Source organism: Martes martes (genome assembly GCF_963455335.1).
Source record: "Martes martes genome assembly, chromosome: X".
Classification (NCBI taxonomy): domain Eukaryota; kingdom Metazoa; phylum Chordata; class Mammalia; order Carnivora; family Mustelidae; genus Martes; species Martes martes.
In genome coordinates this window covers 92,250,643-92,321,936 of record NC_137897.1, presented here as the reverse complement: position 1 = coordinate 92,321,936, position 71,294 = coordinate 92,250,643, and the positions used below count along the sequence as shown (strand labels likewise).

The window sequence follows — 71,294 nt, the reverse complement described above, 5'->3', positions numbered from 1 at the left end:
AATCAAAATCACCTCATATCTGTTAAGATGGCTGTTATCACAAAAGGCAGCATGTAAGTGTTGGCGAAGATGAGGAGAAATTGGAACTGTTGATAGGATGTAAAATGGTGCGGCCACTGTGGAAAAACAATATGGGGTTCCCTCAAAAAAAATTAAAAATTGCCATGATCCAGCAATCCCACTTTTGGGCACATAGCCAAAAGAACTGAAATTAGGATCTCAAGAGAGATGTCTGTATTCCTACGTTCACTGCAACAGTATTCACAGTAGCCATGGTATGGAAATGACCTAAGTGTCCATCAACAGATGAGTGGATAAAGAAAATATGGTATATACAGACAATGGGTTATTATTCAGCTTTACAAAAGAATGAAATCCTGGGGTGCCTGGGTGGCTCGGTCAGATAAGCATTTGCCTTTGGCTGGGGTCATGATCCCAGGGTCCTGGGATCGAACCCCACGTCGGGCTCCCTGCTCAGCAGGAAGTTTGCTTCTCCCTCTCCCTCCTGCTTGTGCTCCCCCCATCAAATAAATAAATAAAATCTTTTAAAAAAATGAAAGCCTGGCATAAACAACAACATGGATGGATCTTGAAGACATTATGCTAAGTGAAAACAGCCAATCACAGAAGGACAAATATTGCATGATTCTGCTAGGATGAGGTATCTCAAATAGTCAAATTCATGGAAACATGGCAGGGGTTTGGGGAAGGGTGGAATGCAGAGTTGCTGTTCAAGGGTATAAAGTTTCATCGTGTAAGATGAGTGTATTCTAGTGATCTGTCCAGTCCTGTGCTTATTGTATGCCTAGAAATCTGTTAAGAGGGTAGAGCTCACGTGAAGTGTTCTTACACAATAAAAAAGAAGAAAGAAGAATAGTACAGTGCTTAGGAAGTCATTTAGATTTTTGTTTAACCCAGGCTCCATCCAAACTAGCTATCCTACCTTGAGCAACTTACTCTCTCTGTGCTTCAATTTCCTCTCATGCCCACATCACAAGGGAAACTGGGAATTCAATGAGCTTTTCCAGGTGAAGCAGGTAGAACAGTTCTTGGCATATGATAAGCAGTCGATAAATGGTAGTTACTGTTGAAAAAGAAAAGAGGGGCGCCTGGCAGACTCAGTCAGTGGAGCATGTGACTCTTGATCTTGGGGTTGTGAGTTCGAGCCCCACATTGGGCTTAGAGATTTCTTGAATGAATGAATGAATGAATGAAAAAAAGAAAAGGTACTTCCCAGCACAGTTACATACAGGGGGATGGATAAAATGAATATCTTATATTAAGAATAATAGAAACTAGTTCTCTCATTGTCTCAACTTGTTAGAAATACAGAAAGTGATCACAATGGAATGAGCCCCATGGTGTTGGACAGGATACATCAGAGTGAACTCATGGTTAGATAGATACGGAGATAGCTATAGCTATAGATGCAGTTATAGATATAAAATCTGTGAGTGTGTGTGTGTGTGTGTGTGTGTGTATGTGTGTAAGCATGTCAGTAAAGGTATATAAGTGAAGCCTCTGAGAGGGCCAGGGAGTGGCAACACACAGGTAATATCTACAACTGGCATCCAGATTTAGCTCCTCAATTTTTTAGTGGCTATTTTCCACTAAAGGGAACCAAGGTTTCTCAGAAAGATGGCTGATTTCAGGGCGGAGTAAGCGAAAGCACAAGATGAGCTTGGACTATGTTGGGCCAGAAAGTAAGGAAGCACTCAAGGAATGATGGGGACAGGTCAAAGAGACCCAAAGCCAGCTCAAAGGCGCCCCCAGTGGCCAAATCGAGGACAACTTGGGCATCAAAGTAAATGATGAAAGGAATGGATTACAACCCATGGAATAAAATAAGAAACCATTAAGTCTATCCCCATATAAATAAATGAATAAAGTGAAAGGTTGATGAGAAATGGAAGACTTACACAGTTTCAAAGCACTTACCCATAAAATATTTGTGAATTACAAAGCATAACATTCCAGTGGAGGAGACTGACATATACCACTTGAGTCAAGTGATCGTCAACTGAGCATCATGGATAATGGGACACGTAGAAATCGCACTCCACCCTGATGGGATGCGGATTACAACATCCCTTCTATCACAGTCCTGCCAAAGATGCGTAACCTGAACCCAATCATGAGGAAATATCAGACAAACCCAAACTGAGGGACATACTCCAAAATAACTGACCTGTAGTCTTCAAAAGTACCAAGGTCTTGAAAGTCAATGAAGGACCAAGGAACTGTTCCAGACTCAAGGAGGTGAAGACAATGTGATGATGAAAAGCTCCAAACGGGGCGCCTGGGTGGCTCAGTTGGTTAAGCGACTGCCTTCGGCTCAGGTCATGGTCCCAGAGTCCTGGGATCGAGTCCCGCATTGGGCTCCCTGCTCGGCAGGGAGTCTGCTTCTCCCTCTGACCCTCTCCCTTCTCGTGCTCTCTCTCTCTTTCATTCTCTCTTTCTCTCAAATAAACAAAATCTTTGAAAAAAAAAGAAAAGAAAAGAAAAAAGAAAAGCACCATACAGGGACAACCAATGAAGCTTGAGTGGGACCTGAGGATTAGATGTTAATAATCTATTGATAATTTCAAATTAATAATAATTATTAATACATAAAAATAATAATAAAACAATCAATAAATCTATAATAATCTATTACTGTTAATTGCCTGATTTTGAGGGCTCTGTCATAAATAGGAAGCTATCCTTGTTGGCCCCCAAAACCACACTGAATTATTCAGGGGTGATGGGACACCAGGTTGGTAACTTACACTCAGATAGTTCAGGAAGAAAAACCCAGGACGTTCTTTTCTTTACCTGGCTGGCTCAGCTGGTGGAGCATGTGACTCTTGATTTCGGTTGGGATTATGAGTTTGAGTCCCACGTTGGGTGTAGAGATTACTTAAAAATAAAACCTGAAAAAATATAAATAATAAATAATGAAAAGAATGGCATGGTCTGAAACGCAGAGACAACTCTGAGGGACTGTTTCAGATTAAGGGAGGCTAGATGCAAATGACAAATATCATGTCTGATCCTGAATTATATTGCAGAACCCCCCACCCTCGGTTCAGGAACAGAAGAAATATCGTATTATCAAAAGGAAATAATAAAGCAAATTAACAAACTGTTAACAATTGAGGAAACTGGGTTAAAGAAACAAGTAAGTCTGAAATTATTTTATAATAAACAGTGACCGGGGGCATGTGGCTGGCTTAGTTGGCGGAGTGCGCGACTCTTGATCTCAGGGTCATGAGTTAGAGCCCCCACACGGGGCATAGAGATTACTTAAAAAAAAAAAGTTCTTGGGGCATAACATCTTTGATCTGCTCTAGAGATAGGACTGTGATTGTCAAACATTTCCTCCCGGGCTGCTTTCCAGCGTGCGTTCCCAGTCTCTATTGCTATAAGAGCAGATCTTACAAGAAGTGGGGTCACACACATGTACTTGTCTTGTAGCCACCCAAGACCTGGTTCTGTGCTCAAGTCCCCTTAATAAACCATTTCTTGTCAAGCTGGGAAAAAAACCAGTTACCAAAAAAACACACACTCTTTGTTCTGGCAATTCCTCTGCCAAAAAGCACCCCACATGTATGTAGAGATATTCATACATAAATGTTGACTGTGGCATTATTTGAAATAGCCGAAGACCAGCCTCCATCCAACTGTCCGTTGATAGAGGTTTTTTTCCCTACTGTGAAGCACCATGGAGCTGTTAAAAATAAGGAGTCCATCACCTCCCACCTGTTAGGATGACTACTCTAAAACAAAACAAAACAAGACAAACCAGAAAATAACGAGTGTTGGTGAAGATGTGGAGAAATTGGAGCTCTTGTGCCCTGTTGGCGGGAATGTACAATGTTGCGGCTGCTGTGGGAAATGGCATAAAGCTTCATAAAGAAAAACGAAAAACAGAGCTACCATATGACCCAGCAACCCCACTTCTGGGTATATATCCAAAAGAACTGAAAGATATTTGGACACCCATGTTCATGGCAGCACTATTCACAATAGCCAGGAGGTGGAAGCAGCCCAGAAGGCCACTGATGAATGAACGGGTAAATACATGAATGGATAATGGATGGAGAAACAGATGGATAAATGGATATGGATATGATGGGTGAATGGACGAATAACTGAATGGGTACATATGAATGGATACGAATGGATAAATAAAATGCCATGGGAAAACGGTGGTAAAATGGGTATAGCATTTCAGATTTGCAAGACAAAAAAGGTCTGGAGATCCATTTTGTGAATATACTTAACACTACGGAACTCTACACTTAAAAATGATAACAAGGGTAAATTTTATGTTCTGTGTTTTTTACCATGATAAAGAAATGAGTAAATCTAGATGTTTGCTAACGAGAGATTCCTGAGGGAGATCATTAAGTGAAAAAACAAGGTGTAAAATGGTGTGTATGCTGTGATTCTGTATTTGCACGGACGTGTGTGTTTAAAAGATACGTTTGCGGTTCTCGTTAAAAATTCTGGAAGGAGGGGGCACCTGGGTGGCTCAGTGGGTTAAGCCTCTGCCTTCGGCTCAGGTCATGATCCCGGGGTCCTGGGATCGAGCCCCACGTCGGGCTCTCTGCTCAGCAGGGAGCCTGCTTCTCCCTTTCTATCTGCCTGCCTCTCTGCCTACTTGTGATTTCTCTCTCTGTCAAATAAAAAAAAATAAATAATCTTTAAAAAAAAATTCTGGAAGGATAACGTAAGAAGCTGGTAATAGTGATTACTTGTAGAAGTAAGGCTGGGGATTCAAAAGTGGAAAACTATTTCTACTTTCTCATTTTACCTTTTGTTTTAATGTCTTCTGTACTTTTTTTTTTTAACCACACGCATACATTATATTTATAATAAGTGTTTAACCTTTTAAATCATGGCTTACAATGTGCCAGATGTTATTCCAAGCCCTTACATGGGGTAGCTTATTTAATCTGAAAATTATGAGGGAGGTTCTTTAATAGTATTATCCCTATGTTATAGATGGGAAACAGTCTCACAGGGATTAAGTAACTTGGCCAAGGTGACACAAGGTCACTCAAGGTAGTAAGTCCTCCCTGAGTCCAACTCAGGCAATCTGATGCTAAATCCTTCCGTTTCAAGTACTGCTCTATGCTATCTGTATAAAGGATTCACTCCTCCTACTGTTAAAGATCAATGTAAGGGCACCTGGATGGCTCAGTCAGTTAAGCGTCTGCCTTCAGCTCAGGTCATGATCCCAGGGTCCTGGGTTTGAGCCCCACATTGGGCTCCCAGCTCAGTGGGGAGCCTGCTTCTCCCTCTCCCTCTGCCTGCTGCTTCCCCGGCTTGTGCTCTCTCTCTCTGCACCAAATAAATAAATAAAATCTTTTTTTAAAAAAAGATATACACACACACACACACACACACACACATACACACATATATGTTATTATAAACACAATATGTTATTATAAACACAATGCATGCTCATTAAGTATAAAAACCCAAGCTAAAAGGGAAAAAAATCTAACCCTTGTTCTGCCATCCAATCTGTGGTAGATGCACTATTTTTTAGCCTGATTGAGATTATATTGAACATACAATTTTGTGTTCTGCTTGTCTTCCTCTCCATATATGGTCATTTTCGGTTTAAAGTACCATTTTTTGGGGGGCACCTGGGTGGCTCAGTCAGTTAAGCGTCTGACTCCTGGTTTTGGCTCAGGTCACGATCTCAGGGTCCCGAGATCCAGCCCTACATGGGGCTCCGCATTCAGTGGGGAGTCTGCTTCTTTCCCTCTGCCCCTTCCCCGCACTCACGTGCTTGCTCTCTCTTTCTAAAATAAAATAAATAAATCTTTAAAAATAAATAAATAAATAAATAAATAAAATACCTTTCCTCAAGTCCTCTTATAAACAGTCATAGTGTTTTTAGAGCCGGCAATGAGGGCCCCACATTCATTTCAGAGAAGAGGCAGAGTAATAAAAATCTTTGGAAAAGAAAAGCATGGAAAGAACGGCGGGAAGAGGAAAGCCATGGGTTAGAAATTGCTGATTTTATTTTTCCCCTTCTTTCTGTATCTTTATTGTATTTTCGTCTATTCATGTTGGGACAGTTTTGGGGGGGGTCAGCATACCTAAGTGACTGTGTCTGGGGAGCAGCAGGACATTGTGGAAATTTTTTCGGGAATCCAACTCGAGGAAAACCAAAAGAGGATAACTGCTGTTTTAAGCTACTACTACGAAAAGAAAAAAAAGTATACGTGTAATGATGGGGAATCCTAGAGTGTTAGAATGTTAGACCAAAAATAGATTAGGTAGCCCAATTCCCCCTCATCTTACAGATGGGGAAACTGAGCCCCAGGGAAGCAAAATAATCCCCTGCAGGCCACACAGCTACTGAAGGCAGAGTCTGGACTAAATCTGGGTCTCCTGATTCCTCCATCTCTCTGTTTTATAAAACTTCTGAAACCCTTTAAAGCCAATTAATTAATCATTGTAAGAACTTGGCGAAGTAGGTTAGCGTTATTTATTCTGACTTTAGAGCCATTTACTGAAAAAATGACAGACGTCCATAATTGAAAACTGATTCTGCTGTAATTAAACATGTTTTTAAACACTCCAAAAAGAACAGACGATTAAGCAGGCTTATCATCTGGGGAATTAGCTTTCTTTTTCTTGCATAACCAGTTTAAAGATCACCACTTCTCACCTGGCAGCTTAAATTCCTTTTATATTAGGCATAAAGCCTGTCTTTGCTTAGTAAGATTAAGCAAACACAGAGTCATTAGATTAGCTGTATCTCAGTGCTCTCAGCAAATGAGCTAGTGGGGGAGGGGTAGCAGGGCACCCCGCGACTTGCATAAATTATTAGAATGCGTTCATTTGTCTGTTGGTTTTCCTTCCCAGTGACTTCCTTAGGCTGCAGTTTCTTTTCTTTTTTTTTTTTTTAGGCTGCAGTTTCTTATCTGCCCTTTTGTTATTTGGAAGAAGCAGGGGGATGCACAATAGGCTTATGGAATTGAGCGTGGTAATTTGTATCTGAATATGATAAAACAGTTCACCAAAGCAGACTTTAATTCAGCTTTATGTAGAACATTCTTTCACCCTTAGAGCAAATGAGTTGGAATTTTTAGCACAAAATTTGAATTGAAGCGCTTGCATTAGAGACCCAAGGAATAGGTAAGTTTGGAGTTCAGGGCATCTTGTGGTGACTTTCTCAGATTTTCTTCCTTCTAGTATTCTCTGCTCTCATGCTGGAGCATCTCCTTTCCAAAATGTACCTCTGATGCCACAGTTATTTCCTGCCACCCTTATAAAGGCCCAGGGCCCCCGTGTCCTGTTCTTGGCCTGTAGAAGGGGAGAGATTATAGACAGAGCTGAAAGAAACCTTGGAAAGCATCTCATTTGATTTTATTGATGGGGAAACTGAGGCCTAGAGTGACCAGGTCTCTTGCCCAAGGTTAAGAGCAGAGCTGGGATTTGATACCCTGAGGAGTGATTTAACGGAGATGAGTCTCAGCTTCCTCCTCCGTAAAATGGAAATCAAGAGATCTTACTCAGGTTATTCTTTTTTTTAAATAACATTTTTTTTAAAAATTAACATATAATGTATTATTTGCCCCAGGGGTACAGGTCTGTGAATCATCAGTCTTACACAATTCACAGCACTCACCATAGCACATACCCTCCCCAGAGTCCATCACCCAGCCTCCCCATCCCTCCACCTCCCCTCCCCTCCAGCAACCCTCAGAACTTGGGTTATTCTGAGGATCAAATTTGACAACATAAGTGAAACCACTTTGAAAACTGCACCTTCAAACGTTTCTATTGAGCTATGCTGCTTTCCTTATGCTAAATAATTAAAAAATGCTAGCATGTGGCTCTTCCAAGTGGGGTTTGCATTTTGAAAGGGGGGGATCCTAAGGACACATCTCACTCTAGAGGAAAGAAAACAGTGGACAGAGAAGCATTCTGTATACCCCTCAAATGCCTTAGTCATGTGGAGACAATATTTTCACAGTGAGAGCACAGCCTGCTTCCAGAGGCCAAGGAGCTGAGAAATTTAGTTGAAAAACTGCCCACATAGTAGTTTCTAGCATCTAGGGTGGGGTTTGATTAAACTAACTTGAAAGTCCCTTCGAACACTGAAGTTCTGTAATTACATGATTCCAGTGGATTCATTTTTAAAAGTTTTATCTATTTATTTAAGGGGGGAGGTGGAGGGGGAGAGGGAGAGAAAGTCCCAAATGAGCGTGAGTGCAGAGCCCAGCATGGGGCTCCATCTCACAACCCCAAGATCACGACAATGTGTGCTGAAACCAAGAGTCAGACGCTTAACCACCTGTGCCACCCAGACGTCCCTGGATTCATTTTTATAACATACAGTCAGTCCTGTTCATGTGCTTTCTCTTCGGACCCAGAAACATCAGTGCCTACGGTATGTTATAAATTGCTATCCTGATCTGTTTATCTAATTGTTTAAGATGTAATAGAGCTATAACGTTGTGTAAGTTCAAAGCGTACAGCGTCGGTCTGATTGATCCTGATCTTAAAAAAGAAAAAGGAAGAGGAAAAAGAACCCAACATAGGCAATAAGCACGTACTCTCTCACACACCGAGCATCTTAACGAATTGGGGTTTTGCAAGCTAAAGTGAAGGAAATGAAGGAAAACGGCCGTGACCTCTGGCCTTCAAACCATCAACCTTAATCGAATGAGGCTGACTAGTATTGAATGATACTCTGCAAGGAAGACAATCCCAGTCTCAGCTGCCTGGAGGAATCTGAAGTCTAGTCATTAGAAATAGCTGTCTGATGTCTGTGTGGCGATGGGAATGGAAGCAGAATCATTACCCTCTCCTGGGAAGCACCTGATGAAGCGATCAAGCCAGATTTTTAAAAATCACGTTGTTATACCTCCCTACTCGACACATGTAGGTGCTCAGGGTAATATTCAGTGAATGAATCAAATACATCAATAGGTCAGGATTAGCGGGGTAGGGAGCAGGTTATTCCAGACTTTGTATCAAAGGCATAGAAATGGTTGGAGAGCTCGGCTCATTTGAGAAACAGCAGGAAGTCAGTCGATCTCAAGTATTGAGTGCTCTGTGTTGGAGGTAAACCAGCTAGTAATGAGGCCCCAGCCGGTGAGGCCAGATCACTAAGGGTTTCACATGCTCTGCCGGGGTTCTGAAGCTTGTCCTGGAGCCCAAGTTGGGGGGGGGTGTGGAAAAGGAGTAGGAAAGGTTTTGAAGCTGTGGGTGGGCTTTTAGGCTGGGTGGGGTGACAGGATTATTTTCGTGTTTTAGAGACCACTGTGGCTTCTGGTGTCAGATGGATGAGGACAGGAGCCCTGGAAGGCCGCCCAGGGGGGTACAAGCCGAGGGGTAAGGTGCTCTGTGAGGAGCCTCTTTGGCCATTCCGCACACAGGGTGAGGGCCTGAGCTTGGCGGTGGGAGCAAGACAAACGGACAGAAAGAAGTACAGAAGGAGCCGGCAAAGAGGTCTTGATAGAAAAGAGTGAAATTAGCACACTACCCCCAACAAAACCCAATGACATTTACCAGCTAATCAAGTAGAAAACAGAGCCTTGTGTCAGCAGCAGCAGTGAGAAAGAGCCCTGGGGGGTTAGCTGACAGTAAATCTAATATTCTTCAGCTATGATATGGCAGTCAGGAAAGCAAATGCCATCCTAGGGAGATGGAGTAGAAAAATCTACCGTCCAGACAAGGGATGTGGAGGTCGGGTCTGCTCTATGCAGAAGGGTTTGTGTCCTGGGGCTGGCGGTTGAGGGGCCAGGAGAGACTTCTTTCCCAGCTTCTGCTTTTGAAAGATAATAAAGGAAGTGGCGTAAACTAAAAGAAGAGCCTTGAACTCAGTTCTCTGGAGCAACAGAGCCTGGAAGAACTGTGGGGCCAGATTTGTCTTCAAATTGCTGGGCCCTTGTGGGAAGAGGGGCAAAGCTGGCTTTGTGTGGGTTCAAGGGGGCGGAAATTATCAGGGGGCTGGTTTCACTGAGCCTCGTGGTACCCAAGGGGCTGTTCAAGGTGTCAGTGAGTCTTTCTCACGGGAAGTCGTCCAGCCTAGAGGGCAGAACCCCTGTACATAGGACAAACAACAACAACAAAACGCAAACCAAATACGCAGCATTGCGGGGACAGATTCAGTGGATGACCTTCGAGATTCCTGCTGACCCTGTGATGTGCAAGTACTGGCCAGGCACGCGTACGTTTTGCAGCAGCCCTGCTGGGGGATGAGAAGGACAACAGTACCTCTCTCATTAGCTTTTGAAATACTCACTTATTCAAAAGAACAAGTCGCGTGGGGGGTCGGCAGAGCAGGTGAGCTGCAGCCTTGAGAACACTGTAACTTCGTGCGGGGGGTTGGGGGCGGGGGGAGCCTGAGCACAGCCTCGCCATCGTCAGGAGCAACCGCGCAGTGGGATAAACTTTGGCTGCAGCTTTGCCGCACGAGAGGGGCGGGGTTACTTGAACGGGTCCTCAGGAGAAGGCGATTGGCCCCGGGGGAATCGAGGGGGCGGGACTAGCCCATTGTTGCCATTGGTCCTGCGGACCAGTTGAGGGATAGCAGCGAGGGGGCGGAGCCGGCCAGGGGAGGCAATTGGTTTGGCGAGAGCCCACCGAGGGGAGCGGGCGGGTGATCCCGCAGCCGGGAGCCGGGAGCCCGGGGCCGGAAAGCCGCCGCGGCCAGCTCGCTAGGGCCGCAGCGGGGCGAGGGGCGCACGGGGCGTTGGCACCGGGGCACGCGCCTGCGTCGCTGACTTGGATGCGGCGGGGACGCTTGTGCGCGGGGTGCGCTCGACGCGAGCCATTCAACAGCTGGCCTCGCGGGCCACAGTCGCAGGGAGCGACCGGGAGCGTTGGCGGTTGCGACTGCGGCGGCTGCAGAGAGGCGGCGGGAGTTCCGCCACCCCAGCGGGGACCCGAGTGGAGACGCGGCGGCTCCTTAGACTCCCGGTAAATGGCCCCCGCTCGGCTCGCAGGCAGGCGGCCACGTCCCGCTGCGTCTCGGCTCGTTGGGCGCCCGGGCCTAGGGGAGCTGCGGTCCCTTGCAGCCAGAGCCACGCGGGGCCCTCGGTGGGGACAGGGGAGGGGATGCGCGGGAGACCCGGGCCACCCCAGCTGCCCCTGCAGCGTCAGGTTTTCTGGAGATGTGCTTGGGCTGTTCCCCTGGTTCTCTCCATGCTCCCTTAGACCGTGCCGCACCTCCTCGGGCCCTGGCGCCGCACTAGGGGGCGCTCTCGCACCCTCTCCGGGGCTCCCTCGGGCCCCTCTTCCAGCAGAGGTCACTTGAGGCACTCCTCTGGGGTACGCTATCAGTGGTATCCCGCTTATGGGAACTGAAGGTGCCCTCTCCTGTTCGATCCACACGCCGGGGGCCAGGGCTTCCTCCCCCTGCTCGGCCGGCACTCATCCAATTAATCATTAGCAGGGCTCCTCCCCCTCCGCCTTGCTGATGACCCGGTCCATGGCTTCAGGGACTTGTCAAGAGTGTCGCGTGAGGTTTTGGTACGGGTGGAATAATATCATTTCCAGTCTGACTGGGAGAGCAGGACTCACCCACAAGGCAAGAAGCACCGGGTCCTGAGCTTGGGTTGGGGGTCAGCGGGGCGAGGGGAAGAAGCAAGTTGGAGAGGCCCAAGCTGTAGGGGAAACTACCATTCTCGAACTGGGGGGTGATGTGGGGGGGAGGTGAGGGAATTGGGGGTAGTCTTGGTCCTTAGGACCCCCGTCTTCACATTTGTTCTCCTGCCTTTTCTGCGATTTTTTTTTTTTGAAGCCAACCATTACTGGAGAACTTTCCAGCGTGGCTAACACTGAGGCATGACTTACTTGTGTGGGAACACTGGCTTCTTATCTTTCAGGGCTCTTCATTTTCCCTGCGTCTTTTCTAGTTTGAGAATAGGGTCTCAAAGATCATGCCCACGTTGTGCTTTTTTCCCTGCCTACCTCTGCTCATAACTTTGCAACTTCCTGCTTTGGAAGTAGTGTGAACTTGTACACCGTGATCCACGGGGCTCAGTCCTCAGGCTGAGGAAGCCACTCCTTGGGATCCTCTGGTCGGGACCTCTCAAGGGTTTTTGAGTGTTTGTTTTTTGGTTGCTTTTTAAAGAACTCGGCCTTCCAGGAGTCACATTTTTCTGTGCCCTGTTTTTGTTTGTTTCGGAGGGAGTCACTCAAAGCCCTGATAACTGGAAACATGGGCTAAATTGCACAAAGGTGTTTTTACTCAGATTCTTATTAAGCCCAGAGAAAAGTGAAAAGTGACAAATGGGATAAGCCCGCAGGCACCGGGGCCCAGGAGATCCCAGCCATGGTGCTTGTTGGAGGATGAATGGGCCTGACTGGAGGTGGAGTCACGCTGGGGGTGGGGGACAGGGCCTGCAGAAGGCTTTCCATTTAATCCCAGCCAAAGTGACACTTGCCGTGTGGCCCATTTGTCCAGGGTTCCCCCATCGTACACTCGTGTGAAGAGAGTGGACCCTGACTGGATTCGTGTCTCATCTCCAGCATCAGAAGGAAAGGTGAGGAGCTGAGAGCAGGGACTGTGAAGGTGGTGGTGTGGGGGGAGGGGAGAGGCTGTTTCTCTCTGTCACTGGCTCTGGCTCCGTGTGGCTCTTCCCGGCATGCATTTCTGCTGGTGTGGCTCTTCCCGGCATGCATTTCTGCTGCTGCTCGAGAGGGGGACTTCTACGGAGTCATTTCAGAGCCAGTGTTGTGTTACTTGTGCAACTCTCAGATGGGGTGTCTGCTTGGGCCTCTGTGAGTTCTAGGTTATAGCCAACGTGCTCCTGGAACTTTAAGAAGCGTTAAAGCCAAGCTGGGAACTGAGGTAGACCAACGCAGGGGGCTCAGCCTGAGCAAATGGGGGCCGCGTGGAATCCACTGGTGCTTTGCCCAGAAGAGGCAGTGTAAGGCTGCGACACTTAGAGGAGGAGGGGGAGGTCGACCATAATAGGAAGAAGGGCTCACAACAGCTTAAGTATGTTATTTGTATCGTTTGCCTTAATCCTTCCCGATTTCTGGAAGGTAGGCACTATGATGAACCATCTTCAGAAGCTCAGAGAAGTTTGGTAAATCATCCAGGAGCTTGAGGGCAGAGCCGGGATTTGAACCCGGGCCTCCTTGACATGAGCCCTTGAGCTCAGAAGCACTGTCCTGTTTCTTTTTCTTTCTTTTTTTTTTTTTTTAATTTTACTTATTTATTTGACAGAGATCACAAGTAGGCAGAGGGGCAGGCAGAGAGAGAGAGAGGAGGAAGCAGGCTCCCCGCTGAGCAGAGAGCCCGACGCGGGGCTCGATCCCAGGACCCTGGGATCATGACCTGAGCCGAAGGCAGAGGCTTTAACCCACTGAGCCACCCAGGCGCCCGGCACTGTCCTGTTTCTTGCAACAAAGGCTTCCTAAAGGAGGTGGTAGGTGAGACAGGCTTTGAAGGGTGGGTGGGATTTATATACCCAGAGAGAGAACGTCTGGCTGAGGGGTTCACTGGTTTTGAGTTTGGAGGAGCTCAAAGAAGGCTGGCCCAACTAGGATGGGGAAGGGATGCAGGAAGACGATGAATTATAAGGCTGCTGAGGCGGGGGTGGGGGGTGGGGTGGGGGGGCTTGTGTTTTGGAGAGCCTGGCCAGGAACTTGGGATTTGATGTCGTAGGAATTAGGGAGTTGCTGGGAGTTTTTCACCACGGAAGAGCACAACGAAACCAGTGTCATTCCCTTGGCGGGCCCTCCTTGGGTCCCTGAGCCTGTCCCCCATCCCACTGTTTCTTAAGAAACTTGCCCGGTTGTCAGCATATTTAACTCTTGTTTTTGGATTTCCTGAACCCTCGGGGAGCACCAGTTGCCTGCAACCAAACAGATTCCGGGGTTCAGTGTTTAGAAGGAGCAAGCTAGGAAAGGGGCCCCAGATCAGTCTCAGATGGGTGTGCCTCAGCCTGCACAATATTTTTAAAAAATATTTATTCATTTATTTGAAAGAGTGAGAGTGAGAGAGATCACACAGGGAGAGGGAGAAGCAGGGTTCCCGTTGAGCAGGGAGCCTGACACGGGGCTCGATCCCAAGACTCTGGGATCACGACCTGAACCGAAGGGAGACGCTTGACCTGACTGAGCCACCCAGATGCCCCCAGCCTGCACAGTATTTTAAAAAGCCATTGAATTAGGGGTCCACACTGAAAAACCAAAAGATTTGGGGGCACCTGGCTGGCTCAGTGAGTGGAGCGTGCAACTCTTGATCTCAGGGTCGTGAGTTTGAGCCCCACGTGGCGGGTAGAGAGCTCAATAAAAATTGGGATTTCCAGTTTCTCTAGGAACATCAGAAGGCTTGATCCGCATTCCAGCTGCAGAGGGCAGAGCTGTACGTGGCCGACTCCCTCAGCTGGGGCCCAGTCCTGGGACCCCCCCTGCCGCTGTGGGCCCCAGACCACTGCTCTTGGGAAACAGGCCCCCGCTCAGGATCAGCTTCTGGTCTTACTAATTGCTGGACGTGCAGTAGAGCCGACTCTGGAATGGGAATAAAGGCTCCCACATAGGGAGGTCGGTGTCGTTGGGGACGGTCTGGTCTGATGGCCAGGGCCTGAGCATTACCCACAAGGGGTCCCTTCCTTCTGGGCTGGGGCTTTGAAGCCCACGATGCGGGGGCCCCAAGGAAACATTTTGGCAGGCCTCACTGTCCCCGTTCTCATCCTTCACTTGGGCTCAGGTTTTCTTTCTGCTGCCTACCTGGTGGGTAGAGTGGGTAGGTGGAAATGGTAAAAAGAGTTCAGAGGGAGAAAAACAACTCAGGAACAATGACCTAGAGACTAGCGTGTTCAGCATGTTAAATCCCCAAGTCCCCGAGGGTGCTCCCCGCGTGCTGGAGGGACAGGCATAAGCCATTTCCCCACCCTGGCCTTTGGGGTGGCGGGCTCTTCATTGTGCGGAGGACGCTTAGCACCTCTGGCCCCCAGCCGACCATGTGGCAGCGGTGTCCTTCCCTCTTCCAGCTCCTGGGACAACCACAACCCCCTGTTGCTACACGCGTCCCAGCGCTCTTGAAGGGGGCGGTACTAGCCCTTTGGAAAAGCGTAGAAGCATATTCCTGGGGCCTCCGACACTCATTTCACGTGAAAGGATATTCACACCCTTTTCACTTCCCTGTGGCCCAGAAGTATCCTCTGCGTGTCATGGCACTGGCCATTTTATTCCTCACATTCTGGTTTGTCTTCATTTCTTTTTTTCTCCAGACTCCGTTCTTTGGGGGTGACTCCTCCCTGTAGCCCCCCTCCAAAGGGTCTTCAATGGACTGGTTGCTCGGGAGGTCCACTGGGTAGCTCTTGACGACATTCGTTCCCTGATGAACATGAATAGCTCCAGAAGCCCGAAGGAGCATTTCGCCGTTCAGCTCTAGGCACTGTCATTGGTATTTTCAATACGGAAGTAACACCATTGAAATGTAGCAGATGTGCCTCGTCTCCGAGGTAACGGTTAGCCTTATGAAGTTCCCGCCATGTGCCAGACCCCCAGACATGGTTCTAGGCTCTGAAGATAAGCTGGTGACCCAGACCGATGCCGTCCCCGTGCTCAGGGAAATTCCAGACTGGGGATGAGGGCTGGGCAGGTGCATGCGACAGGCCACATTAACAAGCGCACGTGATACTTGAGCCTGTCGCTGTTACAGTGGAAATAAGATAGGTACTATGCTCCGTCGGGGTTGGGGGTGAGGTGGGGGGCTGGGCTATTTAAGATAGTGCTCAGGGAAGGCTTCTCTGAGGAGGTGATGTTTAAGCCAGAGATCCAGAGCAGTCGGGGAGAAGGGTACAAAATGAGTAGAAGCAGGTGAGCAGGGCCTGGCTTTTGAGGGTAAGCAGTTTGAATGGTGTTCGGAGCATGATGAGAAGCCATCGGAGGGTTTTGAACAGAGTGACACGATCTGATTTGAGGTTTTAAAAAAAAAATCATTTTGCCTGTCACTTAGCAGAGACTCTGTGGGGGCGGGATAGCAGGAGAGACTAGCTGGGAGGCTGTGGCAGTAAGCCACATTCCAGATGGCGCGGGCTTGCACCCCAGCTGGGTGTGGGGGCAGCTGCAGTGGTGGATGTGGCCTTGGAATGTGGCAAAGCTGGGGTCAGGATGACTCGGTTCAAAGGTCGAATGTGAGGGGAAGGGAGGGACAGCTCCTGGTTTCGAGCCTGAGCGCCTGGGAGGAGGGTGGCTCTGGTTAGGGACATGGGAATCACTGGGGGGGGGGGGCAAGCGAGGGCAGAGAGCAGGTTGCGGGGCCATGGAACTTAAGAGTTCTCTTGTACTTATTAGCTTGGGAGGTGAGTGGGACCTTCAGCTTGGGGACATTGAACAGGCTGTGGATTACCAATATGGGCTGGGATCCAACCTTTGATTTCTTTTTAAAAGCATAAAAAATGAAGTGCAAACTCAAGTCATTTCAGGTGGGCCCTTTAATACTGCTGATGTCACGATAAAGTACCATCATCTTTCACAGGATCAGTTGGCCAATCTGTCATGAGCTATATAAGCCCGTTCCTGCCCTTCAACATGGTGACATGTTTTGAGGAAACGATGTGTTAAGAGACGTGAACAAAGAAGTTCGTAGTGGTCCCCTTTCCCATGGCGGTAGAATAGAGTAGCAGTGGTACCCCTTTGGAAGGAGTCCTCTTTCAGTCAAAAAGAATAATTGGGGGGCGCCTGGGTGGCTCAGTCTTTTGGCATCTGTCTTTGGCTTGGGTTGTGATCCCAGGGTCCTGGGATCGAGCCCTGCGTCAGGCCCCTTGCTCAGTGGGGAGCCTGCTTCTCCCTCCCCCACTCTCCTTGCTTGTGTTCCCTCTCTTGCTGTGTCTTTGTCAAATAAATAAATAAAATCTTAAAAAGAAAAAGAATAATTGGAAAATGCAAATCCCCAGAGATGGGGAATTAGCTAACCAAATACACAGCAAGTCTCTCCAGTACTTCCATATAGAGCTTCTCTCTATATAGAATTTCCATGGAAATTTGCGGTGGCCATGGAAAAGGAGAAGCGCGTTGACCATGTCGCTGTCTGGAATTGCTATTAAACAGGTACAAAAGCGAGATTGTGATGGTCTGTAAGCACAGCTGTAAATCTCAGTGCTGTCTGTGCCTAAAGTCGTCAATATCCAGGTGCCTTATTCTTTCAGACCATTTCACCTGCTTTTGACTCCATTCCCCTTTCTCTCTGACAGTATCCCCGCGGTTCAGATGCCAGGACGTACCAGGCTACCGTGATGAGTTCCCACGAACTGTGGCTTCTCCAGTTGGTCCTTTCTTGATCACATTTCCACCAGAAGGTATTGGGGAATATTGTCTTCTGTAGGACTTGTGGTCAAATAAGTTCGCCTTGGGATTATGAAAAGGTTGAGAGATAACTGCAGCTCTCAGGAACTGCTCAGTTGTGCAAAGCCCCGTCCCATGTAACGCTTGCTTTTCCCCTGTAGGGGGCGACGGGCGGGCGGGGATTTTGCTGGTCATTTTCAGATGGGAAAGGTAACCCGGAGAAGGAAAACACTGGTGATGTCATGAGACACACGGGATAGGCAAAACCTGCCCTGTGCCTGTCACGGGATAGCAGGAGAGACTCATGTGCATGTACACGCACACACGCAGGAATACTACTCAGCCGTAAAAAAGAATGAGATCTTGCCATTTTTATCAACGTGGATGGACCTGGAGAATATTATGCTCAGTGAAATAAGTCAGAAGGAGAAAGACAAATACCCTTTGATACCACTTATAAGTCAAATCTAAAAACCGGGGCGCCTGGGTGGCTCAGTGGGTTAAGCCGCTGCCTTCAGCTCAGGTCATGATCTCAGGGTCCTGGGATCGAGTCCCACATCGGGCTCTCTGCTCAGCAGGGAGCCTGCTTCCCTCTCTCTCTCTCTGCCTGCCTCTCTGTCTACTGTGATCTCTCTCTGTCAAATAAATAAATAAATAAAATTTAAAAAAATATCTAAAAACCAAGCCACATGAAGACAAGCAGAATAAAACAAAGCAAAACCAAATTCCTAGATACGGAGAACAGATGAGTGGTTATGAGAGGGGAAGGGGGATGGGAGAGGAGCAAAAGGGGTGCAGGGGGCCAAGTGTAGGGTGATGGATGATAATAAGATTTTTGGGAGCCGTCACTTTGTAGTGCGAACAGATGTCAAATGACAGGGTCACACACCTGAAACTTAATAATTTCAAAAAATGTTCCAACTGAACTCTCCCTTAGAGCAGATCTTCGTTGAGATTCTCCCTCAGCAGGACTCCAGAATCCTGTGGTCATCACTAATTTATCATTGCTACGTGGCTGTGGGTCCCCAGAAGTCCCTTTCTGTCTGTCCCCAAAGCCCCCAGTGCCCCACTAAGCTCGCTGGGACCATCTTGATTTGCAGTCATTTGATGGGCCCTGTATGGGCTCGGTTCCTGCTATTGCGACACCGAGTGCCACTCATTTTAATGATGTGATCTTTGATTATGTCAGGATCAGAGCACACGGTCAGCCTCAGTTTGAAAGTTGTGGTTTGGGTTAATGATGCGTCAGATACGTGAATGTTTGTCCGTGACCTCTTGACTAGAGAGCTAGGGAATATTTCTCTTTGTTCAAGAGTCCCTGCGATTCTGTACTAGCCGGGAAACTGGAAAGTGGCCAGGGGGCTTTGACCTGAATACATTTTGGCTGCCCCACTGATTATAAATACGTTGATATAATCTTATCCATCTTACATGTGTTCAAAATGACTAACTTTAAAGTTCAGAGGCCTGGAAGGAAACAGAAAGAGGATATGCAGTTGTGCAGATCGTCCATTTCCCTTTTTTTCCCCCCCACTGTTTTTAAAAAAACACGGCTCATTGACGCGGCCTTTCTAGCACTCTGATAGCAAATATTTATGAGCGTGAGGAAAAGCAAGAGAGGGCGAATGACACATCCTTAGCTTATGATTGAAATGCTTTTAAGGTTGTAAAGTTATACTTCTGATCTAAAAGCCCCAAGACATGGGGCGCCTGGGTGGCTCAGTCGTTAAGCGTCTGCCTTCGGCTCAGGTCATGATCTTGGGGTCCTGGGATCAAGCCCTGCATGGGGCTCTCTGCTCAGTGGGGAGCCTGCTTCTCCCTCTCCCACTCCCCCTGCTTGTGTTCCCTCTCTCTTTCTGTCAAATAAAATGAATAAAAATCTTAAAAAAAAAAAAAAGCCTGAGGCAGAGCAGAGGACTCTCTCTCAGTATCTTTTGAAGTGAAAGAAGGTGTCAGAGTGGCTTTGGATGCAGACCTGGCAGAATTTCTGGAATATTCACTGCTGGTCAAAAGAACCTTTTTACGCTTGTGGAGACATCTCAAGACCAGTTTCTTTTTTCTATTCTCTTATCCTATGCTGTTTGGTCAGTTTTGCCACTAGGTATGGAGACAAGGAGGATGAGGCAGACGGGTGACTAGAGAAAGCAGTCTTTTTCTCTGCGAATCTGCTAGAAACATTCTGGCATTGGGAGCAGGTTGAGTGAAATGCCTGTGTACACAAGATATGGCTGGAATGCACGCTGTGTAAATGTTACTGAATGACTATCATTTTTGAAGGTTGGAGGAGCTCTTGTTTGACCCTGCAAAGGTGTTAAAGAGTAAGCTTCCTCAGAAGTGTTGCTTTTATTTATTTTTTAAGACTTTATTTATTTATTTGACAGACAGAGATCACAAGTAGGCGGAGAAGCAGGCAGAGAGAGAGGAGGAAGCAGGCTCCCTTCTGAGCAGAGAGCCCGATGCGGGGCTCGATCCCAGGACCCCGAGATGACCTGAGCCGAAGGCAGAGGCTTTAACCCACTGAGGCACCCAGGCGCCCCAGAAGTGTTGCTTTTAATCACAGGACTAGAAGAAAGGTGTGGACATGGGGTGGGGTAGAGGGGGAGATTGGGGAGGTCATGGTGGAACATAAGGGAATGTGAGAAGAGTTAAAAAAATTTTTTTAAAGATTTATTTATTTATTTGACAGACAGAGATCACAAGTAGGCAGAGAGGCAGGCAGAGAGAGAGGAGGAAGCAGGCTCCCTGCTGAGCAGAGAGCCCGATGTGGGGCTCGATCCCAGGACCCCGAGATGACCTGAGCCGAAGGCAGTGGCTTTAACCCACTGAGCCACCCAGGCGCCCCAAGAGTTAAAATTTTTATTAAAATTCAGCTTTCAAAATCTGTGGAGGCCTAATTATGGCGTTCCTTGCCATCCAGGCTTGGTTGATACCAAGCTCTCAAACCTTTGTCGAATAAAGTGATCTGGGCTGCTGACAGTGATGGGTGGAAATGATGGGAAAATTGTCAGTGAATTCTACCATCACTGTCAGTGGAAGCACATATATATGAAAGGGGAATTTAAAGCCAATTAGGTTGTGCTAGATAACCAATTTTGTCATTTGCCTAACAACTTGATCTCAGTGATTCTGTCTATTTTAATTAGATATAGTGATATTCCTGTGTATAAATATGCATACAGTAACGGAGCTATATTCTATTTATTCTAATAAATAATTATCTCATTTAGAACAGATTGTCTTCTGAATATTTATTTGGTTTAAACAGGGTCAAAGACAGGGATTGTATGGGGGAAAGCATAAGCCTTCTTAGATCTATTTTTTCAAAAGCGAAGTAGGGCCCTGTACAGGTTTTTAAAACATTTTTTAATTTAAATTCAGTTTAGTTAACATACAGTGTATTATTAGTTTTAGGGGTAGAATTTAGGGATTGGTCAGTTGCATACAACACCCGTGCTCAGCCCAGCAAGTGGCCTCCTTCCTGCGCATCACTCGGTGACCCCAGCCCCCCAGCACCCATGGGTCCTCTGCAGTTTTAACTAGATTCAGGGACTTGGCACATTGAAACTTGGAGTTGAGAAACTATCGTGACTTCGAAGAAAGCATCTGTTCGTTGAGTGCTACATGTAACTCTGAGTGTTTTCCAGAAACATCCGTGTGCTTTTGCTCTAAAATAAACCGGTTGTGACGTAAACATTCTGCAGCCAGATCAGTGGTTGCTGGGGGTGGGGGAAGGGTTACGAAGGGGCACAAGGAACTACCGGGGGTTGGCGAGCATTTTCACTGTCTTGATTGTGGTGATGGTTCCATAGGTTTGTGAACCTAGGTCAAAACTCATCAAAGTGTTTTGGTACAAGTGCAGTGTGTTATGTTATGAAACATGGCCAATTGCTTCCTCGTTATCCGATGTTCTAATCTTCCAGGCTTCGGTCATAACCCGTATAGACTTTGGTTGTGGGTGCAGGTGCCTGTGGGCCTTTCCAGTGATGGCAGATGGAGGGGTGTCTCCGACTGGAGAAGGGAGATGCTGTTTCATGACTGTTTTGATCCTTTCCGGGCAAGTTTAGATCAGCAGCTGTGAACTGCTTACTTTTCCTTGTTTATCATCATGTGAGTTTCCTCTTTTTCATAAACAATTTTAATATTAGCTGTGGGCACTGGGCTGGCTCAGTCAGTAGAGCGTGTGACTCTTAATCTCAGGGTTGTGAGTTTAAGCCCCACATGGGATATGGAACCTACTTAAAAATTTTTTTAAAAACCCAAAACCCAAAACAGTTTTAATATAAAATGAACACATGCTTATTGCAAGTACCCCAAAATCAAAGCAATGAGCGTACAGAGTAAAAAGGGCAAGCCCATTCCTCTCCTCTACTGTCAGTTCATTTCCCAAGGGAAATAGTGTTCACAATGGGATGTCCCTCTTCACAGACTTTATGTGAGAAGGCATGGGCACACCCATGCATGTATACTGATACTTCATTACTTTATTATATTACTTTTCAAAAACAAGATCACATTGTACATTATTATCCTGCAACTTGTTTTTTTTTTCCAATATTTTATTTATTTGAGAGAAAGAGCACGAGCAGGGGGAGGGACAGAGGGAGGAGCAGACTCCCCGCGGGACTCAATCCCAGAACCCCGGGATCATAACCTGAGCAGAAGGCAGACACTTCACTGACTGAGCCACCCAGGCTCCCAGTCTTGTAACTTGCTTTTAATTTTTCCCTGTAATAAGTATCACTGGCATCCTTCCATGTTAGGAAGTACAGAAGTAGCCCTCCCTTCCATCCTCCCTCCCATCCTCCCTCCCTTCCTTCCTTTCTTCTTTCTTCCCTCTTCATCTCCCTTCTCCTTCCTCCTCCCTCTGTCTCTCCTTCCTGTCTTCATGGTGGCAATCCTTCTCTTCTCCCTTTGTTTTTTGTTTTAGTTTTTGGTTGAGGTCTCCTTAAGGAAAAAGCATCACAACAGGAATTATTGGGCACCTATAAGCTAGGCACTGTCTAGTTAATTTTTAGTGATCTGTCAGAAGTTGCCAGTGACATCACTATAGCATTGAAGCCATTGAATCCATGACATATGTCAAAAGCCTACTTCTTGGTACAGACTAGGTCCTGTATAGATATATCTATAGTAGAGAGATGGGTGCAGAGGGAGAGGGAGAGAGAGAATCTCAAGCAGGTGCCACACCCAGTGTGGAGCCCGATATGGGGCTCGATCTCATGACCCTGAGATCATGACCTGAGTGCTGAGATCAAGAGTCAGACACTTAACTGACTGCACCACCTGGACGCACCCCTCTGCCCCTCACCCCACGTGCGCACGTGCGCTCTCTCTCTATATATATATTCTACAAGTTTTTAATTGTAGTGTAGTTAACATACCATGGTATATTAGCTTCAGGTATACAACATATCGATTCACCAGTTCTCTACATTACTCAGTGCTCACCACAACAAGTATTGTCCCCGTCTGTCACCAAGGAACGTATGCCATTATCCCATCCTGGGATTTTATCCTAGGGCAATAGTTCAACAGAAGTCTGACTCTAGATTCACAAAGATATGTATTAATAATAATAATAATGGCCCACATTTATTAAGTGCTTACCGTGTGCCAGGCGCCATTTTAAGCACATTACAATTATTTACTCTGTTAGTCCTTGCATCAGCTAAATTACATGCTGTGATTGTGATACTTTTACTAAAATGAACACACCGAAATCTAGAGGACTTACACAGTTTGTCCCAAGTCACAGAGCTGGTAAGTGATAAGAGTTGGGGCTTAAATCCCAGCAGTGCTGTTCTGGAACCCATCGTCTTATCCCTATGCTGGGTACTACCTCAGCGTCCACGCTGGCAGTGTCCACAAGAGAAACAAAGTGAAAATAACCCAGACCCTCCACGAGAGGAGCGGTTCTAGAAATTATGGTAACACCCTTCATAAACAAAACATTTCTAGAACAGTACAACATGAGTTTAAGATTATTCCAATTCTTGGCATCATCCCCCGAAATTCTGACTCAGGAGGCCTGAGGCGGGACCCTGGAATTTTTATTTAAGACAAGCCTATCTGGGGGGGCCCCTGGGTGGCTCAGTCATTAAGTGTCTGCCTTTGGCTCACTTCATGATCTCAGGGTCCTGGGATCGAGCCCCGCATCGGGCTTGCTTGCGTTCCTGCTCTCACTGTCTCTCTGTCAAATAAATAAATTTAAAAAAAAAAGACAAGCCTATCTGGATGCAGGTGATTCACACGACTGTATTTTGTGAAACACAGCAACAGACCATAAAGTGCTTGAGGTCAGGGAATCCAGACAATCCTTCTTAAAACCCCAGCACCGAAGGAAGCACATAGAGCAGAAGACATGCTCATCTGTCTCGAGCTGAACACCTCTGAGTCTCTTCCCCCACTCTCTAAATGAGGGTGTTCCCCAGGGCTGTGTCTTTGGCCATCTTCTTTTTGGATTTCTCTTTACACGTACATAGCAAGTTACAATCCAAATCACTTTCTCATATAGTATATCCCCTGATCCTTAAAGCCTCAACTGACCCTATAACATGCTCCTAATATTGCCCCCTTTCTTTCTCTCTCCTTCTTTTTTTCCTCTTTTTTTTTTTTTAATAGTGAGCTCTCTGCCCAATGTGGGGCTTGAACTCACAACCCTGAGATCAAGAGTCCCATGCTCTTCTGACTAAAGCAACCAGGCACTCCTGCTTCATTTCCTAAAATCATAGTCCACACACTCTCCCTGCTTCTCTACTTCTTTTTAAAACTTCAACTTACTATAATTTGGGTTTTTGCCCTCAACAGCCTCTATGCTGCAAAATTCAGTGGACACTTCTTGGGGCACCTGGCCGTCTCAGTTGTTGGAGCATGTGGCCCTTGATCTCAGGGTTGTGAGTTCGAGTCCCACGATGGGTGTAGGGACTACTTAAAAAAAATTTTAAAAAATTCAGTGGATGTTTCTCTATTCTCATCTTACTTGACCTCTTCGGAATAGTTAATATCATTGACTAACCCTCTTTCTTCACTCCTACGTGTCTGGCTGCTCCTGTCTTCTTGCTGAGGCCTCCTCTGCTAAGTGACTGCCAAATGTTGACTTTCCATGGTGATTGGTTCTTTGTTTTCTCATCCCAAGAAGAGCTCATCTACACCTGCCATAGTATTTGACTCATTTCTCTCCAAATTTGATAAGAGCCTTTTTGACACTGCAGGAAAATGGAGACATCTGGCTAAAATATAGACACTTGTTTTAGTCTGTAGAAATCACCCTTGTGAGGGACATGAGGCATACAGTAAATCTCAAAAAGTGATGATTTTTAGTAGTCTTTGTGAATTTAATTTTAAGCAGAAGAACTTTTTATTTTTTTAAAAGATTTTATTTATTCATTTGACAGAGAGAGACAGTGAGAGAGGGAACACAAGCAGGGGGAGTGGGAGAGGGAGAAGCAGGCTTCCCACCGAGCAGGGAGCCCGATGTGGGGCTCGATCCCGGGACCCTGGGATCATGACCTGAGCTGAAGGCAGACACTCAACGACTGAGCCACCCAGGCGCCCCTTAAGCAGAAGAACTTTTTAAATAAGATCCATTTATACTTTGAAATGAGTGACTAAAAACGCATCAGTTGAAAGTTGGATTAAATTAGCGGAACTTTTTTTTTTTTAATTTTATTTATTTATTTGACAGAGAGAGATCACAAGGAGGCAGAGAGGCAGGCAGAGAGAGTAAGAGGGAAGCAGGCTCCCTGCTGAGCAGAGAGCCCGATGCGGGACTCGATCCCAGGACCCTGAGATCATGACCTGAGCCGAAGGCAGCGGCTTAAACCACTGAGCCACCCAGGCGTCCCAGCGGAACGTTTTATTAAAACTACTATAGAAAAAGTCATAACTCAATTTCTGAACTTTATTCCCATATATACATGGTTTGGACAAAATTATATTCAAATGACACTGTTAATAAGCAGCTTTGAGCATTTTTTTTTTTTTTAGCTTTGAGCATTTTTTTTTTTTAAAGTAGGCTCCATGCCCAACGTGGGGCTTGAAATCACACCCCTGAGATCTAGACTCACACTCTTTACCTACTAAGCCAGCCAGGCGCCCCATGTTTTTTTCTTATTTTTTATTATTTCTCTAGGATAAGTTTCTAGAGCAGGTGTCTTGATCCGAGGAGATGAGCCTTTTTATGAGTCTTGGTTTGTTTTGCTAAATTATTCTAGGAAAGAATGATGTACATTATCTTAAGCAAGGTGTCTGTGTTTTTCTTCCCAAAACTCTCCCAGAAATTGGTTTTTATTATTTGTATTCATTTGTGTAAAAACTATTAAGTGGAATTGTGTATCTTGAAACTAATTAAGAGCTAGATGGTTGTATCTGTTAGCTATTGTGTAACAAACCAGCCCCAAATTTAGTGGCTTAAATAACAGTGATTTATTATTTCTCCCAAGTCTATAGGTTGGCTGGACTGTTGGGCTCACTCAGGGGTTCATGGTCAGTGGTGGGTTGGCCAGGGTCTGGCTCCATGAGGATGCCTCATCTGCCACCAGGGGGCTCTTTTCCATTTGGTCCAGAATCCTCCAGCAGGCCAGCTCAGGCGTATGCTCCTGGCATGGCAGGGTTCCAGGAGATTAAGGGCCACTTGAGACCTAGGCCTAGAACTGGCATTCTGTCACTTTTGCCACATTCTAGTAGTGTGTGTGTGTGGGGGAAAGCCAGCTTACATTAAAAAACTGGGGGGAAATAGATTCTATCTCTCAGTAGCGATGACTTGAAGTCACATTGCAGAGTGTGGCTATGGGGCTGGGTGGTAACCTGGGATTATTTTTGTAACTGTTCTACCATGACATTCAAATGAATGTTGTCCTTCAGAGGTATCATCTTTCAAAGCTCCAAACTCATTCAACGATGTATGAACGAATTAAAAAAGAAAGAATTAGAGCCTTTATTAGAATCTCCTTTTAAGGGGGGGAGGTGGTTATAAGCCAGTTAAGAAAATCATTTTTTTTAAAGATTTTATTTATTTATTTGAGAGACAGAGAGAAAGCAGGAGAGGGGGTAAGGTCAGAGGGAGAAGCAGACTCCCTGCTGAGCAGGGAGCCGGATATGGGACTTGATCCTGAGACTCTGGGTTCATGACCTGAGCCAAAGGCAGATGCTTGACTGACTGAGCCACCCAGGTGCCCAGAAAATCAGTTTGCTTTTTATAGTTACCCATTTTATGCAACATTCTTGACTCTAAATCTGACAATTTCTAAATATCAAAGCCATGAGAAAAAGAATTTCAAAATTGACATCCATCAAGACTATTTAAAAGACCATAACCCAGACTTTGAAATCAATCCGAAAGGAACATTCTGAGATGTTTAACACAAAGGCAATAGCACTGGAATAAGAGGGAAGAGCATGACAAACCTGATTATTTTGAAGTGGTTAACTACTTTGTGTTTATTTTTTTCTGGAATGTTTTTTTAAAAGCTGTTGCTTTAAGGGCACCTGGGTGGCTCAGTCGGTTAAGCGTCTGCCTTCGGCTCTGGGTCATGATCCCGGGGTCCCACGGTCTAGTCTTTCAGTGGGGGACTCTGCTCCTCCCTCTGGCCCTCCCCATCTCGTGCTCTCTCTCACTTTCCCTCTCTCAAATAAATAAAATCTTTAAAAAAAAGCCATTGCTTTAAATTAGGTTGTATAAACAAATATCCATTGACTGTAGATAAATTTTGGAGTTCAGTATATCGTAGTTGGATATCAAATTAATTTTTCTCCTAAAGGAGCTTAGCGTTAACTCTTATTTAGGTTGCAAATTGCAGCAAACTAACTGAATTTTCTTCTTTGTTTTGCTATTTCGATGTTTTTGGAGAAAGAAAACGTGCTTGTTTTCATAACATCCCAGTTCAGTGTTGCTATTATAAGAATTCTTAGTACATTAGTATCTTAGATACAGCCTTTGGAGGCCTTTAAAAAAATCAGCTTATATAAACTCAAGGAAATTGATATGGCTTGTCCTTTATGGACAGTTATTTTGTAAATGGATTATTATATGCAACTGATGAATCACTAAATTCTACCCCTGAAACTAATAATACACTATATATGAACTAAATTGAATTTAAATAAAATTTTTTTAAAAAATTATGCACTTATAAAGTTAACTAAGATTTAATAGTAAATTTTGTGTTTGAATTTCCATCAGCTACCCGTATATGTTTGAGTCTAAACCTCTCTGAAGTTGACATTAGTGAGAAGCTCAGGTTATATGGACTCCGAATATATACACTTTAGGAAGAGCTCCTTTATTGGGAAGTGCTCTTTGAAGTCAGCAAATAGGAGCAGAAATCCTCAATTCTCGGTATTAGCGATCTTACTCACCTCGGGGCAGCTTGAGAAAGTTTGTTACTAGGAAATGCCAGCCAGCACTCATGTTTGGGAGGTTTTCTAGTCCCAGAATAGAGGGCAGATTCATTTGATCACTCATTAGAGGAGGCTGTCTCCCCTGTACTTGAACTTAGAGTTCAGTTTAGTTCATGTCAATAGACTGGAGGCATCCGAGCCGATGTACGACCTAGAATGCAAAGTCAGGTGCGTGTTGGTGAATGTCCTGTTTCTGTAGCACCCCCAGCCAGTTCTTATGGGATTCTGCCTTTGAGAGCAGTCACTCAACAGACTTGGCATCCTGCGGTCTCAATGTGTGGGCAAGTCATTTCATTTTCCCGAATCCGTGTGAATTTCCCCATCTGTAAAAACAGGCATGACAATGCCTACGCACAGGTTGCTTCACGAATCAGATGAGATAAAGTGAGACTATTGCCACGAATAAATAATCAACATAGCTTGTGTTTATTGAGAAATCTCTGTGTACCAGGCACTATTCTAAGGATTTCACATGTACTTGCTCAACAAATCCTCTTGGAAATCCTAGAATCTCTATTTTTCAGTGAAGGAAGCTGAACCGCAGTACAGTTGACCCTTGGAAACAGCATGAGTTTGAACTGCACGGGTCCACTTATATGTGGGGTTTTTTTCTATAAATACAATGGTGTAAATGTATTTTTCCTTATGATTTTTTTTTAAAGATTTTATTTATTTATTTGTCAGAGAGAGAGAGTACACACAAGCAGGCAGAGAGGCAGGCAGAGGCAGCGAGAGAAGCAGGCTCCCTGCTGAGCAAGGAGCCCGATGTGGGACTCGATCCCAGGACCCTGGGATCATGACCTGAGCCGAAGGCAGCGGCTTAACCAACTGAGCCACCCAGGCGTCCCTCCTTATGATTTTTTTTTAAAAGTGATCTCTACCCCCAACGTGGGGTTCAAACTAACGACACTGAGGTCAAGAGTGACACACTCCACCGACAAAGCCAGCCAGGCACCCCCATTTTTCTCACCCTTCCTTATGGTCTTCTTAATAACATGTTCTTTTCTGGGATGCCTTGGTGGCTCAGTTGGTTAAGCGACTGCCTTCGGCTCAGGTCATGGTCCTGGAGTCCCGGGATCGAGTCCCATATTGGGCTCCCGGCTTGGCAGGGAGTCTGCTTCTCCCGCTGACCCTCCCACTTCTCATGCTCATTCTCTCTCACACACTCTCTCTCAAATAAATAAATAAAATCTTTAGAAAAAAAAAAAAAACAAAAAACATGTTCTTTTCTCTCGCTTACTTCATTGTAAGAATACCGAATAGCATGTGTGTAAAATACCCAGTGGCTGTTACTCCATTGTTTCTGTTATCGGTAAGGCTTCCAGTCCATAGCAGGCTATTAGGAGTTAAGTTTTGGGGGGAGTCACAAGTTATACATGGATTTTGGACTGCATAGGGGTTGGGGGGGTTGGTGCCCCTCGCCCCCATACTGTTCAAGAGTCCACTGTATATGGAAACTCTTGGAAAGCTCTGAAACCCAGTAAGCAAACGGATGCTATTGTCTCGGTTCTCCCCAGAGTACTCTTTCCCTTACTGATTGAGTGGAAGTCCGGGAGTGCTAGCACCATTCAAGATCCAAGTCCGTGTTTTGTGCCATCTGTATGAAAATGTTCTGTTTGGCCCTCTCAGGTTTCCGGGGGCTACCATGACGGTCACCGTGGTGTACGATAACTCCGAGGCCACAGAGCTGTGTGCCGCTCAGCACCTCTACCTCAAGCCCATCGCAAAACTGATGATCAATGTCTTGCTCCCAGAAAGCTCAGAGCCGACGAGGCCCTTCTCCAACTGGGAAGTTCTGGACCAGCTGAAGAGCCTGATTTGCCCTGACCAGTTCACCACCGTTCGGCTCTCCAAGAGCACAAAAGACTTCATCCGATTCGAGGGCGAGGCCGAGACGCGCAGTCTGGTTCAGATCTTGAAGGCCAAGTTACACGGGAAGATCATCAAGCTGAATGGCTTGAAAACAGACTTAAAAGTCGTGGCTACAGATGCCCAGGGAGAGTGGGAACGCTTCCCCAGGGAAAAGGAGGCCTCAGTGAGCGATGGGGCTGAAGAGCAGGACCAGGATAAGAGCCCGGATTCTATCTATTTCGCTGGCTTGCCCTGCAAATGGTTTGCGCCCAAAGGTTCCAGCGGGGAGAAGCCCTGTGAAGAGATCCTTCGGGTGGTCTTTGAGAGCTTTGGAAAGATCAAGAATGTGGACATCCCTATGCTGGACCCCTACAGGGAAGTGATGACCGGTGGAAACTTCGGGGGTTTCAGCTTCGGCTTGCAGACATTTGAGGCCTTTGTACAGTACCAGGAGTCGACAGACTTCGCGAAAGCCATGGAGTCCCTTCGAGGGATGAAGCTGATGCTGAAAGGAGATGATGGGAAAGCTCTGGCCTGTAACATCAAGGTAAGAAGGAGCCAGGATTTCTTTCATTTCCCACCGTTCAGGTGGTCCCGAGCAAAAGCTGGAAGGAAGCCTCTAGAACAAATTTCCTTAGACCCCCCATTAGGCTCTGAGCGATGGCTGATGTAGAGATTTGTGTTGTCATTCAGAAACGGATGTTTAAGAAGAAAACTAATCCTGATGTGGACATTCTTCTGCCAACTGTGGTTTGGAAGGGATGGTTCTTATCATCCGGGGCTCTGCCCCAACTTCTTGGGGGCGCTGAGGAATTCTTCTGACCCTTATGGAGCTATCTCCTAGGCTTGTTCCACCTGATGAGTTGCTGAGAGAGAGAGGATCCATGCAGTTTGACCCCACAGGAGAGCAGTTTACCCCCCTTTACTCTTGGGGGCAACAGGTTGCATTTTCAGGAATGTCTGTCAGGTGAATTGCTAGAACATAATCTCAGGGAACTGGGATCCTTTCCTTTTGAGATCATCCTGTCTCTCCAGTCAGGCCACCCCATCTCCTTTGTGACTTCTCACTCCAGCAGAGGAAAAGATGTGGCTAAACATTCTTTATTCTCTCACTTAGCCTTGAGCATGAATTTGGACTTTCGCCTTCAGTCGCTTCCTACGTGTGCGTGTGTGTCTGTGTGTGTGTGAGATGTGTGAAACTACTTATGTTAAAATATATCTTTTTTTAAAAATTATGAGCTATTCAGCCAGACAAAAGATAAAACACATGCTCTAGTGACCACCCAGGTACCCACTGGCCGGAAAACATCCCCTGTTAGATTAGACACCATCTCCCTCCCTCCCCGCAGAGGTGGCTATGATCATGAATTTGGTGTTTAGCCTTCTTGTGCACATTTAAAGGGCTATTTTTACCTCCTTTTATTTTTCAAGCAAATTCTCTTGGAGCACCTTGAGAGGACTTTTACTTTATTTTGGGGATTTGCAAAGTAGCTCAGTAATCACTACAGTCCAACCTCGGATCCCAGTAGGTCAGTTCTCTTGAATCTTTGCTTCCCCAATCCTTCCTCTACCCCCACCCCCCACACTTAAAATTTTTATTTATTTATTGCCTTTTTTGGTCTCTGGCGACTAAAATACCTGAACTCAGTTGATTTTTATAACAAGCCCGAGGTAATTAATTCACATCCCTCACAGCCTGTGCCCATAATGACTTGGTGATGGAGCCATGTGAAAGCTCCTGAAAGGTTCTTGCCAAAGACGGTTCTAGAACCCACAGGGCTGTTGGGCAGGTGCCCAGGAAACAGCAGAACAGTAATGGGGAGAGGACATTTTGAATTCATGGAGTTTTGATTTGTTCAGTACACACTGGTTTCATCTCGCTGGCCTGGGACAACACCCAGGCCTCGGGCAGACTTTCCTAATGAGAGTCTGAATTGTTTTGTGCACAGGTTATGTTTGACACGACCAAACATTTCAGCGAAGGGGCTATCAGGAGGAGAAATCAAGAAAGGCTGAAGTTACAAGAGCTGGAGGAAGAAAGGAAAAAAGTAAAGCGAGACGAGGAAGAGGCTGCAAGGTGAGAAGACTGACATTGACCAAGGGGGGTTTTCACTTCTGACGTGTGGGCTTATCCCTTCCGGTGAATGGCTGCCCTCGATGGGTTACATTGAGGTGGGAGTGGCCAGAATTGGTACAGTCTTCCGGCTGTGCTGTTACAAGACCAAAATGTGGTTGAAAGATGAGAAACTTAAAAAACAACTTCTCAGGGACAATAGGTAACGAGCTAGATCAAGATACCTGGGAAGAAATGATTTAAAAAAATAAATAAATAAAGGGATCCCAGCTTTTACAGTGAAAATCCTAGCCCGGCCAATTGAAAAGTTGACCTGTTCACCCCCAATTTGCCCAAGTTTAGCTTGCCTATTAATTTAAAATGGAAAGAAAATCCTTCTTAGGTTGGGGAGAGATTTTCTTCCACAAAATGGTCGACAGTCAAACCAGCCCCTCAGCGGGAAGGCATGGATTTCTTGGCCTTCTGTTTCTTGTTGGCTTTAAGTTCTTTTGGTGAATTTGAGGAGCCTCCATGTTGATTTCTTTGAGCTTCTCCTTGTTTTCTAATTTAGGAACTTGAGCCTAGAAAGGGCTATTGGATTGCCAAAGGTTTGCCAAGAAGTACAAATGGGCTCTCAAAACCAGTTTGGCCTCTTGGCCCTTCCCCTGATGTGCTTATTCTTTCAGTCTTTCATGTAAATTATAGTTATTCAAAAAAGGAGATAAAGAGTCCCCTTCCGTGTGCCTTTCATTTGTTTTGGCTGGTGGGGTGAATAGGAGTTGCTTGAGATCATGTCTGTGAAACTCCGCCAGAGTTTGAGCCCGGTCAAGGCAACTATTCTCCCAAATTTCCAGACTAAACATGTAGTTGAGATAATCTTCCAGCTTTTGGTGAAGTCCTCACTCAGGTAATTGTCCCTTCCTTCCTCTTCGCCACGGTTCATAAGGGCCCAAGCAAAACAGTTGAATTTTTGGGACAATAGCCCATATTTTTCTATGCCAGTGTCCCGTATTAGGTCATAGGTACCAAGGACCAGTACTCAGCCGTGAGAGTTTCTGAGTACTTTGACTTCCCTTTATGATTCCTTTATTAAGCCTATAGAAAGTCAACTCCATGGAAGCTTTTTGATCTCGAGAGAAATGAAATGACAGCTGTGACAGCTAAATCCACAAGCTGGACTGCTGGTGGTTTGACAAAGTGGGGACTTCGAGAAGCCCCTTCTTTGAATTCTGTAGCCTTCTTTTTATATACTCTCTCCTATACATGCTTCTAACTGACCAGCTCAGTTTTGGGTCCTTCCCCTTTGACTGATGCGCCTATGATGTCTTAGTCCCTAAGTTGTTCCCATCAGACCCCGAGGTTAGCACTGCGTGATTCTGGGAAACCTAACCCATCCGCCCCCCCCTGCAGCAGCGGGGAAGGAGCTGGAAGGAGAGCCGGTGCCTAATCCATGCCCTCTGAATGACTGACTCTTAATCGTTGTCCAGAAAAAGAAAAGAGGAGGAGAGGAGAGCCCAGGAAAAGAGGAAGAAGGCCAGGGTGAGGAGACGAGGCCCGAAAGAGAGAGACAGACGCCGGCACAGGAAACCGAAGGCCCGAGCCCCCGCGGACAGCGCCCGGGAGCGCGACTCTTCGGAGGAATGGGAGGAGAGGAAGTACCTGCTGGCCCAGAGGCGGGTGGAGGCCCTCCGGCTGCTGCGGGTACTCTTGAGGAAAATTGCTGTAAGGCTCTTTCTCCGTCCGTCTGCGCTGTCGGTAGGTACCTGATCGCTCGGAGACGCACTTTGACGCTGACGCTGTGGCCCATTTGAATTGACTCCGCGGAAGATCGTTTGCCTTCTTTGGGGTTTGTCTTCAACAGGCTGTCTCAGCCCTGCGGTCTTGGGACGGTGCATCCCAGAGCAGGATAGCTAGTGAATCTATCCTTCTAGGCCCCTCATGCCCCGGGGAGGGGCGGGGGACAGATGGCGTGGGTGTGAGGTTGGTAGGAGTCTTCCATTAACTCCACTTGTCCATTCATCTGCAACGGGTCTGGATGGGAAGGAAGAGCCTTGGACAGAGACCTTTGTGTAGCGAGTTCCTGTTAGTCTGGTCTTCAACTATTTGCTAAGGAATTTCTGACATCACAGAGAAATTTGTTTGGTTTGGAGAGTTTCCATTTTTGGAGTTTCAGGGTTTTTTTTTTTTTTAATTGTTGTTTGTTTGTTTCTTTGCCCCACTTTACTGACCTCCTAAAGATAGTCAGACTCTGCAGATGGCCTGGAGGAAAGGCCAGAAAGGTTCCCAGGCGGTTCATTTAAAAATGCATCTTCAGGGTTTTCAAATATGCAGAGTGAGTGACATCAGGATCAGATAGAGGGACTTTGATGGCTATCTGCATTTCCGGCCTTTCTCTCATGAGTGCGGACAGCCAGACTTAGTGAAGTCAGGGTCAGAAGAATCTCACATTTACACTCACAATAAGGCTCACTGGATCTTTTAATTTACTGTAATGACCTCCGGGGGTGACTCCTTTCTTTCTTTCTTTCTTTAAATTGGCCACTTAAACCATTTTTTAAAAGATTTTATTTATTTATTTGAGAGAGAGAGAGAGGGCATGAGAGGGGAGAGATCAGAGGGAGAAGCAGACTCCCCGCTGAGCAGGGAGCCCAATGTGGGACTCGATCGCAGGACTCCAGGATCATGACCTGAGCTGAAGGCAGTTGCTTAACCAACTGAGCCACCCAGGAGCCTGGGGTGACTCCTTTCTAAGAATTTGTCTCCTTAAATGTATGCGGTGCCTAACTAACTCTTGGCTCCCATTGATGGGGCCTGACATTGATGACACAGCCCCCAGGTTCAAATTCCGGGTCACGGGTAGGCACTGTCCCGAGGTGCACCCCCATGTCAGTGAGAGCACAGTGTGATCGCTCCCAGCGGGGTGGGACCACTGGGCCACCTTTCACCTGCCTGCGGTTCTGCAGAGCAGACGGCATAGGCAGACCCATTGCCATGGCCACACTTTCTACCTGCAGCCTCTCTTCCAACTGAAGCAGGAGAAGCGGCGGCAGCTCAGGGACATCCTTTCAAGCTAACCCATGGGAAGAGACTGGGCTGACAAACAGGCAGGCTCTCTTGTAAGCCAGCTGATTCCCTTTGAGACACACATTTCCTGTTCTAGGATTTTCTGGGAAGGCTGTAGAGCATTTCTTATTCCTCTCACTATCCCCAGCCCCTAGCCTAAGACCTGGAACCAGAAGTCCTCACCAGTTTGTGAACAAATTAAAAAAAAAGTGGTCATGTGCTTTGAAGGTACATAAATCGTGCACACAGACCTCAGAAACACAGCTCACGTTCGCCTGAGAGATCGAATCCCGTACCTCCTCTTTCCTCCAGGCAATATCGTTCCTAATTTGGATCTACCTTACATGTTAGAAACCTCTTCAGAACAATGCCAGAAAGCCCCGTCTTCTTTGAGATTGTTGCACTGTGAGGTTTTTCATGTGAGATTTTTAACCTTTCTCTTTAAAGGGATCCACACAGTTTAATCCACAGGGGGTAGATGATGCAAGCCCCAAGGTGAACCAGGCTCCAGGGAACACGCTGGAAATGCTGAAGCAAGAAGAGTTAAACACCCAGTATCTTCAAAATCAGGAGGAAATGCCAAAATATCAGGTTGCCAAGTCAGACAATAAAGGAAAACAAAAAATGAAGAAAAGAACTAGAGCTCACTTACATAAATCTTCCCACCACCTTGGGAGAAAAAAAATAAGATACTTAGCTAGAAAAGAGAGAACTGGGAAATTATTAACCGAGGGCTACGGTCACAGTTTGGTCTCTGACCAGAATTCTTTGCAGAACGTGATGATTCAAGATCAGTCTCTTGAGGGAGAAGACCAGTGCAGTTCTAACAAATCCAATGCTTCTAGATTATCTGAGCCAGACCACGGCAAGAAACAGAAGATCTATGAAACAGATGAATTTATTGATTACCTATTAAACTATTATCAAACTCCAGAGTATGCCCGCATCTGCCTAGAACCAAGTCATCTAGCAAGCCCATGTCAGTGGCAGAGGGCTGTCCGTGCTAAGGGAAATGGATTTCAGATCAATCTGAGAAAACGGAAGCATCACTCCACCAGTCCGAGCCAAATGCAAAACCTGGCAACAAGAGAACGGGTTCAAGAAGATGACTACTCATCTGAGATTTGTACTCAGGATCCTGAGCTTAAACCACAAAAGAGAGGAAAAGTGGATTATGCCAAAGAATGTACCGAGGAGTTGAAAAATCATTGCAAGGATACAGCTGGTGAAGCTGGTGGTCACCTGTCCCCAGCTGATGAAAAGAGCCATCTGTTAGAAAAGATGCAAGCTCACCAGCTCAGAGATTCTAACTCCCCAAGTCACAGCCAAGTTTCCTCACCTAGGAGGTCAGCCAACTTGGATCTGGAGTTGACAGATTTCTTAGAGGAAATCAGTAGTGATTCCGAATGCTTCAGTGAAACCCTTAGCATAAACAAAGAGGAGGAAGAGAGGTCAGTGGCCACATCTGATAGCTCCCCAGAAAAAAGATCTCTTGATGATGACGACCTCACCACTAGTGATCGAGAAATTAGGGCAAGTCCGCAGGCCTTGTATTCAAAGTGGAGCCGCCATGGGGAGCATAGCTCCTCCAAACCCAAGCTGGGGAAACCAGGCGAGAGGTCCAAGTATGAACGGAGATGTTCGTGGCTTGAGGGCGAAAACCATTCCATTAGAGGTGAGAAGAGCACCGGCAAAAGGAGGGCAACAGCAGTCCCCAAATACTTGCTCGGCGGATCGGGTCCTAGTGGTCTGTTAGACCATATCGCAAGGAAGAGGAGGAGGCTCGGCGACAGCACATCTGGCAGGCAGGCGAACTACAGGTCCGCTCATGTGCCCGGAGCATCAGCAAAAAGTGCTCACGTTTTCTACGTGGGGAATTTGCCCCAAAGAAGAGAGACCCCATGGAAATCAGAATATAACCAGGAGGTCAGAAGGTTTAAAAGACACGAGCGTTCTAGAGATCCCACGCTGAATTCTGGTAATTATTATATTAGACATGACAGTCAGGAGCACCTCGACTATGGAAGCTATTTTGGAAATGGCTACGCTAGTTCTTTGTATTTTCAGATGTTTTAAAGGCCTCGTAGATCAGAAACACCCTCATTCTCAGCAAACAACGTGCAGGATAGAACACTTAAAACCAAATAAAGATAAGGTAGTTAGGAACTGCAGAGTAAGAAAGCAGCACTTAAAAGCTTGGGCAAGGTCAAAGGCAAAACCTTGTTTCCCTCGCCAAAGTATAAAACATAAATGACTGTAGGTGTGTTGGCAAACTTTAGAAATAAGAAACATCCAGATTCCAAGGGTTGGTAAAACCACATGCCTGTACAGCTTGATCCAAGGACAGACTTTTCTACAGTTCGGCTGCAACCTGAGACCGGTGCCAGCCAGAAAGCAAATGAACGTGGCGCGGAGTCAATAGCCTTTGTGGTTCTCTAGCTGTTAGAACACCATCATTTAGTGTCAGTTACCTTCAAAGGGGACAACGGCAGCTGAACTAGGATCTTTTCACACGTGCTTGGGTTTGGTCAGAAACACCAGGTGCGGCCACAAAACTTTCCTTTTATCCAGACATAACGACAGGTAGCAGAAGACATGACAGCTAGGACACATCACAGACTCGTTTGTGACACCGATGGTTTCATGACCGCCCACTAGGAGGAAATTAATTTCATCAGTGTGTTCACAGTACTCTAAAGAATTGTCCTTTGTGAAACAAAACTCGGAACAATCCACGGAAAGGGACTCGGATTGTCTCTTGAGGCTTAAACAGATAGTGGACCATTCACAGAGCTGTTTTTAGAAACATCCCATGTCATTCCATCCTCGAAAAGCAAGAGCATTGAAGCAAAATAACCAGTGGGATTCGCAAAAGGCAAGATGGAAAGATCCCGGGGCACCATGAATGGCTCTTCGGAAGCTGGGACATGGCAGTAATCCATTTCAGGTTCTGTAATCCTTTCACTCAGGGTTGGGTGACATCAGTTTGTAAAAAGCCACTGACTATCCCCAAACTGACTTTTATCAAACACGAACAAGTGCCTCCTCGATCCTCTGTAATGCCATGGAGTTAGGAGGAGTCAAGGGCAAAGCCCTAGTTTTCTAGCTGGGGAAAAAATCGGTATGTGTGTAGGATTTGTAATCTCTTAACAGAAGCAATTTATCTTTTTACCTACTGGTTTTGGACTTCTTGAATATGTTTTTAAATGGAGATATTTTATAGATTCGTAAAGATTTACATCTCAATGCAGCGCATGTTCTATTGAAAGCTCGGCTGATTCCTTCTGCCTTATATAGGATTTAGGACCCCAGAGGCAGTAGATGACCTTCTTTTTTTTTTCCCAACAAAGCTTATACCTGACTCGGCAGTGGAAGACATCAATGAGGTTAGACTGGCTGCGGCAGGAGAAGGAGATTTCCATTCACAGAAGGAGTGGAAGACCACGTTTTCATAGGGCGTGGTTCATCTCAGTCTTAACCTGACGTTCTGTAGAAAAGTACCAGCCGGTAGGGCCAAGGGTGGGATGCCAGTCAGTGGGGTTGCCCTGAATGACGAGGCACGTCCTGTGCTCAGAACCAGCCCCTTGAGCAGCCTGATCGCTGAAGGGGCCACGCGATCTTCTAATTCACCAAAAGTAAGAACCGCACATTGTTTCATTGATCTCTTCTAATCGCATTTAATAGAGATACGCTAGTTCATGCAGAAGTTCAAGAAAATGAATGTAACGTAGCAGGTCATGCTTATTATTAACAAGACGGTAACCAACGAATGATTTGTGGGCTTCCTCGTGTTCAGTTCCACTTCAAGCTAGTGACTCTACCATCACCACTAGGCTTGGCTTGTCACATCTGAAAAATGGCTCGTGGGGTGAGTGCCTTTTCTCCTCTGAGGACTAGCAAGGACTGTTAATGTTCAAAGTACTGTTGCCCAGAGTAGCCTTTTAAAGTGCTAAGAGCTTGTGTTTTGTCAGACAACTTTTGGTAACTAGGTATTTTTTTTCTCCTCCGGCGAGACCCTTGCTCCTTATTTTTTTTCATGTTTCATGCCACTGAAACAAAGAACATTATGAGTTTGTAATGGAAAGCAGTTGTGCTTGTTTTGAAAACAAATCTTCATTTCTTCCGCCATTCGATAATTTTTCTTTGCAGAGATTTTTGGGCATGAAAACAATTTGCTGCTCAGTAACCAGACACACACAAAAAATAAATTACAGAATACAGCATGTGCAATTTTTTGGGGGGGATAATAGAACCGGTGCTAAGTCACTTCTATCTAATATTTTGTCTGGTTTTGTTTGTTTGCTAAATACCATCCTGGGGCCTAGAAGTAAGTAAAAATACTGGTTTCATGTTTACGTTCTGTACAACTTTGGATTTTTATATGTCTTGTGGTAATGTGTTTTAGATTTGAATAAACCTTTGTGTGTGTGTGTGTGTGTGTAGGCCTTAAATGAGGAAGAGAACAATTTATCCTGTACTTTTCAGTGGAATGAGTGGCTTAGTAAGGAATGAAATAGAACCGAAAATATTGTGATCACTTTCTATTAATTAACATTGTTCTTCATTGTGCTGTTCTTTAAGTGGTGCAAGAGTATTTTCTCATCTTTTTTCTATGACCTATTAAGTAAGTAAGGGCCTGAACTTTAAACTCTGTCTTTTTAAATAGGTATTTTCTTGTGTTTCCCTTGTATGTGCTGCTAATAGCGCTTCAAGAAAACTGAAAACCTTTCGATGTCTTTTTGTTCAATTTGTTTGAATTTCTCAGGTAGAAAGCCACATAACCTGGTAATTTTGAAAGTAAGAACCAAATAAATGTATTTTTATTTGTTGCGAGACTGTCTAAAATGTTTTAAATAAATGCTAATAATTCCACGGGGCGGGGGGTGAGTTTCTACTTGTAGTAAGCTGCTTTGCACTCCTGATGCCAACCCTTTGTCTCATTTGCATTGTTAGAGAAATAGTACCTATTTAATTTTCAGATATATTAAAAAATAAAATGGTCAAGGTGACTAGAGCCTGTTCATTTGCCATGCACGCTGGCTAGGATGTCACACATCTCCAGCATTTTCCCTGAAAATAGACACACACATCAGGTTTCGATAAGGCCTCTACATGACTTTTCCCTCCGTGATGCCGAGGTCTGGAAACAGACTATGTCAGAGCTCATGCACCTGGAGATCACGGTTTTATCTTCATTTTGGATAAATTGAAATAGCAGTATTTGGACTGAAGACTATCCTCCCTTTGGCAAAGTTTTCATCAATAATCTTAGAAGGCAGCGAAATGGACCCAGTGGCCTTTCCCTTCACCCCTGTAGCACCTGGTGGAGGTGTTTGAGTTCTACAATCTCCTGATGTCAGCGAGGGTGTGGGGTGGGGCAGGGGTTCTAGTCGGAGAAGCTAAGGGTTTCACTGCTTGGTCCCTGATCAGTCCAGAGTTACTGCGTTTTGACGTGAAGCGTGCAGCAAGCTGCCTCCGAGTGTTCTATAAGAAAGGCTGTACCTTAGTTCCATCTGGTTCCCTTACACCTGAAAGGGTCCTTGTTGGGGGGGGGAGGGGAGGATTGCCGCAGAGCGCTCTCCGAAACAGCAAGGGCTGTCCTGATGCTTGTTCTAGATCTTGGATTAGCCTCTTTGGCCCTCTGAGGTAGTAAGGTGAATGTGGCGTGCATAGCCACAGATTTGGGAGGTATGGAAACCATGGAGAGAACACAGTGCCTCTGGCGGGGGGGGGGGATGCTGGATAGAAGTAGGGGAACAAACCCGTGGGGTTCACCTGCCACCACCCCCGCTGGCTGGGTGCCTGTAACCACCACGCCCCATCTTAAATGGCACCTTTTATGTAATGTGGTTTCTCAATATGCCAGCTAGATTTGAAAAGTTTTTAGACCCAAGTCCTGCCTTACTGTAATATCGTTTTACGTGTAATCAATACAATGTTGATTTCACTCTGAATGGCGGGGAGTTGGGCTATTTGAGATCAAAGCTTTAACCAGGCTCTGGACGGTTTCCTCTTGGCATCAAACCCGTTTTAACTCAGAAAAAGGAGTAGCCTAATCTTCGCATCCGAATGAGATTTCAGGCTGAAGGTGGCCCAGCTTCCGTCTTGCACCCCTTCCCCCGAAGCACACGGTGTAACAGGGTACTTGGCACGAAATGGGCAACTCGATTAGTTGAATGAAACCTAGTGGGGGTGGGGACAGGGCCCTTTTAAAAACAGAAAGAGGCAACGGTTCGGGAACATAAAAAGCAGAAAGCTGCGAGCCCTCTCTGGGTCGGAGTACATCCTCTTGTAAGAAAACTCGACGGAGGGATGTCTTCAGCTCAGGTCATGATCTCAGAGTCTTGGGATGGAGTCCTACGTCTGGCTTTCTGCTCAGCAGGGAGCCTGCCTCTGCCCTCCCCCGGCTTGTGTGCCTTTTCTCTCTCTCAAATAAACAAAATCTTAAAAAAAAAAAAAAAGAAAAGTCTGCCGATTTGAACATTAGAATGGCAAAACACTAATATTCTGAGAAGTTGTGCTGACACAACAAACTGCATATGCAAATCTGACCTTTTGACAGGAGGCGAATTAACTTTGCTAGCATATAAGAATTTCCGAATGCCTTCCTGATCAGATGGTATCTGAAAACAGAAACAGCCAAACCTGCCAAGGCACTTTTAATGTCCTTAGTAAAGTTAGCCCTTGATAACCTTGCTATGGACCTCAAGGAAGAGGTGGCTTCGAGTTTAGAAAGTTCTGATTTAAGAGGCAGAGATTGACAAGTCACAAAAATAAATTCACTAACTTTTTAAAAATGACAGTTTGCATTTTCATGAGTGCAGTTTAGCTCATCTCAATTCACTGTTTTTAAAAAAAATATTTATTTACTTGAGAGCCTGCACGTGGAGGGGAGGGGCAGAGGGCGAGGCAGGCTCCCTGCTGAGCAGGGAGCCCAGCGCAGCACCATCCCAGGACCCTGGGATCATGACCTGAGCCACCCAGGCGCCCCAATTCACCGCTTCTTAACAGGACAAGCTGGTATTTGGTTTGTGGTATGAGGCCTCTGAAGTTTTGCCCCTTTACTGGTTTCTTTTGGAATACACACACACACACACACACACACACACACACACACGAAGCTGAGTATTAAGCTAAAATAAAATGATCGAATCTGGTTTCTTAGGTTAAGGTTTAAAGAACCTTAAAGGGCTTAAAAACCCACCACGCTGTACTGGGTAAAACCATTTTTTATTAACTGACCAAAGCACTTCATTTTGTTTTCTGATTTGAGGTAAAACCATTAAACACAGTTCACAAGAAAATACAAGGACTATTCAACTACAATTACAAGAGTCTGAAACCTCACTAGTTCATATAATACTTTTACAAATTCATACAACTGTACAGTCTACTTAAGCGAAGTTTACTGTTAACCAAAAGACCAATATCAAAGACCTAGACACTTGGCCTACTACTCTTGCAGTGGCTATGGTTTTGTAACAGAAGAATAACTGTCACCTTAAGGAATATACTTTAAAAAACCCCTTGGCTAGTGATGTATACTTTCTTCACTCCTGGGGGGTGGCGGGGGAGGGTGTGAAGGCTCTCCGGAGAGTAGAGGCATATCCTCCCACTCCCGGCAAACTGTGTGAAATCACTCTTGTCCCACCGTGAACGTGGGGATGGGGGAGAGAGTTCTACGTTTTTCCCTGTATTTAGGTTTCTCGGCAAGCCAGCGGATTTCTTCCAAAGCTTTCTTCTGAATGTTCAGATCCTGTTTTAAGCCCTACTGTACATTGCTCTGTTAGTGGAGGCATCTGAGTGTCCAGAGGACAAAAAGAATGATGTAGTCTACAAACACAGTGAATGTATTTTTCCCGATCAGGCCCAGCTTTGAGATTTCTTTCTTTTTTTTAATTTTTTTTTTTTTACTGGGCAGCTCTCTCTTGTCAATACCAAAGAGGCTTTGGAACACTGCAGATTTGCTTTAGAGGTAGATAAAACAGAAATCATGCAGTTAAGTCAATTGAGAAATAAGGGATTTGCTCTCTTGAGGACATGGGGACAAGAAGTTGATCCTTGGTTCTCAGGGCTAGGACTTTGCCCAGTTAACTTTTTTTTTTTTTTTCTTAAACCTGTTTGGGGGAAATACCCAAGTCTTACCTGTGTCGCTTAAGGAAAAAAACCAATTTAAAGGCAGCTGGCACTAACCACAGACAGAAGGGGAGAGTCCTGATGTTTGGTTACAGCACTGCAGTTCACGGTCTGGATTTGTGACACACAAACACGCCATGCACTTGAAGATGGAAGAGTTAATTGGTTCAGTGTCACTAGTGATGTTAATTACAAAAACTTAACAGCGAGTTCGAAACTGCTCTAAATATTGAAATCACCATGTTTTAAAGACAGACTGGAATGTTACAAATGATTCTGCAAAATACAAAAATAGATATGCTTCCACTGGTTGCTTTAATCATTTTTCCGAGCATTCCCATCTTTTGGTTCTTCCTCATCAGAGTACACAGTGGGCTCCTCCCCCTCCTTCAGCAGTTTGCCCACATGATGGTACTTGACTGGAGGGAGAGAAGAAAACACAAATGAGCACTGTCATGCTTCACCTGAAAGCATCTGCTGCAGGCCTGTGGGCTGGGCTTCCGGAAAAGCTGTAAATCTCCCGGGACTCCCCCCACCCCCACCCCCACCCAACCGTCCTCGCCAATGGGGAATTAAGAGTTTCGTTTGGAAGAAACAGCGAACAGGTAGTGATTTCAGGCACGGAGTGGGCAAGGGAAGGTCCAAGAGAGTCATGTCTGTGTGTAGGGGGGGGCGGTGAGAAGAGCAAGGGCTCGGGAGGAGTCGTTAGGAGGACTTCCGAACACCTGACGAAGGCGGCTGTGCATTGGACAATGCATGGAAGGACCTGAGGCAAGAGGGGGTTCCAGAAAGTGACAATGCCATGTACAAAGGCAGGCCGGCGAGGCCAAACAGATCTGGGGGGCAAGCGGACAGCGACAGAGTGGGAGTGAGGGTGGAGAAGCCAGTGTAGCATGAAGGTTGTGGAAAGCCAGCCTGAAGAGTTTGGACTTGATCCTATAGGTGGCAAGGGTTTAAGACAAAGGAAGCCAGTGCTCTGGTGCACACGGGGTGGCAGGGGCATTACCGGGTGGATTCTGGCGAGGAGAGCAGGTGCAGGCTGCCCAGGAGGCCAGCGGGTAGGTCTGCGTGTGAAGGAACGAGAGCCGGTACTGGGGTGTCCATGGGAACGGAAAGGCGAGGGTATGAGCTACTTTAAAGGAGAACTGGAAGCGTGAGTTCATGAAGTTAAAACTGGAGCTCCCATGGGCCGACCGGGGGACTCTGGAGACGGAGACCCTCGGCAGGGGTGGGGTGGGGGAGGGCACGCGACAGGAAATCCACGGCAAGGGCTGGACAAGTCAGGTTACTGCTGGCAAGAAACACGTCCCTGGAAAGCTCAGAGAAGGAGCAGCCCAGTGGAGTCGTGGGGCTGGAAACGGCAGCAGGAGTTAAGGAGGTGCGGGGAGGAAACGAAGCAGTGGTTAGGGGCGAGCACTTCGCAGGCAGCTGATGGTGGAGGGAAGGGGTGAGGAGTCCGGTGGATGGAGGAAAGCAGGAGACCCATGTCTTTTTTCCCCGACGCAAGCAAAAAGCTATGCATAGCAGTTAAAGCGAGTGGTTAAGGAGGCAGGAGAGCACGGGAGGAAACAGATCTAAGAGCGCAGACCAGAAACCCAGCCATCGAAAAGAAGGACATCTTGCCATTTGCAATGATGCGGGTAGAACTACAGGGTATTAGGCTAAGTGAAGTCAGTCAGTCAGAGAAAGACGAATACCACGTGATTTCATATGTGGAATTTAAGAAACAAAACAGGTGGACACAGGGGAAGGGGAGGACAAATAAAATAAGGTGAAAACAGGGAGGCCAAGCGTAAGAGACTCTGAACTGCAAAGAACAAACTGACGGCTGCTGGAGGGGAACTGGGCGGGGGGCACAAAGGAGGGCACGTGACAGGATGAGCACTCGGTGTGAGGTGCAGCTGATGAACCACCGAACTCTACCTCTGAAACTACTGTAGTACAGTAGAGGTCAACTAAACTGAATTGAAATAAAACATTTTTCCAAAAGAGGTGAGAAGGGGTAGAGCCAGCAGACCGCCCCGACCCCCCCCCCCGCATTCTTGGGGCCCACCTAACGCAGGGTTAATCCTATCACTGTCCCAGGCCAAGAGAGTCTCCCCTTTCTGCGTATGGGTAGGAATCAGAGAGGAGTACCCAACCTGTCTAACCAGGTAGCCAGACCCGCTTTTGTGCAAAATAATCACCGAGAACAATGGGAACTTCCCTATTGGAACATGTTATAAAGGTCCCCAGGGTGCTCGAGACCGCACAACAAACACAGGGCAGGCAGCGCCCGGCAACCTGCTTTAAGGGGCTCCCACACCAGGCTTGAGTGGAGCTCAAAGGGCACCAGGGGATCTGGGGGTGTCTTGGTTTAAGAGGGAGAACGTTCTGACCCAGGCTTCGCCTCCTTGACAAAGGCAAGCTCTAGAAGAGAGAGCTGTGTAAGTTAGAAATTACAACGGGCTGGTCCCACACAGAAGAATCTGTGTTTACAAAGGCATCCTTAAGATACCCTCCACCAAAAAAAAATCAGGGGTGATGTTAGGTAGCTGAATTATGTTTTTGAAGTAAAAAGACCTGCCTTTAGACTTAAAAGCTCTACTTCTGTCTGCTTGGGACCCAAAACCTAAAGGTGGAACCACAGCTGGCTAATGATCAACCCAGAAACTCTGAAGTCAGCAGTATTTTCAAAGAAAATGGTGGGGTTTAGCTTGGGACCCAAAACCTAAAGGTGGAACCACAGCTGGCTAATGATCAACCCAGAAACTCTGAAGTCAGCAGTATTTTCAAAGAAAATGGTGGGGTTTAGCCAAAAGAGTCAGTAATATTTAACTGGCTATAGAGAAGAGCAAATAGAGAAGATGCACTGTAAAATAACAAATCTGTAAGCGCAGGTCATGGTCTTTATATACCATCAAAGCTGGGAAAGATTAGTCAAATTCTTAGTGCAGCGTCACTAAAGTGATCATTAGACACTTCGGTTTGACCAAAGCCAATTCCTCAAGCCTCAAGGTTGGAACTTAACCCCCATCCTCATTCCCCCACTCCTCCCAAAGACCTCAGCCTTGGAGCATAAGCCAGGAAACAAGGGGCTCCTTTTTTCCTTTCTTTTTAAAAATGCAGACACCATTGTTGCTGGGCAGATTATAAGCATCATTTGTAGATGAGGCCTATAGTTAGGCTCAATTAGATTCAGAGAGAAGCTGTTTGGTAGCAGAACACAAGTCTCCCATTCTTCAACAGAAATGTGGGCTGCTTTTAAACAGCAAGACTTCTGCCAGTCCCTCTCTCTGTACCCTACAGAGTCTTTCCCCTACACACCAAGCACCAAATCCTAGTGTGGAATCCAGGCGAAACTGTTGAAAGACTTAAAGAACAGAAACCCAAGTTCCCATAGAGAACTAGCTCAAAACTGGAGGCAAACACAGCAAGTGACTCAGCATTGCTGCAATTACTCCAAGCCATGAACTTGATCCGTCCAAGATTCAGGAGCCTATCAAAATGCTCCCCAGTTTCAGGCTGCTTAGTAATAACTATTGTACTGCTGTGAATCCCATTACTGGTAGAAATTTGATCCAGGCACAATTTGTTAAAAAATGCTTACAAGTGAACTGAGAGTCCCAGTCACTCAGGGTCTCCTGCTGGGCAGGAGTGAGGTCAGAAAGGTCATCGTACTCGTCCTTCAGTGCTTCCTTATCCAGGCAAAACGTGGCAAGGCCCCGGGATGCGTCTCTTCCAGCAAAGACCCCGTATGGCCCCTCTTAAAAAACAAACAAAACCAAAGACCAATTCTTTATTAGACAGTCAATTTCTCCGTGGTTCATACCCAGAAAATGGCTTCCTTCCCCATCAACAAAGACCACCCCCTTTGGCAGTGTCAAATTCCGTGTGGAAACCAGAAGTGATGTTGATGCTTTCTTTCCCCATTATGTGGTAGATCCCAAAGGACCTGTTGTCATCAGACTCCTACGAATCAATATGCTATACGTTATCATCTGTTTCCTGTAATTCTCAAATAGCTAATAAAACGAGCCACAAATGATTTATCTGCTGGGGTGGGATGGGGGGTGGGGTGGTAGGAAATCATCCAAGATAATACTGAATCCAAGGGTCAGAATTCACTGAGGACGTTGAACCCAGAGCCTGTCTCGGCTCTAGGCATTTGGGCTATATCAGTGAAAGTTATGGCTCCTTAAGATAGTAGGTACTGAGGCATAAATGAAAACACTTCCTTATGAAATGTATTCTGATATGTTTAAATGAGTCAAAAGTATCTCGTAGTGATTTTTGGTTGTGAGACTGTGTTAAACATGTGGCATCTGCAGCAGTAATCATTTGATAAGTGTACCAGTGGTCCAGAAATCTATCCCCATGTTACATCATCAAAACTGTCAGTAAAGAGGTAGCAGAGGAGATCAGCTCCATCACTCCGGTGAGCGTGAAGACTCAAAACATTTTAGACTTTCATGGGGAAAAAAAAAAGACTGAATCAATATCCCCAAATAACTTTATAAATTATATAAAACATTAGAATCCTATTATATATAATATTATACTGAACTTTTGTCTAAGAGAGTGGTGAATTATTCTGTAGGTACTTAAAGCAGATGTGTAGACTTATTTAAATATTGCACAAGTAAAGGAAAAGAAGTCAGTGTACTTTCAACTGTGTGCTGTTCCCCCCAGGTAGACTGGGTAGCAACTCTGACATTAAAGTTTGTAGGTAACCGTAATGCCAAGTATGAGATCAAGTTTCAATATGGCCTGGTCACTGGAAACCTCAATCCCCTAGGAATTTTTATTTAACAAATTATACAAAATGTATGATCAACTTTTAAATGCAAATAAGGTTCGAAAGAAAACCGGTTGCTTGCGATCTTCACTATATGCTATTGAGTCTAACGCAGGTTAAAAAAAAAAAAAAAGAACCCATCTCACGGTTTTCACAAATGTGTGTGTATATAAATAGATATACTTCTAGTGGACATGGTAGCATCTAGTACTTGAAACCAGGCCAATTGTTCTGGTTTGGACTGTGCTACTCCAGAGATTATGGTCACAGAACACTAAAAAATGGCTCAAGGGGAGCATTAAACGTCTTTGGAGAATAGAGATTATTCACCAGAAAGTATCTTCACTAGAATGTAAGCGCCATGAGCACAAATGTGTGTCTGTTTTGCTCATAGCTGTATTCCCAGTTTCCACAAAAGCGCCGTGCATGGAATGATGGGCACTGGAATGAGTAATTTTTAAGAATCCTCTATAATATGAACGATCATTTGCACGTGATGTCACATATTTATGGGCTCACGGGATGATACCACAGGGTAGAGACTGAGGAGCTCTCACAATGGGGGGCCATCCTTAGCATTTTTCAGAGGGACAACTAAGGCCCAGAGAGGGAACAATGCTTTGCACCAGGTCACACAGCTAGTTAGTAATCCAACCAGGATTAGAACTCAGGTCGCCTGACTCCCGGGAGTTTTGTGTCTCTGCACAGGCCTGCATTCCTCACAATGACTTTGCAAATTACAATCCTAGGATGTTGCCCCATGCACTGGGTTGAAGTCCTTGATGGTGTAGCTCAGGAGGGACAGCTATTTACAGGATTATGTAAAGTGGAAGTGACAGGGGAAGTGACAACAACTAAGGTGTGGTTCCCACATTCTTTGGACAGTTACATGGCCTACAGAAGGTAGGTCTTCTAAATCAGCCACAAGGAAAAACAGGTAAGGGGGACCAGTTCCCGAAGAACCTTCACCCATCTGATTTTGATTAGTTGGGCTGGGCGTAAAACAAAGCAGGAGCGGAGATGACAGAGATCACCGCCTTCTATCCTTTTCCCTCTCTCCAGACCAGTGGGGAAGAGGGCCCTCAATATGGACACACTCCCTGAGCTCCTTGTTTTTAGGAGTCCGTATTAGAGGAGCTAAAATCTCTTCCTTCCCCTCTCCGGAATAGTCTACGGGGCGCGACTTTCCAAACCCGGCCGCTTCTCAAATGCGCCTGGGGGTGCTGCTTAAAATGCAGATTGCTGGACCTCCCCCACAGAGCCTCCTCCAACGTGGCTGCGATTAAGCCGGGAATCGGTGTTTTTTTCTCCAGCGCATCAGGTGATTCTGATCCGCAACCAAGCTTAGAAAGCCTCATCCCTAAGGCCCTCCAAGCCTGCCCCCCTCCAACGGCTCAGCAGTCATCCACCCTCATTTCCCCTCTGCTTGGCTCTTCCTGAAATCCCCACACCCACCCAGCAGCTCTCACAGCCCTACCCCTTTTGTTTCCCAGGATCCTCCCACTTTTCCCTCCCTCCATTTTTAATTTTTTTTTTTTTTTTGGCTTCTAGTCCTTTCTCTCCCGCTATAGATTAAAATGCTCTATTACCTTCTCATCTCGCCACGTTCCCATTGTCCGCTATGTTAAGCCTCCTCCCTCCCTCCATCAGCTCGCCCCCTCTCCCCCCATCAAGCCTCCCCGTTCACCTTCCAGTTTTTCGGTCGGCCACACACAGCATGCGCACACACATACCAAACACATGCCACACACACATACCTGACACATGCCACATTCCGAGCGCGCGCACGCACGCACACTCGCGCCTGGCCAGCCACAGCCACGGACTACGCACTCACACACCGCCCGCTGGCACGCACTCGGCTGCTACCTGCCGCTCATCCCACCTCCGCTCTCCGGCTCCCACACCTTCACACACACCGCGGCCCCTCCAGGCGGCAGCGGCCTTCGCCTCCTCTCCCAGGCTGGACCTGCCTCCCCACCGCCCCCGCTTCCCTCGAGACACCCTCGTTTCCCTTCTCCAGCCCGACACCGCCCCTCCTTCCAGGAACCCCCCCTCAAACCCCATGCCCTCCAAGCTCCCTCAACAGTGCGCGCGGCCGTGCCCCCTGTTCCAGGCCGGCGAGCTCGCCCACCCCTCAGGCCCCCCTCCAGCAGCCGCCCCCCCCCGCCCGGGCGCTCCAGCCTCCTCTCCGTACCCCCCCCGCCCATCCCGGCGCTGGCGGCGTCCCCCATTCCTCTCCTCCGGGGTGCCCCGCTCCCCCCTCGCCTCCCCCCGGCCCCAGCCCCGGGCCGGGGCCCCTTCTTTTGTCCCCGCGTCCCCTGGGCGGCCGCAGTTACCGGGCCCGTAGAACTTGCGGCCTTTGGTCACGTCGAACACCTTGCCATTGATGGCCATGAGTATGCGCGGGTCCTGGACGCCGTCGAAGCGCCGCAGCTCGGCAGGGGTGAAGTCGCGCCGCTTAAGGCGGGGCAGTGGGGGTGGTTCGTCGTCGTCGCTGTCGTTGCTGGCCGCCGGCTGGTCCCCGCGCACGATCTTGTACAGCAGGAACACGCAGAGGCCGAGCAGCAGCAGGTTGAGCGGCGACGTGAAAATCTCGTGCAGCAGCCCGCCACTCTCCAGCTCGCTCGGGTCGGCGCCGGTCGCCGCCACATCCTCGGCAGCCATGATCTCTGGAGCAAAGGTTGGGCCGGGCTAGGGAGGGCTCCGGAACTGGCGGCTTTCTCCTCCCTCTCAGCGAGCTAGTGGCGCGCAGGGCTCCGCGGACAAGGACTAGCCAGCGGAGGAGGCGGGGCGGGGCGGGGCCGAGGGGCGGGGCCGAGGGCGGAGCCTCCCGGCCCCGCCCCCTCCGCTGCCACCCGGGCGCCGCGCGGGGGCCCGCTCCGACCCCCCACCTGGCCTCCTGACGGTCCTTCCCCTCCCCCCGCCCCCGCCGCCGGCCGGATCCCGCCTCCCCTGCGGCGGCGGGAGCAGCCCCTGCCTCGGCCCTACCTGTGAGGCCGTGGCCCCAGCCTCACGCCATCTCCGCTCCAGCCTCTAGCTGAGCGCGACGCTGCGCGCACCCCTCCTCCGCACCCTCCCGGGCTTCTTGCACCGGGACCCGCTCCGAGAGCCTGGGCTTTGCAGAGCTCTGGCCGAAAACCGCTCGGCCACCTGATGCGCGCCATACACGACTCCATTCCTCTTGCTTCAGCTTCTCCCTCGCCTTCCATTCTGAAGCCTCACCTTTCCCCGCCCATAGGTCCGGGACCGCGAGGCTCCCTTGGGGGGACAGCAAGGAAACTCTCTCCACCTTGGAGGCTCAGACTACCCATTTCCACCTTGGGAACCCCCTTTCACTCTCCTTAACGACCTTCTCCAATCCTCCCCGCCAGAGGCTGTGGTATGGACACCCTCCGTGTAGCTCAAGTCCGCGCACAGGACCCCCCCGCCCACGCCTGACACCTCTCCCAATATTTGAGGGAGACAGATCTGCTCTCCAGATCAAATTGGTTCATTCTCGGAAATCTAAACCCTTTCGCAATCACAGATTTGCTTAGTCCCAACGCATCAGCAAGCAACTGTTGTTGCGCCTTTTTTTTTTTTTTTTTTTTGGCTCAGAATAATGACCGAAGTTTCTTTGTTGGCAGCGTTCTTTTATTTGTAGTCTGTCGAGCTACCCTTGGCAAGCTCAATGACCCTCTGCTGTATCCCAGACGAAGGCGGGAGTTGGTCCACTGGCTATGGATGGGCTAACCGTCTGTGCAGGAACAGGCCTTACAGAGGAAGGGCTGTCTCTATCCTTCAGAATCCTAATCCTGCCGCCCTCTTCACGGTCACGGGCATGGGGGGCGGGGTGGGTAGCGGAAGAAAGGAGAGAGAGAAGGGGGAAAAATGATTAAAACCAAGTCCTGCACACATCTGCAGCCCAGAGCAGTACTTTTCCACCAAGAGTTCTGTTCGCTTGCACGTAATTTACTCCGCCTCTCAACATGCAAGAGATTTGAGAGAATTGGCGTCTTACCTCAGAATTCTAAAAATTTCTGGCACCAACTGCTTCCATCCCAGCCCCCACCCCATCTTCTTTAATCATTTAAAAGTGCATAGGAGCAGAATAATCCTTAAATCGGGCCCACGCATTTTTTTCTTCACAGATCTAAATTTAGGGTTAGCTGAAATGGCCCTAACAGAGCTTTTGTCAAACCTCCTCCATGTAATCAAGGGAAAACAGGCTTAAAATGAGGGCCCAAGGCCTTAGTTAGACTCTAGTTACCTTTTGTTTCAAAAGTCTATGGCCAAGATATTTTAAAAACCAAACACAAAACCAAAAGCAAACTTTTGAAATATATTTTAATTTACATCTAACGACAGAGAAACGGTTAATACCTTGTAAGAGCTCATTTTAATTGATAAGAAAATCCAGAAGATGCTAGTCAATAAATAGGCAAAAAATGGAAATAGGTAGTCCACAGAAGTGGACCCAGGACCCAGGACCCTGAGATCATGACCTGAGCCGAAGGCAGAGGCCCTACCCACTGAGCCACCCAGGTGCCCCCGAAATTTTTTTAAAGTCATATTTGTTTAAGGTCATAAAATTCAAACTATGGAAAGACACAAAAAGTATATTAAAGCCCTTCTCTTCAGTCTTGATTCTCTCTCCTCAAAAACAAGTACTTTTGAAAGTGGGGGGCAATGTCAGACACAGAAGGACAATACTGTATGATATATCTTATACGTGGAATCTAAAAACAGACACGGAACTACAAAAAAACCCAAAAAACAGTGGAATGGTGGTGACCAAGCGCTAGGAGTGGGGGAAGGGAAGAGAAGTTGTTTAAGGCTACAACCAGTAGATAAGTAAGTACTTACAACTAGTAGATAAGTCCTGAAGAGCTAACATACAGTACAGTGATTCTAGACAGCAAAACCGTATCTTAAACAGTAAACTTGCTAAGAGACTAGATCTTAATTGTGCCCACCACTAGAAGGAATTATAATTAAGTGATGACACAGGTATTAGCTAATGCTACAATAAGAATTGTATTACAATACAAATGTGTCAAATCAGTGTGTCGGACACCTTAAACTTACACAATGGTATATGTTATCTCACTTACGTTATATTTTATCTTTTTTTTTTTGTAGTTGAGAGAATGGGGGATGGAGAGCAGAGGGAGAGGGAGAGAGAGAATCTTAGACTCCCCGCTGAGCCTAGAGCCTGACGTGGGTCTCAACCCCACAACCCCGAGCTCATGATCCAAGCTGAAATCAAGAGTCAGATACTTAACCCACTGAGCCACCCAGGCACCCCTATATTTTATCTTAATAAAAAGTGGGAGAAATGCCTTTAGGGGGAGCTGGGGTTATTTATAATTTTCATTTATCACAGTACAGTGCCCTTTCTGCTACATTTCTGTATTCCCCTGGATAATAGATTGAAGGAAGTCTTGCCTCACACAGAGGGTGGAAAAGTTGTGCAACTTAAAACCTTGAGCAATGACACAGCTTGAAAATATAAATGCTCTCAAAGCAGATTTGATATTAAGGTGGGCTCTTAAGTCACTGGGAACACTGGGATGTTGAGATTGTTGGGGAAAAGCACCCCCCCTTCTAATTTGTAGTCGGTGGAAAGGTCTTGTCCAGAGTTCTTAAATTCTGTGGAAATAGGAAAGGAGCTCCTGACCAAAAAGCCCTCTCCAGAACATGAGAGTTGCATTATATGTGCTCTTTGGCTTCAGATCAATTTCTAAAGCTTATGTACTTGACCTGAACACTACTTCTTTCCCAAGATATATATTAAATCTGCTGACTTCCTGTCTTCTTTAAATTATTTTCAAAGGTTTTCGAAAGCTTTTAAAGAAAAATAGGACAATTGGCTGATTAGCTAGAAAATGTGTGGGAAGTAATTCAACTTCACTAGTAATCAAATCCACAAGAACATAATAACAACGTACCACTTTTCATCATTCAAATTACGGGAGCTTTCTCTTTTGCCTTTTGTTTCTTGAAGCTTTTTAAGAGTGGTAATACTTGGTGTTGGCAAGCATACAATAAAGGCAGGCACTCTGACACAATGCTGGCAAGAGTGAAATTGCTAGAATGAAAGATTCATTTTGTTCACGGGTGTATTTCAAGTCCCTTGACCATGTCTATCTCAATAAAGTAGAAGGCACTCAATATTGTTGAACTACATTATATTTTAAGTGAGTATAGACTTTCTGGAAAGCCCTTTTGGCAATATGCAGCAAGAGCCTCAAATTATTCCTAACCTGTGACCAAAGAATTTAACTTCTAGAACTTCTTCTTAGGGAAGTGCTCAAAGATGTGAACAGAGATTTATATAGAAAAATCACAGGAGTGCCTAAGTGGCTCAGTCAGTTAAGCATCTGCCTTGGGCTCAGGTCATGATCCCAGGGTCCTGGGTTGGAGCCCCATGTTGGGCTCCCTGCTCAGCTGGTGAGTCTGCTTCTCCCTCTCCTCCCCGCTCATGCTCTCTCTCGCTATCTCTCCTCTTTCTCACTCAAATAAATAAATAAACTCTTAAAAAAAAAACAGAAAAAAAAATCACAAAGCATGATAGATGGTAGCAAAAACTGGAAACAACCTAAGTTTTCAAAGATGCTCCCCATCTCACTCAGAGTAAAAGCCCAAAGTCCTTACAGCAGCTTACAGGGCCCCACAGGATTCACACCACCCACCCTACCCTTACTTTTAGGATGTTAGCACCTCATTTCCCAATTCCTTCCCTGGCCACTCAACTTCCAGCTGCAGTCATCGCCTTGCTGGCCCGGGAACAACTAGGCATGTTTCAAGTTCAGGGACCCTGTACTTATGATTCCTTTTGCTGGAATGTTCTTGCCCAAATATCTTCATGAATCATTCCTTTACTGCTTTCAAATTTTGAAACATTCCCCCCCACCCCGTCCTCCTTCTGGGCTTTATTCTTCCCTATTGCATTTACTGCTTCCTAATATACAATATCCTTTACTCAGTTTTTTGGTAATCTCCTTCAACTTGAAGGTGAACAACACAAGAAGAAAGATTTTATTTCCTTCCGTACCATATCCCCGTACTTAGAATCGTGTCCGATGCATAGCAGGTGCTCAGGAAATATTTGTGGACTTCAATTGATTTGAATATGGAAAACCACTATGTGAAACAAAAATGCACAGACAAGACATGAAGGAAATACGCATAATAGTAAATGACAACAGTGCTTCCGCCACCTCGTGAATCCTCAGGTGGCGGTGCCCTGTCCACCTGTCTGCCCCTGATGCCCAGAGGCCTTGAGAAGGCGCACTGGGCAGTGACTCTGACATGGAGCTGAGCCAGTACGGGGGCGACCACGGGTTGTCTTCTGGGGTGACCACGAAGAGCAGGAAAAATTACTGAACAAGAGCTACACATTGTGTACTGGAAACCTTTCCTTTGACACCACTGAAGGACACATCTATGAACTCTTGAGCAAAAGTGGCGGCATAAAGAATATTGTGATGGACCGGATGTGGGTTCTGGAGTCCCATTCAAGAGCAGGTGCAGAAAATGCCATGAGCTGCAGACATGGAACTTGTCTGGGTGAACCGCTCATTTGCACAGATGCAGACGCAGGCTTTAAGGAAGGCAGGCAGTATGGCCGTGGACGATCTGGGGACCAGACAGGAGATGAGTGTCGGGAGGACAATGATGCTGGAGGAGGAGGCCATGGAAAACTGGTCCTAAACCAGCGAGTGATGAGAGCCCCATCATGAAAACTCACTCCTCTGGCCTGTTGAACTTGCCTGGCATTACCCAGGGTCTGCAAAGCTGCCCACTTTTACCAGGTTTTTAATTTTTTTTTCAAGAAATTTCTCCAATCCATGTGGGCTCGAACTCACAACCCCAAGATCAAGAGTTGCTGGCTCCAGGGCCTAAGCCAGCCAGGCGCCCCCACCATGCTTTGTTCAAGGTCTCTACTGAGCTGGAAGACTTTTCATGGTTTTCCCAATACGAGATAGAATCCAAAAGAAAGCCTCTAATTCTGTAGTCTTAGACTCTTGGCCATGGGTCCGTTTACCAAATGGTTTTATGTTACTGGGTTGCATTCAGTGGCAACAGATTTGATCTCTGATGTTGACCTCTCCGCCCCAAAACACCACACTTCTAGGAAGATGGAAAATTAAGAAAAAAAATGGATAGTAGGGGCGTCTGGGTGGCGCAGCGGGTTAAAGCCCTGCCTTTGGCTCAGGTCATGATTCCAGGGTCCTGGGATCGAGCCCCGCATCGGGCTCTCTGCTCGGCAGGGAGCCTGCTTCCCCCTCTCTCTGCCTGTCTCTCTGCCTACTTGTCATCTCTGCCTGTCAAATAAATAAATAAAATCTTTGAAAAAATTGATAGTAGAATCATGGTCTACATTGGGGCCTGGAGTTCTTATTTAAACATTTTTAAGTTTGCAGAAGATAAAATGTAATAAATGGGGTTTTGCTGTGTTGTACAGCTTTGTTCTAAATTAGTAGCTGTTTGACAATTGACTTTGTTTTCTGTGTTGAGTTCTCATCCCCAAAGGCAAACTTAGGTGTCGAGGAAACTTCCTCAATTGTTGGTTGCAAAAGTAAGCCTTAGACTGTCCCCGGGAGACCCCCGGCTTCTGTGCTTTATGTGCAGGACTTGAAAAGTTTTGACTGTACGCATTTTTCAAAAGGTGTGTTTCACTTAAAGTTACCAAAAAAGGGTTCATGCATCCGACTGAGGCAATTTCAGAGTGATCTCGGGAATGGACTGGGTTTCAAAAGAGCTCGAGGATCAAAACACTTAACCAGGACAACCAGGAATTGCTTCCCTTGGGAAATGTGGCTCGGCCAACTCTCATATTGGAGCCTGCCTTGTTTCTTCCCGATTGTGCTTACTGAGTTTCAGAGCCTTGAGAGTGAGCTGATGGCCTCTCCAGAGAAGGGGTCTACAGCATTTATTTTGCCTTTGTAAGGCACAAGGTGATTTCTCTAACATATGTGAGCTCTTGCTCATTTAAACTGTTAGTCTAAGATAATTTCCTCCGACATAAGTGAAATTTTTTTCATCAAGTAATAGAGCATCTCCTAACTTCCTCTCAAGTCTGCAGAAGTTGGGGATGGAGCATCTCAGTGTGAACGCCTTTCACATTATGGTAAGTATAGGATTCCTCATTAAGTTCAAGCTGATTATTTGGATTCTTAAGAGCCGTGTCTAGTTGTATGTGTTTAGGAAAGAACAATTTGCAAATGTCTAATGAGGACATATTCTTCGTTTTAAAAATTTCTTTTACGCCATTGTTTGAATGAATGTACTTTATAATTTCGTAATAAAATGTAACTCAGATTTCTATAGGCCTTAAAGCAAACAGTGGTTTCAGCTTGAATTGTTGGACCAAGTTTTCATTGTCTCTGCCCATTACCTCGCCTAGAAAGAGGGACATTGTAATGCTTAAAAAAGAAAAAGTTAATGATAACTAGTATTTTTTTAAGATTTTTATTTATTTATTTATTTGGCAGACAGAGATCACAAGTAGGCAGAGAGGCAGGCAGAGAGAGAGGGAGAAGGAAGCAGGCTCCCCTGCTGAGCAGAGAGCCCAATGCAGGGCTCCATCCAAGGACCCTGGGATCATGACCTGAGCCAAAGGCGGAGGCTCAACCCACTGAGCCATCCAGGTGCCCCTGATAACTATAGTGGAATTAAAATGTAAAAAAGTTGATGACAACTACATCTGGGTTGTGACATTATGGATAATTTTTCTTCCTTTTTTGTACAGTGAGCATTAATTACTTTTATTATTGTAAAAAGTCGTACAAAGTTCAAACTATGAAAAGGATGAAAACCAAAACTTCAAAGTTGCTGACTGTGTCTTACATAATAGAAGTATACAGATTCCAAAACAAACAACCAAGTATAGGGACTCTATATTTTCAATTTCAGAGATCACAGTAGGCAGCATTTGGTGCTGAGATTTTAAAGAGACTCCAAAGGGCCCTGTCCATCTGTATTCACTTGACCTTGAGGACCTCTTGAGACTCTGCTCTGAGCTAGGCTCTGTGGCAGATACTAAGTATACAAAGTCTTTGCCCCTCAAGGAAGGAGCTCACTGTCCAGCATCAGGAGATAGACAGTCAAAAGGTTATAGATGTTGTGATCGTGGTCTGCACACGAAAAGGAGGAGGTAAAGAAAGGAGGAATTGGAGGTCTGGTCTAGGAAGATTTCATGCAAGAGGTGACTTTGGGCTGAGCCTTAAAAATGTTCACCCAGTGGACAAGGAAACAATGAGTTTTCTAGGGAAACCGGTGGTTCTCACACTTTAGTGAGGATCAGAATAATCTGGAGCAAGGGGAGGGTTCTTATTAAAATCTCTATTCCTAGGATCAGCCCTGAAGATTCTGATCCAGTGGTCTAAGGTAAAGCCTGAGAATCTACATCTTTAGTAATGGCTAACATCGCTGGAGCACTTCCCATGTGCTAGGCAATCTTCTAAGCCCTTTGTATGGAGTGACTTAATGTACTCTTTTTTATTGACATATATTTGACCTATGATATTGTGTAAATTTCAGGTGTACAACATGTGAATGATACATTTCTGTATTGCAATAGGATTGCCATTGTAGTGACCATCAACGCCTCAATCATACCACATCATTAGCATTTCTTTTTACTGGTTGAATAACTCTGTACTCTTCATAAAACAGGGGGAGGCAGGTAGTCTGCGGGGCTGACTGTGGGGCCACCCCAGTCTCAGAGCTCCCTGTGGGATTGACTGAGGCTGTGTTCGGATTGCTCTCTGGACCCTGCTTCTTTGCCTACCCTTCAGGCATAGATGCCAAGAGCGTCTTCTGATAAACTAACTAACTAAGTTCTGATAAACTAACTATCAACTTCTGATAAACTAACTCCCATCGTAGAGTCCATTTTCCCAGGGAACCTGACTGAACACTCTAACCTTCCATGATCTGGCCTCAGCCTACCTGTCTAGCTTGATCTCTTTCTACTTCCTTCTTACCTTCAACAACTATACTACAGCTAGGAGTGATGTGGCCAAGATCACAGCTAAGGTGTGTAGAGCGCTACAAACACTTTCCATATGTTAACTCATTCATCTCTCATGAGTTAGGTTCTATTATCATCCTCTTTTCATAGATGAGGAAACTGACACACCAAGGTTAAGTTATTTGCCCAAAGTCGCACGGCTAGTAAGAGGCAGAGCTGGGATTTAAACCCCAAATTCTGGCTCCAGAGTCCAGGCTTAGCATGAGGTCATTTTTCTTTGTAGAAGTATTAAGCTGGAAGTATTATGCTGAGGATACATTGAAGGCTTGGATATTAGAGCAGGAACGCCAATGAGGAGACTTACCTCGGGAGGAAATGGGAACATAAATCCAGGCTGTGCTAGTGAGAACCTAAAACCCAGAGATGGATGTGACGGATGCCAAGGAGTTGGATGGAACAGGGCTTAGGAGTCCTCTCCTACTTCTCCCATTCTGTCTACAGCAAAGTTTTGCCCCAAGCCCTTGCTTGGGTGAGTGGGTAGATGGTGTGTCTTCCACCAAGAGGGGGTATACAGGGGAAAGAGCAAACTTGCAGAAAGGATCTTGTGCTCAGATGGAGGTTGTGTCTTAAAAGTGTGATTCATGGTCCAGCAAGGGAGGCATTAGGTGGGAGCTTGTTAGAAATGCCCCATCTTTGGGGCTCTGGGGTGGCTCAGTCGGTTAAACATCTGCCTTTGGCTCAGGTCATGATCCTGGGGTCCTGGGATCATGCCCTGCATGGGAAGGCCCCCTGCTCCATGGGGGGTGGGGAGGATGGGGTGGTGAGGGGTGGGGAGCCTGCTTCGCCTTCTCCCTCTGCCCTCCCCCCCAACACTCCCGCTCATGCTCGCTCATGCTCTCTCGTGCTCTCTCTCTCTCTCTCAAATAAATAAATAAAATCCTAAAGAAAGAAAGAAAGAAAGAAATGGCCCATTTCGGGCAGTATCCAGGAATTACTGAATCAGAGTCTCCAATTTTAATAAGAAGCCGATATGAGTGCCACGCACATTCATGTTTAAAAAGCACAAGCATAAGGAATATCTCGGTGGACATATCGATAATGTGTCCAGCTGGATATCTGGGTTTGGAGCTCAGGCTAGAGGTCTGCCATGGAGAGATAAAGAGAGGAGAAACCCGCCTGTGAGCAGATCACTGGGGCGAGTAGAGAGCAGAGTTTCGCGAAGGCTCATTGCACACTGCGCTAAACCAAGGCTGAAGCTCCTTGGCCCCGGTGATTAGAGCCGTCTCAAATACATGCTGATTTGACCTTCATATCGTGTTAATTTTTAAAATGCTGAACGTAAACATTTTCAACTATTAAATGTAAACGCCCAAAGATTTTTACGTAAACCTGTATTTTCGACTTCTTGCGAAGAGTGAGATCTGCCATTAGATCCCTCTGTGGCAACAAGCGGCCAACAGCACGCCTCCCCTTTCCCCTACTGTATCACCCCCACTGAGACCAAACATCAGTTGTCTTTTATCAGAGTTGCCCTGTTTTGAATAATAGTGAAGAAGAATCAAATGTTTTTTGTACTCATGACTCTATCGAAAATGAAGAGGGTTACTGTTTCCTTTTTTTTTTTAAGATTTTATTTATTATTTGTCAGAGAGAGAGAGAGAGAGAGCGAGAGCGAGTGCACAAGCAGGGGGAGCGGCAGGCAGAGGGAGAAGCAGACTACCTGCGGAGCAGGGAGCTTGACATGGGGCTCTATCCCAGGGCTCTGGGAACATGACTTGAGCCCAAGGCAGATGCTTAAGGACTGAGCCACTCAGGTGCCCCAAGGGTTACTGTTTCTTAAAAAACGGGGGGAGGTGATATTTCTTTGTGCATTACTGTGCACCCATCATCTTCCCATTATGCATTCACATTACTTGACTGGCGTCTGTAGGGGGTTGCGGAGAGAAAAAGAGGGCCAGGATCCAATCTCGGGGAAGATTACCATTGTAAGGATAGGTGGAGAAAGAGGAACCCACCAAAGAGATTGAGAATGAAGCCTGGAAGAATGTGGTCAGAACGAAGCAAAGAGAGGAGAGGCTCACAGTGCTGAGTGCTGCTGAGTCAGCAAGCAGACTAAGGAGTAAGTTGGCCAAGGCCATTAACAAACCCTGGGTTACCTAAGCCAGATCCCTTGTAGTGGTGCGTCAGGTGGGTGGAAGCCTGGTTCCAGTGGCCTCAAGAGCGGGTGGGCTGTGATGGTCGGGAGATCTGGCTCTAAAACAATAAGCTTTGTAAGCTCGCCTGCAGGGAGCGGGATGGAAGACAGGGAAAGTTGGATTTCTGGGTTTGATTTGTTTTTCCCTAAAGCGTAATAGACTTGGGCCAGCAGCGCCCATGGCCAGCTCCCCTCCCCCCCATGCTCAGAGGCTGAAAATACAAGACGGGCGGATATTCACCAGTCTTGTGGCAGGAAGTGAGACACGAGACCTTGAAATCAAAAGGACAGGCGCAGAGATGGGCCTTCTCCTTTAAAAGGGGAGGGAGAGATGTGGGGACCTCAAGGTTGAGGGAATTTACACCTGATAGCCTCAGTGTTTTCCGAGAAGTAGGTCAACTGCTGGGGGAATCGAGGGGCGAGGGGGAGGGGAACAACAGGGACTTGAGTGCCGGCCAAGGTTAATATTTTCTCCGTTCCCTCCATAGGGGCTTTCAGAGACAGGAAGAAACAGGAGAAATACAGGCATTATGTTGCCTAGGAAACTCAGTGGTTTGCTAAAGCAACAGTAGGGTTGTTTTTAATCCCATTAACCCATTCTTATCCATTGTCACATGAAACGGGACTGGTGAACAGGGGCAGAAACAGGGCTCACAGGGGCATCCCTCTTCAGCCTAGAAAAAATGTGGGGGCATGAGTACCTCTGGGACAAGAGACTTAAATAAAATGGGAGGAATCATCAAATAGGTGGCAAGTGTAGGGTATCAAAGACAAATTTCCCGTATTTCCCTTTGCTTGTGTATAAACACACACACACACACACACACACACACACACACACACACACTCCATGCCTCAACATGTATATACGTGTGATCTCACTATCCCACTTGGAAATTGATTTTTCTCTCCCTTACTCCATCTTGCCAGAAAGGGTGTCCAGGGCTGGTGACAAGACGGTCTGGACTTGAATTGCCCAAGGAAGAGAGTAAAGAGGACTTGGTTTCCCTTCAGTCTAGGTTCGGGAGAGCTTGCAGCTGGATTGGCTGAGAGTGAAGGCCTCTTAGGGTGGAAGAGGTGGTGTGTGAGCCAGCCCAGGCCGGTGCTCGACCCCCTAACTTTAAGTGCATATTAGGGAGGGGGGCAGAGTCCCAGAGTGTCTGAGATCTATACCCTGGGCCCTTCTACCCTCTAGAAGCCTGGAACAGGAGGTGTATACATTCTACTGAGGGAGCCATTTCCTTCAGACTCAGTTGTCCCCCTCAAGTTCATCATTCTTGGTGACTTTAACGTCCACATGACGACCCATGCTATACCCCGGCCTTCTACTTCCTTGATGGTCTTCAACCCCAACCAGGTTTTCTGTCTACGGTCCACTGGCCACCTTCCCTCTTGGCCACACACTAGACCTTTTCAAAAACCTAACCCTGGTGAAACCCAGCTGTCCCCCTATTCCCCAATTACACATAAACCGTTGAACATGGTAGCAGGAAGTACCATACTTCTACTGGCTGGTCTCACTTGAAAAAAAAGTTATATTTTTTGGAAAAGAAATCTGATAGCTTCTACAAAGAAGCTACTAGAGCTAATGAATGAATTTAGCAAGGTTGAAGGAGACAGGGTTGGCACAGAAATGTCAATTTTAGTTGTAGATGATAGCAATGAATGGTCAGAAATGGAAATGAAAAAGATGCCATTTCCGGTAGCGTCAAAAATATGAAAGATTTAGGGACCAAAAGGTGCACATGATATATGATTCCATTGATATAAATCTCCAGAAAATGCAATCTAATCTATGGTGACAGAAAACAGATCAGTGGTGACCTGGGAACGGGATGGGGAAGGACTCACTTGAAACTCTTTCAGCATAAGTCTCAAATGGACAATGCCGTCCCACAATGATACCATATAACCACCGTCCATCCTTCCACCCTCTCTCGTGCTTTATCACACCACCCCCCCGCCCCCCGCTTTGCAGACCTCCTATATCCCCTCTCTGTTTTCATTCACAACAGATCACCTTGCATTTTATTTCATTAGGAAAATACAAGCAATTAGATGGAAACTCCCTTATCTCCCCCCCTCACCCCCACCCCACCAAACCCACCACCCTCTCTGTGTGTCTCCATTCTCTGTTTTCCTTTTTGGTGCAATGCAGAGAACATCCTTCTTCGTGTCCATGCTGTCCCCCTTGGGCTTTGCATCTGTTTGCCTTGCGTACCGTCAGGACCTCTGTGCCCACAGTTATGTGTCATCTCTCCTGCATATTAATATCATCCTGTCTGCCTGATCATGCCAGTGTGCAATACACCTGCTCTACTGTTTCTTCTCCTTTAACGTGACCTTCCCCCCGTCCACCGCTGGACCTCAGATCTACCTGAGGATGGAATGGAGCTACCGCTCCATTTAACTGCTTCCTTTATCTCCATACCTCTCAGAAGGCTTGTCTATCTGCACACACTGTCCTTACATCCTTGACTCCCTCCCTCTCCGCCACTTGCTCCGTGGGACTTTGCCCCGCCCCCCTCCCCGCCTCCATGACTCCTTCAGGAACATTCTTGTCTATGTTCCCAATCCCACGGACATTTTTATAACCTTGTCTCTGGTTCTCAGCAGCATTTGACACAGTTCATTTGTGCACCTTGAGTTACTTCCCTTATTGGGTTTCTGAGATACATATTCTGATATTTTTTCCCTTTTCTCACAGGCTACTCCTTCTCAGCTTGATTTCCCATTCCTACCTCTTTTATCAGACTTTTAAGTGCTGGGCTGCCCCAGGCATGTCCCGGGCCAGGATCTGTTCCTGCTCTCTAGCTAGGGGATTTCATCTGTTCTTATGGCTTAAAATGTTCTTCATATGCTTATGACTCATATATTTAAACAACTTACCATTGACCTACGCCTAGATTTCAGACTCCCATGTACAGTTAGGCACACCCGATATCAAAAGGCGTTAGCATCTTTACGTGTCCCAGGCAGACCTTCTTATTTCATCCCTGTATTAGCGTTCAGTGGTAAGAAACAGAAATTGTTTAGCACTTTTGAAAAAGGAACTTAACACAAGGAATTACGTGCTTACAAAATCACTGGAAGAACTGGAGGAGCAAGACTTCAAGAATGACTCCCAGGGCTCTACCATTAAAGAGGCCATCTGGAAGCTTCTGTTAGAATCGTCCATTTTAAGAACATATCACCGCAGCTGCTATCTGGGGAAACTGAACCACTTCCACCGCCCATAAACTGCTTTCCAAAATTCACGAAACTTTTGCAAAGATAGAGGAGCATGGAGTTGGGTGAACAGCATATGGCAACTGTCTTTTTTTTTTTTAACATTTTATTTATTTATTTGACAGACAGATCACAAGTAGGCAGAGAGGCAGGCGGGGGGCGGGGGGGGGGAAGCAGGCTCCCTGCTGAGCAGAGAGCCCGATGCGGGGCTCGATCCCAGGACCCTGGGATCATGACCTGAGCCGAAGGCAGAGGCTTTTTTTTTTTTTTTTTAAAGATTTTATTTATTTATTTGACAGACAGATTACAAGTAGGCAAGAGAGCCAGGCAGGGAGAGAGAGGAGGAAGCAGGCTCTCCAGGGAGCAGAGAGCCCGATGTGGGGCTCTATTCCAGGATCCTGGGATCATGACCTGGGCCGAAAGCAGAGGCTTTAACCCACAGAGCCACCCAGGCACCCCTATTGCCTGGTTTTAAATGAGGCATGCTCAGATTCATTCAGCTGATATCCACCCCTTGCTGTCTTCTTCTTCTTCTTTTTTTTTTTTAAGATTTTATTTATTTATTTGACAGACGGAGATCACAAGTAGGCAGAGAAGCAGCAGAGAGAGAGGGGGAAGCACACTCCCCGCTGAGCAGAAATCCCGATGCAGGGCTCCATCCCAGGACCCCGAGATCATGACCTGAGCCAAAGGCAGAGGCTTTAACCCACTGAGCCACCCAGGATCCCCGGCAACTGTCTTTTGAGCACCACTTCTCTCTCTCTCTCTCTCCCTCTCTCCTCAAATGTGCGCGTGTGCACACGCACGCCAGCTCATATGTAACACTTTGTATGTGCGAGGCACTATTCTAAGTTCTGTTGTTATGTTATCCCCATTGTACAGATGAGTGAACTGAGATAGAGGTTCAGCAAGTTGCCAAAGATGATATCACTGGTGAGTTGTACATGCGCTTATCTGCCCTGCTTTTATCTTCGAACATTCCTGTCAGTTTGTCTTGCACGGGAAACGTACTCTCAAGACCTTGGTGCCCATAGCTGTTTGACCCCCCCATGTTAATATCATCCTCACTACCTGAGCAATTTTAGATATATCTAAAATTCTTCATAAACATCATTTTAAGGACTGCATAATACCATCATGTGCATTAACCAACCATAATTTATTTAATCATTCCCTTATTTGCATATTTAGGCTTATTTCCATTTTTAAAAAATGATAACTGCAACAAGTGCTACGTATACAAGTTACTGCTTATTTCTGATTATTTCCTTTGGACAAACTCCTTAAAATTCAACTCCTAGGTCAAAGGTTGTAACGATTTCTAAAAATAGAATTATTTTTAGAAATAATTCAGAGGCTGCGAATATTTTTTAACATTTAAAACATTTTAATTCAATTAATTAACATATAATATATTATTGGTTTCAGAGATCGAGGTCAGTGATTCATCAGTCTTATGTAATACCCAGTGCTCATGACATCATCTGCCCTCCTTAATGTCCATCACCCAGTTACCCCATCCCCCACCCCCTTCCCTTCCAGCAACTCTCAGTTTGTTTCCTGAGATTAGGAGTCTCTTACGGTTTGTCTCCCTCTCTGGTTTCATCTTGTTTTGTTTTTTTTCCTTTCTTCCCCTATGATCCTCTGTTTTGTTCCTTAAATTCCACATGTCAGTGAGATCATATGATAATTGTCTTTCTCCGATTGACTTAGTTCGCTTAGCATAATACCCTCTAGTTCCATCCATGTCATTGCAAACAGAAGTTGTGAATATTTTTTAAAAAGATTTTTAAAAATTTACTTATTTGACAGAGAGAGAAGAGAGAAAGAGAGAGCACAAGCAGGGGGAGCAGCAGGCAGAGGGAGAAGCAGACTCTCTGCTGAGCAGAGAGCCCGATACAGGGCTCGATCCCAGGACCCTTGGATCATGACCTGAGCCAAAGGCAGAGGCTTAACCCACTGAGCCACCCAGCCTCTCCAAGATGAGTGTACTCTTAATCCCCATCACCGATTTCTTCCATCCCCCACCCACCTCCCCTCTGGTAACCATCTGTTTGTTCTCTAGAGTTAAGAGTGTGCTTCTCGGTTTGTCTCTCTGTCTCCCCCGCCCCACTTCGCTTGTTTGTTTTGTTTCTTAAATTCCACATACGAGTGAAATCATAAGGTATTTGTCTTTCTCTGATGTACTTATTTCGCTTAGCATTCTACTGTCTAGCTCCGTCCATGGCAAGATTTCGTTCTTTTTTTAATGGTTGAATAATATTCCATTGTATGGGTATAGACACCACATCTTCTTATCCATTCCTCTATGGATGGACCCTTGAGCTGCTTCCATAATTTGGCTTTTGTAGATAATGCTGTAATAAATATAGGGGTGCATGTATCCATTTGAATTCATATTTTGGGGTAAATACCCAGTAGCGCAATGACCGGATCACAGAGTAGTTCTAATTCAAACTCTTTGAGGAACTGCCATACTGTTTTCCCCAGTGGCTGTCCCAGTTTGATTCCCGTGAGGTACCTTGATGAAACATTATTTCTGGGTGTGTCTGCGAGGATATTTCTAGATGAGATCAGTATTTGAATCCGTGGACTCACCACCTCCCTGCCTGCTTGCTGGAGCTGGGACGATGATCTCTTCCTGCTCTTGGACTGGCATTTACGCCATTTCCGCTCCGGGTTCTCAGGTCTTGGGACTCCGGCTGTCCTGCAGATGGCAGACTGTGAGACTTCAGCCTCCACAACTGTGTGATCCAATTCCTATAATAAATCTTCTTTTATATATTTCTCCTACTGGTTCTGTTTCCCTGGAGACCTCTGACTAATACACTTTTACTAATAAAACCAACAATGTATGAGAGTGCTTGTCTCCCTATGTCCTCCTCACTTAAACTAGGCATGATTGGCTTTTCAAATTTTTGCTGTATGTCCCCTGCAGTATTTGCATATTTATACTAAAAAAAAAAACCATTCAGGGGCGCCTGGCTGGCTCAGTCAGTAGAGCATGTGACTCTTGATCTTGGGGTTGTGAGTTCGAGCCCCACGTTGGGTGTACACTTAAAAATGAAATCTTTTAAAAAAGCATTCATTTCCCCCTTGAAATTCGCATTCAACTGGGTGTCCTGTATTTTGTCTGGCAACCCTCCCTGAGGGGGACATCTGAACTCTCTCTCTCTTTTTTTAAAGATTTAAAAAAAAATTTTAAGTAATCTCTACACCCAACATGGGGCTCAAACTTACAACCTTGAACTCTACCGACTGAGCCAGCCAGATGCCCCTACACCTTCTTTTTTAAGCAACTCTTCACTGTTTCTGGAAGGCAAGGCCTCACCTCCCACCGCGAACACCAAGGGAAGCACGTAAGTGTCTTCACATGCCCTGGGCAGTTAGGATACCACTAGGGGACCCAGGGTCTCACCAAAGACTTCAAATCTTGAGAGACTTATACAGCAAATGGCAGTGTTTGAGTTCATTCCATTCATAGAAACTGCATGGAGCAGAGACCCCAGCAGCTAATGTCAGATTAGTGGCGTCCACAGGCAGTTGTGACTCCTGGTGGTAGTATTCAGAAACAGTAGAGGTGATGACATACTAACCAAGCCAGTCCTATGGCATGACCTTCACTGGGGTGTCCCCCACCCCCCGCTCAGCCTCCCTTGCTTCCTATCCATTTCCCTAGGTGGGTTCATCTGTCTTCCTGTTGATTCTGTGAAATGCTCTATAATCTGCTTAATTCAGCCCGAGTCAGTTTCTGTTGTTTGTAAACAAGAACATTGACTGTTATAAATACAAGCCCAGAGAAACTCGAGAAAAGTCAGAATCATAAGATAGTTCCAGAAAAATATTTGTATCCCTAAAAATGGTTCTTATTACTTTCTAAAAGACATTCTCCTGGGTGCCTGGGTGGCTCTGTCAGCAGAGCATGCAACTCTTGATCTCCAGTTCGTGAGTTCAAGCCCCACGTTGGGCATAGAGCTTACTTTAAAAAAAAAAGTGTTGTCAAGGGACACCTGGGTGGCTCAGTTGGTTAAGCCGCTGCCTTCAGCTCAGGTCCTGATCCCGGGGTCCTGGGATTGAGTCCCACATCGGGTTCCTTGCTCGGCAGGGACCCTGCTTCTCTCTCTGCCTCTGCCTGCCTCTCTGCCTGCTTGTGTGTACTGTCTCTCTGTCTGGCAAATAAATAAAATCTTAAAAAAAAAGTGTTGTCAAAAAAAGGGTTGTCACAAGTAAAAAAAATATATATATGTATATATTTATTTTATAAATAAATAAATATATATATATATATATATATATATATATATATATATATAAAAGAGGGACACCTGGGTGGCTTAGTCGGTTAAGTCTCTGACTCTTGATCTCAGCTCAGGTCTTGAGCTCAGGGTTGTGAGTTCAAGCCCTGGGTTGGGCTCCACGCTGGGCATGGAGCCCACTTAAAAAAAAAAAAAAAAAGATACACTCCCAACCAAGTGATTGCTGCTTGAAGGATAGATTTGGAATTTCCCCAAATAAGCACTAGATGGTGCTAGGAGGTAGCGTATTCCTGGTTGCGGTACTTGACCCAATAACAAATAACAAGGTTGAAGATCAAGGGCATGGTCAACAAGAATAGCAAATGTTAATTGAGTGCCTAATAGGTACCAGAAACCTCTATATTATAGTGCAAACTCATTCCTTCCATCCAATAAAGCAGGTACTTCCATCACCCATAATTTGCAGAAGAAGAAACGGAAACACGTTCAGTTTAGGTGACTTGTCTAAGATCAGAAAATTAGCAATAAAGATAAGATTTGAACTCAAGAAGTCTGGCCCCAGAGCCTATCATCTTCAACCATATGCTTCACCACCTCTCTAGTTGATGGCTCTAGCTGCCATTTACTGATCGCTTACTCTGTGCCAGCTTCCGACCCAGGCATTTTGCACACTGAGATCATTGACTGTTATCGCCATTTTACAGACAAGGGAACTGAGGCTTGGAGAGGCTAGGTCAGTCGTTTGTGTTCCACAGACAGAGACAAGTCCAAGAGCATGTGGAAATGTAATTCCATCATGCTACCAATAGAAGTAAATTAAATAAAAATAATATTTGCTGCTTGAGGGAGTGATTCTACTTTGGAGAGAGGGAAAAATAGACTTTGAAACTGGTTGGCATGGTAGGCTATGCCTCTTCAGTTCAGCTTTTCAGACAGTTGTAGCTGGAATATCCTCCCTCTTTAGATCCCTCCCTCTGCAAGCTAAAGAGGGCATGAAATCTCACAGCTAACTGACGCCTGGTTCATTTTGGCTCTTGCTTTGTTCACTATGAGGATGTTGTCTGATGATCTAAGCAGGTGAAATTAGGCAGCCCCCAAATGGTGTAACTTAGATGGGCTCTGGGGGGAGGCCAGCCTTCCTGACAAATTGATGGTCGTATTTATCTGGAAGAGTAGCCAATGTAAAGAACTAAGAAACCTGGAGTCAGAGGAGTAATGCTATCAAGATATATGACAAAACCACAGTATTTAAAACAGCATGGTAGTTCCAGCAACAAGGTACAACCTAGAGAAACAGGCCTGTAGGACTGAGTATCTCAGAAATGTCCATACTGTCTCTTGGCCCCTCTTGGTTCCGGTCTTCAGTCCTGCGTTGGGAGTGGGAACTTGGGTGCCTGGGGACATCTTGCCCAGTCATATGATTCTTTCTCATGGGCTTGATTTTGCCCTGAGTATTTGGACAACACTCCGTGCCATCCCAGGAAATAAACTGTTTGGCACCAAGACACGGAGCTCTGTGTGTGGACCCCTTTGCATCCACACAGCTGAACCTGGCTTTGTACCGCTCGGAGCCTGAAACTTTGCAGTGCTCCCAGGAGGGGACATCAGAGAAAGACTTCCTGAATGTGGCTGGCTTGACACCCTTCTCCGGACACCCTTCTCTGGGGAAGCCCTGTGAACCTGAGCCAAAGAGCTGGTATGTACTTGGTGACTATGTAAGCAAGAGTAGAAGAACGTCTAATGTACAGTGGAAGCTTGTACAGAACAAATACTAGTTTTGAAAAACAGAAGGTAGTATAATAGTGGTGGGACAAGACAAATTGAGGGAACAGAAGAGACAGCCTAGAAAGTAAACAAAATAAAAATATGTGCATATGTACATATGTATACATAAATATACAGGAATTTATCAGGTAAAGGAAACCTCACGAATCTATGGGAAAGGGAAAGGTTATCGAATAAACAGCGGTAGAATGATTTGCGATTTGGGAAAAATAATCGTATCTTACACTGAGCCAAATTCTGCATCTATGAAAGACAAATTTTTAAAAGGAGAAAAATTAGATTATCCATCTAATTCCTAGAATGGGGAAGTGCTTTCTAGGCAGATATGTTACAAGAGATCATTGAGGAAGAAGTTGATTGGTATGCTTACATAAAAACGAAGCCTTCTGGACAGGAAGAAAGAGCAAAAACAAAAGGCAAGCCCCCCACCCCTGAAAATTCTTATAATAAGTATTGAAGACAATAGATAAAGAGATGATGTACCTCAATGGGAAAGACACTGGGGCTCCTGGCGGGCTCAGTCAGAAGAGCGTGCAACTCTTGATCTTGGGTCGTGAGTTTGAGCCCCACATTGGGTGTAAAGATTACCTAAATAGATACACTTAAAAAAATTTGAAAATGGGAAATACACTAAAAGAAAAAGACAAATGGACAAAGAACTGAATGGATGAATCACATATGAAGAAATACAAATGCATAATGAAACATTACCAAACTTGGATGTCACTCTAAATTTCAAAATGCCTGCTAAAACTAAGGTAGCGTATTTCACCTATCAAATCAGCAAAGATGTTCTAAAAATCATAAGCCCCAACATTATAAAGCACTCTTATGTGCTGACGAACAAAACAAACTGGTCTCGCCTTTCTGGATAGCAATTGGGCCCAGATGCTTCAAGAGCCATCTTATGTCCGGGAAATTCCATGTCTAGGAATTTATTTTAAGGAAATAGTAATACAGATGAGATTTTTGTACAAAGACATTCATTTCAGTCCTGGGAATAACCTGAGGAGAACCATTAGGAGTATGGTTAAATAAATTATGGCATGCTCATACAATAGAATATTATGCAGCTATCAAAAATGGTATTTACAAAGGACTTTCAATGGCACAGGGAAATGTACCATATTAAACCAGATGAAATGGACAATTCCTAGAAATACACGTATTACCAAACTGACTTGAGTAGAAACAAACACTGAACAGACCTATACCAAGTAAAGATATTTAATCAATAATTAAAAACCTCCTCATGTCACCCAGGTGACTCCTACTCTAGGTCTGCATCTTTAATAAAGAAAAGTCATTTTTCAATAAAACAA

General features: G+C 46.0%; 2 protein-coding genes across 3 annotated transcripts; one reads left to right on the top strand and one right to left on the bottom strand.

The window, feature by feature from the left end:
• Positions 1–12,430: 12,430 nt before the first annotated feature.
• Positions 12,431–39,629, top strand: LOC308337143 (A-kinase anchor protein 17B-like; the record flags this gene model as incomplete). Of its 2 annotated transcripts, none has more annotated exons than XM_080795180.1 (6): positions 12,431–12,509; positions 17,178–17,282; positions 29,296–30,064; positions 31,467–31,594; positions 33,058–33,325; positions 37,984–39,629. In XM_080795180.1, exons 3-6 carry the CDS (start codon positions 29,312–29,314, stop codon positions 38,086–38,088), a joined length of 1,254 nt encoding a protein of 417 aa, XP_080651306.1. In that variant the 5' UTR covers positions 12,431–12,509; positions 17,178–17,282; positions 29,296–29,311. The 2 variants fall into 2 exon arrangements, with proteins under 2 accessions (XP_080651306.1, XP_080651305.1); XM_080795179.1 differs by lacking the exon at positions 37,984–39,629 and adding an exon at positions 35,081–36,709.
• A 2,215-nt stretch (positions 39,630–41,844) lies between these two features.
• PGRMC1 (progesterone receptor membrane component 1) lies at positions 41,845–50,304 on the bottom strand. Its single transcript, XM_080795685.1, has 3 exons — positions 49,886–50,304; positions 46,359–46,514; positions 41,845–43,188 (listed from the first exon to the last, which is right to left on the bottom strand). The coding sequence occupies exons 1-3, from the start codon at positions 50,211–50,213 to the stop codon at positions 43,085–43,087; spliced, it is 588 nt and encodes a 195-aa protein (XP_080651811.1). The 5' UTR covers positions 50,214–50,304; the 3' UTR covers positions 41,845–43,084.
• Positions 50,305–71,294: the final 20,990 nt, after the last annotated feature.

Excerpts from the sequence above, each read along its gene's own strand:
- PGRMC1 (XM_080795685.1), bottom strand. The coding sequence starts at position 50,213 with ATGGCTGCCGAGGATGTGGCGGCGACCGGCGCCGACCCGAGCGAGCTG. Across the intron at positions 46,515-49,885 it reads CCGCAAGTTCTACGGGCCCG|AGGGGCCATACGGGGTCTTT; the intron begins GTAACTGCGGCC and ends TTGTTTTTTAAG. Across the intron at positions 43,189-46,358 it reads CTGGGACTCTCAGTTCACTT|TCAAGTACCATCATGTGGGC; the intron begins GTAAGCATTTTT and ends CTCTCCCTCCAG.